Here is a 72089-nt window from a genome sequence, read left to right on the forward strand (position 1 = left end):
AAAAATGCCACCATGATGAAAGACTTATAGTATGGGCAGCATAGATATCCTACTCAGTCATAACATAGGACGATTTCATTCAGCTTAAGAAAGACCCATCGTAATAACATGACGGATACAGTGACGTTTTCTCGTTGGCACAAAAGACGTCTTTGCACTTTTTCTAAGACGATTTAATTTTACACACTACGTCCTAGTGTTATTTTGTGTCGACTTTATGTCTGCTTTTAATATCGACAGTGCTTTAGTAACAATAAGAAAAATGAATAAAGCAGGCAAGATATATTTTACACCTCCTGACGATCTACATTGTAAGGGAGACATTTTGTGGTTACGGGGTCAGTGAAGGTACGTCAAACCCTCCTTGTCGGAAATTTTTAAAGTTGAATAGAATTGTCTGAAGGTAGCAAGAAAGGAATAAATCATAGATCACCTAAATAAAAGGGCTAAAGTAATACCGGTAAAATAAATCACTGAACATATGTGCTACGGAATCTCCCAAGCCAACGAAAATACGGTCCACGAGACCAAGTTGCCCCTTCAGTACTTGGATTAATAGTGTTATTTTTCATATCAATGGCCGATTTTATTCAGTTTAGTAGAGACCCTCGCAAAAGGAATTAGAAACAAACTCATGAATCCCTTTCAGTCTAATGACGTATTTTCATAATTTAGTCTCACAAAATACGATTACATTCAACTATGGTGAGACTTGTTGTTGAGAGGAGGTTATCAATAAGCTCCATCCGCTCCCTCAGCACTGTGATTAATGCAGTGCTTGCTACCGCGGGCTGAGTACATTCATCCAAAGAAGGCCTCTCGCTGTGAAGGAGTTAATATCTGTCCTCTGAAAACTGCATGGCTTTCGGAACACGGACCAAAACAGGCGCTGCTTCCCATCTCAGGTCTATGCCAATTTTCCCGCCTACACTGCCGCCGTGCCTTATATCATCACGCTGGACAAAGGGACGCACTGTCGCCTCCTCGGGGAAGGTGGTTATTGGACGACGCGGGTGTAATACCAGGCTGGAGCATCGATCAGTTTCAGTATTTAAATTTCAAGACACTCCGTACTGCTCGTCCACATAGCCTACCAGCATAGCTAAAAAAGAAAAAAAAAAGACAAGGGAGAGAGAGAGAGAGAGAGAGAGAGAGAGAGAGAGAGAGAGAGAGAGAGAGAGCGGGGAGGGGGGAGACGGAAATGAAATTGCTGCTAACCCTCAGGACCAGTAATCTCCCTACGCCCAATGGTCTGTTCAGGGCTATACAGTATTAGCAACACCAGTACATGGTTAAAGTTTACGGTAAAGTGTCGTTTGGTTAGTACAGTAGTGTCGTTACACATAAGTGGATAGAAATATTTGACTGATGCTGCTGCAAACGGGATTACTGTAAGCTTAAGCATGAGAGAGCTATTCCATTCATGAGGTAGACAGTTTTGCATTCAACTCACATGAAATATGATCAAGAGGGAAGTAAGTGAAATCAATGAGCTACAATAAAAATCCCATGCCAAGTAATATAATTTATCCTACATTATTCTTTAAGCCATATGGAACATTGAATAACGTAAATGCAATGCCGTCAAAGGACTAATACACTGCAGTATCATATCAATGAATACTACCGACACTTTTGAAATACAGTGTTGAGCTCTGGGTGTTAATGCCACTTTACGAGATACAAATATTGATACAATAGATAAAAAGGTGTGTGGTGCTGTACCTGTTATCAGTTGATAATATTAGTGTCAGTAATGCAACCGGCCCATTTTCTGTGATCTTGACACTGCAGAGCTGAGTTCAGCAAAATTATGAAGTAAATGAGTTTCCGTTATTACAATAATGTCATGGATAAACTGCTTTATTTCAGAAATGGTGGTACTATAAATCATGTGCGTGTACCTTCAATTCCAGCTGGAAATACGGTGCCATGTTTTGCCTTGTACATTATAATACTGTTACATCTTCAGTGTACAGTATCACAATACGCCAAAAAAAAAAAAAAAAAAAAAAAAAAATCTACCAAACCTACAAAGGAATGTAGAGAAATATCCTCCTGGGGTATGATTCTTTAAATTAGTCAAGGCCTATTTCCTGCCGTTTCTTGGATTTGTCTTCCCAGGAAGGACAAGCATATATATATATATATATATATATATATATATATATATATACACGAGAGGAAAATTGTCGTAGGCTATGGATGTTTTCTACAGGAAGAACAGGGAAAATAGAGTGCAGAATCGTCACTTGTCTTTAGTTCTTCCTCTAATAATAATTTAAGCTATGGCATGGAACAGATCGTAAATCTATTTGAGAGTCCCATCCAAATTTTCAATAAAAGCATGCTAAAGAAAAGGTGATATATATATATTGTTACTACCAGCTGGCCGTAAATCAACAAGACAGACCGACACAGAATTCCATTAACTCTCAATCTGTTTGCAATATCACTAGCTTCCCTTCGTTTCATACAGCTGGCTTAACACTTTCAATGCGCTGGAATAATTCATATTTTATCACCTCCAGCGCAGCGGGTGGGTAGTGTTTTTTATTGTGGTTGTCTGTGCCTTCCTGTACGCCTGTCAATCTGTTCGAGCTCTAACACTTACAAACTTTAACGTAGAAACCTAACTTTGCTGGCTGGTGTTATCTAGATTTTGTTACCTAGCCCCCGGTTCTTATGCTTCTGAAAAAAATTGGCAATAAAAGATTATCTGAATGACGAATGGATTGTAGCTACTGACCATATATAGGTCAACTGGAATACAAAGGTCATGGTCAAAGGTCAAGGACACTGGAGAGTAAACAAGCCACTCATTTAGCGGGCACCTAACCTCGCCTTGACATTCGAATAATTGGTAACCTCTCGACGATTATATTCCACTTAATAATTTCTGGCAGCGAAGAGGTTTATCAGGAAAGTGAGTATGGTGGACTGAACCCTGGATATACTGAAATAAATCTGAGGTACCCGTGGAGATGGGTTCATTTGTTCTTTTGAATCAACATTATCATCCAAATATACTGTACTTCCTACATATATCTGATGCTGACGATAATGACTGTCTTTACAGCAGGGGTTCTTAATCGTTTTTCTACCGTTAAATCCCAAGGCTGCATGATCAGCCATTTACCTCCTTTCAATAAATAACCATGGCCTCGAGACACAGTGTAAAGCACATGAGTTTGTTACAGCTGATAAGATTCGTGATAAATGACTTTGCTTATTGTACATTAACATAATCTGTTACTGGTATGTTAAAAAGTTATGATATCGGATCAGTCTGCGTAACACATTAACGTGACACACATGCTGTATGGTGGTAAGGAAAAGGTGGTAAGGAACCTCCCCTTCCTTTGCGTGATATATAAGAAACCATTGATCCGCTGTACGTAGAAACAAACTGGTGAGAACTTGGTGTTGTTGAATAATTATCTTCTAGACATACATTGCACCAAAAACATACAAGAGAATGTCAACGAACCGTGCGCTGAAATAAATTATTCAGGATACAGATGCGGGGGAACCTCGTAAACAAACGACAGTCTGGCCTCAGGGTTTAGTAACCTATACTTAAGAGGTTTCCAGCACCTCTTCCTCATCAGGTTGTTTCTGCATCTAGTCCGTTAATATACTTTTGTTGTATAATTTTTGCATTTAACGTTGATATTAAAATGACATAAATAGCATACAAGAGCACATTAGTGTAATATGCAAACAAAAGCGCTAAGATGTGCTAAAGAGCTTTGTGAAGATAGAAGAGTCTGGCCATGGAGTTATAACATGGCCTAAGGTCCGTATTTATCAAAGATCTTAACCAATTTGTAGGATGAAAATAAGCCTTCACAACAGTGTTTTGTTATAAACTGCTCGTGTTTTCTTATTTTTTCCTTAATACTTGCTCTGGTATGGCTATGGCATTCACAGCTGTATGAGTGAATTCAAAAGTATAAACAACCACCAAATATACACATGTTAAAAAAAAAAAAATGTTTGGATTCACAGCTTATGTTTAGGCAAGGTTTATTGTGAAGACTTAATTAACAGGATAACTGAAGAAAAAAGTATAAACAAGCAATCTTATGCACAACTTAAGCTCAGGGAATTTTGTGAATATGGCAGCTGACTGGGAGAGCGAACGAGGACGAGGTTGATTTGTGGCGAGGGCGGTGGGGAGTGGCCAGATGAGGCGGCCGATAAGGGGCAATGTTATGTAGATTCCTGGCCCCATCCACCCTGCTGGCCGGAGTGACGCTTGGATATCTGTTTAGCTATATGTACCAATTTTTCTATTGTATATAATTATTTTTTATACACGCAAAAGGTTATTAATTCTAGGTGGAAAAAATGCCAAAATAAAGTTTCGTTCATTTCGTGACGCCTGGACATACTACTGTTTAAATACCGGAGGCCATAGGTAGACAGGAATACTAACTAAGGAAGACAGTTCCAGAAATGAATGGTTGCATGTATATAGAACAGAGAGTTCCATTTCACCCTTGCATTAGAAAGTCACATAGAAAAGGGGTGAGTGCGTTGCTAGATGGGTACTGCTCGCCGGCAATTTCAAAAGATCAGCGACCTTTGAAACAGTGACATTATAGGGAGAGAGATGTAACATTGCTGGGAAGAGAGAGGTTGAAGGCAGTGAGAGAAGGGGAGTTAATGAGTAGAAAAGCCTTTAATTCCACCCTGTCTAGAAGAGTTGTTTGAGGCAAGCCCCCATACACGTACGATTTGCTCTCCAAACAGAGGCGAATCAGGCTTCTGTAAAAAAAATCAGCATCTTTGTAGGGTTAACGAAAGTAATGAATCGGTTCGGCACACTCATTCCTTGTGAAGCTGATTCTGCAAGAGAAGTCGGTTTCGAGAAAAAATAAGCCCCATAGAGCAGTTGAAAGACTGAAGGAATGAGGAGTACATTGATGAATATAAAGGCATATTCTTGTGAAAGGCTTTCGTTGGTTGAAAGATGGAAGTGAATTACTGATACAGAGAACAACAGAGTTTCTTTTACCCCAATAATGTATATGGTAACTGGCGTCAGAAAACAGGTGTGCCATACTCTTATCCAACGCATGCTGAAGATACTTAAGTGATGGACGCTGTGAGATATAAGTAGATTTTGAAGGGTGGAGTCATCAGCGTATGAATGAAAAGGGTTATTTAGGCATCCCAGAAGTCATTACCAAATAGAAGGAAAATTTGTGAAAGGGCAGAAGCCTGAGGAACACCACTATTGACAGCTTCAGATGAAGAACAGTGGCCACGTATAACAGCAGTTAAAAACAATTAGACAGGAAATTTGAGATAAATACACAGAGCAAAATATGGAAAGTGTAATGAAGCAATGTGGATATTATCGATTTCTGACAGGTCAGGCTGAAAGCCTTTGAGTGTTAAGTGCAATGGTAAAAGGTTGCACTAGATTACCGTGAATCTAAAAGGATGTGGGAAGATCTCCAGTGTATCGTCCCGAAATGAACCAATATTTGTGGTCAGAAAGATATGATAAGAAAGATGCTTCAAGCTTCTTCCTTTTGAGCTTAGTCCTAAAGATTAAAAATTCAAGAGGGCTAAATGACAGCAACCTCCAGTTAGAAGGAAGATGAAGTTGACTAACCAAACAGAAACAGTTGACTTAAGCAGGGTGTCAACACGGAAGTACATGTAGTTCTTGAGAAAAACAGGATAGACCTCATCAGGACCGAACTCAGTACTATATTAACGGGACCAGAGGGGCCAGAATGTATAACTTCCAAGGAAAATTCAATTACAGGAAAGACTTTAGAGGAAGAAGGAAATGTCTATATGTCTGTATCTGTCCGTCTGTCCCACTGGCAAAAGCCGCATCATGTGAGGCGTGGCCAGATGAGGAGGTCGATAAGAGGCAATGTTATATAAATAGATTCTTTGCCCGGTTCACCCTCTTCACATTAGACTAAGGCATGACTGTTTCATCTATATCTACTTCTTTGTCTGTCCCTCTAACTGCTTATCAAGTTTGTTTCTGTCTGTAGGTCGGTCAGTCTTTTGCCCAGCGCTTGCTCATTGTTGGCCTCGGTAAGAAAAAAAAAAAAAAAAACCTCTAGACGCTTCTGTTCCGAGTTAGTGGTAACACCTCTTTGCATCATACACCACCCGCCCTCATGTGCTCTACTACTTTATCCCACTCTATCTCTCTATCTACCTACCTGTCCATCTATCTGTCTATCTACCTATCTGTCTACCTATCTGTCTATTTATCTATCTATCTAATCATTCTCCGCGCCGACGCCTGTGACAAGAGGATCTCCAGGTATTTCAGAGTCCACCTCACATCCCCTCGCTAGCAGCCCTTTGCCATGCACAAGTCCCCCTGTTCGGATTTACAGACTATGGGCTGTATTCTTGTTAGCTTAGAAGGCTTTTTAACATCTTTTCCGTATTATTCATTTTTTATCATATTATGTTTCTTATTAATGGCACTGTACTAGCGACACAGACTGCATAAAGAACACAAGAGAGATTTTTAACTTGGCATATTATGCAAAAATATACTGGTAAGGGAAAGATGTTCGGAAGCCTCCTGAAACGACAATACTGGCCGGTGTTTCCCTGGATGCTGGAGCCGTTAGTGTTAGTGGGTGGTGGGTTAGAAGCGCGACAATAAAAGCTTCCCCCCTTCACATCCCCTCCCTGGCTGCCCCTCGGCCACTCCATAGCCTCTCTGTTGGTCCTTCAGTGACTGTGTTACCCTGTGTTGAGGCCGGTCGCAGGGTGGAAAGTTTGGGGAACGAAAAACATTCATGATGATGATGATGATGGTTGATGACTGGTAATTATGATGAATGATGACGATGATGATGATGAAATAATAACAGTAATAATAGTAATAATAATAATAATAATAATAATAATAATAATAATAATAACAATAACAACAACAATAATAATAATAATAATAATGATAATAATAATAATAATAATAATGATAATGATAATTATAATAATAATAATAATTATTATTATTATCATTACTATTATTATAGTGATACAATGTATTTCCTACCCAGTTAAATACATCCTACTATTTGTCCATCTTGGCAGACAGAGGGAGGTCCTCGCAAACAACTCGTAAAACACAGGCTCTGAACACCAACGATCCCCCAGATATTTGTTACTATATTTTTGCCACCACAAGACGACTATACTCGACTCCTGTGAGACGTTTCAAACTAGGGAGGCTAAACATAACCTTCGTTAACCCCTGAACTACAAGATGCATGGAAAAAATGACGCCCTCGCTGGTGAAGGAGCTCAGCAATCTTCATTAACCTCATCACTACAACAGTGACCCTGAACTGAATAAAACAGCCTATTGGATGCAGGTCTAACATAAATAAGACGTCAGCGTTGTGAATGGGTTAACCTGTGTCCGACGGAGATGAGCAAGTAGCGAACAAAGAGGAGCGCTGACAAAGGGAGTTACGTAACGTGTGATATATGGCCGCGCCGCTCTCCATTAACACTCGCCTCGTACCTGCGTCACATATCCCGCTGGACGTATACACACTCGCTGTACTCATGGCCGCTAGCCTTGACATATATTATAAACACCATTCCGCTAAAAGACTTAACTTTCAACGAACTATACTATTTCAAACATACTGTTTACAGTACTGAAAGGGTGATTGTTTACTTATATGTTATTCACATCTGCACATCATTAGCATAGTGAATGTGGTGGCTCCGTGTTTAATGTATTCGTCTAGCAGTGTGTTTCCCCCCGAGTCTAGGCTTCAAAACCCAAGTTTTGGCGGATATTTCAAGTGGGTGCTGGTAGTATGTTCCATATTCTTATATTTGTTTTACTTTTTATCGATTTTACCAATGATCTACAGACACTGCTTCACAAAAACACAGCTGATGAACCAATTTCGTCTTCCACATCTCGCTCCCTCTACAGAAGCCCCTTTCGTGCTCGTATTCTGCCAGCATGGGAAAGGGTTAATTTAATTCTATTACCAGTTTCCTTCCCCAGAAGATCTGGTCCTGCAGAATACCTAACGTGAATAGTCAGAGTTACATTAACAAAGGGCTTAGTTTCAGATGCTAACATACGCTCTCACACTGTCCCTTTATATCACATAAGACTCTGATACACAAATAGAAAATACATCTCCACTTTCACAGGCATTACTTTCACTACTTACATCTCGTCTTGATCAGCATCAAGACAGCATGAAGGAGGGTTCTAACTGACAGGTTTTCTTCTTAGCATAAGTTCAGTTCTACAATTGGACTTCACTCGGATACATATAAATACAGGTGTTGAAACCGTGTAGTCTTATACTTTCGCAGTATGGATGACAGAGCAGTCGAGGCAACAGACTTGCAACTTATAGATGAAGTGAGAGGAAAGGAAGAGGCAGAGTCATGTTTCACAGATCGTAGCCCCGTCTGGTATGAAGGTGAGTTGAATAGAGTGTTCTGCACAATAGGTCACCTCGACAACTCAGACACAACCAAACAAATCGTGGGATATGAATGCACATCAACACTGGGTGGGCTGTTGTGCAGAAACGCTCCTGGACTCCGTTCGCCCTCAGACCAAGACAGGCTTGAAACATTCGAACATACTGTAAAAACCGAATTACCAAACGTGTAAGCAAGCCCCAAATTTTTGACTGTCATTTATGCATACCTGTAATTGTTAGATATGATCAGCCTGCATCCCATATTACAAAGTATAGTTAACAACGATAAAGAAACATCAGAAATGCTTTGCCATCATCATAATGCTTCAGAAGTTATCGTCAAAAATTGGGGGCTTGTCCACGCCTTCATGGGCTCAGTTTTAATCATACAGCCCTGAGGATCCAGAATGAATCGGTAGGCAGAGACCAAGATGGAGAGATGGAAACTGCAAACATGGCAGACTGAGGAGGAACATGTCACTGGAGATTATTGGGTAGGAATTTTTCTTGCAATGGACTGTCAGGATACAGCTGCTGCTCCTGGTGATGATGATGATGAAAGTTAAAGCCTCTGTTTCATTTATGTTCATTATGGGTTGTCTGGCGCTCAGGTTCTGAACATGTCAATGCCCTCTCTCTGCTGCATATACAGCTTTCGGTGTTGTGAATGTGCTTAAATTATTTTTGCTCATGCTAAAACCGGACGTTACGGATCAGCTGTGAGAAATCCTAATAAACACTCGATTAAGGAGAGATGTTTATTATTGTTATGCTCAGAATAACACCAGACAGTTTTATTTAGCTTCTGTAATGGGATGCAGATGTGTACGAGTGAGGGGGGTGTGAGTCTGAGAGTGGGCAGCCTGATGGCAGAGGACAGGATAACATGGAGGTGATACGTTTTTGGCACGTCTTCTTTGGATTTATGCTTCTGGTGCAGAGGGAGAGAAAGGAATTGAGAAATTTTTGCAGGCAAAAGTATAACTAATTTCAAGTGCTCTATCGCTGCGGCAGTCACACAGATCTTTTTTTCAGGTTAATATCAGATGATTTTCTTCACATGAAATAATTCCCAGTATACTTAATTAACTCTTTCTCTGTTATGGATGCACTTTGGCATTTCATTCAGGCTAAAACCAGACGATTTTGTTCATGTAAAGAGATTCTGACAGTCAAAACATTAAAACTATATCAGTTAATAATTCAAGATGCTATGGACGTAATAACAATAAACAACTCCATGCAGCTTTAAGGAAATGTCGGTCTCGGTTAACCATTTCGCTGACATGGACGTCCATATGTAATCTAATCAGGCTGCAACCAAACGATTTTGTTCACTTGAGAGACATCCTAGGAAATAAAAGGTTCATGACCCCGTCTCACCCTCAGACAAAACAACCCGCTATGCAAATACTGCCACTTTTCACAGCAATAGTCTTATCAGGCGGTACATCTGCACCCCACCCTCCACACCTGGTCTTCACCTTCCCTATCGCCGTCTTCTGCATCTCCACCTTCCATGCTTTGCTTCCACACTCCAATCTACAACTCCACCCTGCATACAATGCCTCCAGATTGCCTTCCACATCTTACTAGGCCACTTCACGTTATGCCACACCCCCATACCACAGCCTCCACACCTCCTCTTCCACGCTTGCACCGTTCATAATTTGCTTCCAGGCTTCACATCATACCTCCAGTTTCCAAACTATGCCTCGAGGTTGCATTCCACATCGCACTTGATCACTGAATACTACGCCACAACTCCGTTTCACACCTCCCACATCTCTTCTTCACTCTCTATCTTCCTTCACGCTCCATACTTTCATTTCAGACTCCATACCATTCCAAACCTCCCGAATCCTTTCCTTACTACATATTTCATATCAGGCCACACCTTCACACCACAGTCTCATATACATATTCACACTCTACACACTTACCTTCCACATCAAAGCCGCGTCCACTCCTCGACTCTGTGCCTCCTGACTCATCTCCACACCAGCTTCTCATTCCATATTATGACACAGCCTTCACATCTGGCTTCCACCTTCTCTGTTTCCATCTTCCACACTCCCACCCTCCACACTATGAATTCAAACTGCATTTCATATCATACTACATCTTTCATGCCATGCCACACTTCCCCACCTCGTCTCCACCTTTTTTGTCTATGTATTCCACACATTCACCCTTCATACTTTGTTTCCAGACTAATACCAAAATTCATACACCATACTTTATTGCAAATTCCATTCCACAATTCCATTTTTACCTTCCAATCCACATTGCTGATTCCGACCCTCCATATCGCAGCGCACCTCACCTACATGCAACACACTCACTCTACGTACAACGCACTTCACCTTCTGTACCTCAAATCCACCATCTAAACCACACCACACCTTTGTACCATATCACACCTCCGCCACCACACCACCACCAACACACCACCATGACCAGTTTACATCACATCACCATCCCACTACCATCGCCAAACCATCACCATCATAACAGGTCACACCACCGCTATATCACACCTCAGTTCCAACATAATTCCATCCGGTACCACAGCGGAACCACACTACCACATCACCCCTACACTATCATACCATACCACAACCACTATACTACATCATCCCTCCACCACACCACAAGCAGTGTACCACATCACCTCTCTGCCACTATATCACTCTGCAAACACCATACCAATCACATCTCTATCAACATACCACAAAACAACCACTAACTATATCAAACATCAAACCTGCACTAACCATACCGCACCTCCAATACCATACCACATCACAACTCCACCACCATACCAAATCGCATCTCTGCCATCATACCATATCACATACCATATCACATCTATACGACATCACAACCATCATACCATATCACATCACCACCGTACCGTATCACATCTCCATCACTATACCACACAACAAACACCATATCGCATCATAACTCCAGCACCATGCCACATCACATCACTACCACGCCATATCACATCTCCATCACTATGTCGACACAAACACCATACAACATCACACCTCCATCACCATACCACATTACAAACGCCAAACCACATCACATCTCCAACACCATACAACAACTCAATAACCATACCACATCACACCTCCACCACCATACCACACTACAAACACCATACCACATCACACCACTACCATACCACATCAAACCACCACCGCAACACATCTCCACCATCATACCACATCACATCACCACCATACCACACCACAAATATCATGCCACATCATACCTCATCCAACATACCCCTCTACCTGTGAGTTCCCCTGAAATGAATAACTACAAAATGATGTCACCATATTGGAGTCAACGCTCTGGCTGCGAATTGCTTGTTTTTACATCACGATATATTTTGGTTTAACGAAAGACGAACCTACCATGCTCGAGAGAAACAGAGGACACTAAACTTGTTGAAAAAAATCACGGTTAAGGTTTTGGTCAATAATAAAGAACGTCGTAATTTATTCTGACTTACGAGAGAAGATTATATTTGGTTCGTTAATATATGTTCATAAGGTAATTGGGGCAGGAGTGTGTAGCTGTCCGGCTCCTAAACGGATGGCAAGCAATTTAATGAGGGCAGCTGGTGAGTGTGTGTAACTGGCTACAATACACCCCTAATATAGCACCAGGGAGACATCACGCCCTCACGCACGCACACACACACACACACACACACACACACACACACACACACACACACACACACACACACACACACACACACACACATGCATCACCCACTTCAGCTTTCCTACAGGCTGTTAGAAATGTCACTGTGCATCTGACGACACGTGCACTGGCCTTATTCTGCCATAATTCACACTACCACACCACACACTACCACACCATATAGACTATTACTTCACAATGTCACACCACATAATGCCACCTCACACTGCCACAGTTCGCATGCATTAGACACTGACACCTTACACGCTGCCACATTTCACACTGGCCCACGACATACCAGCTAACCACGTCAAAAATTGCTGTACCACACACTGCCATACCCCGCACTATCACACTGCACACTGGCACATCAAACTAGAAAAGGTTGCACCTCACACTGCTACACCACACCCACACACAGACACACCAAATACTGATCCACCTCATTCTACTACACCTTATAAATGCACACCTCATACCGGCACACCACACACCGGCAAACCAATCACTGGCATATCACATCCCATCACACACTGCCACATTACACACTGCCACACTTCATTCTTGCTACTGAACAGAGACTCCGAATACTCCGAAGAAATCTGACGTACATAGTTCGCACATGTTTCTCATAAGTCTTCTTTCTGGAGCAGTTCTGGGAAGCCCGCCCCCCAAAATGTAGGGAGGATAAAGACGATCAGTTACATCTGCAAGTTATGTGACGGTGCAAACACAGCCTCACCTACCATGAGTGTCACTGAAGTCTAAGACGGCATCAGTTTGAATGTCTGACTTTCTCTCACTTGAGAAATATTGTTTCGTGTCAGTCTGAATGAGGCAACGAAGATCATCGATAACAATCAGAAAGTTAATTAAATCTGTTACTTCTCTGATTGGCAGGATATCTCTCAGAATAACATTGTCTAATATTAGGCTGAATTTACACACACACACACACACACACACACACACACACACACACACACACACACATATATATATATCCCAGTGGAGTCCAGTGTTCCCAGTACTGGACAACTGGGAATTTTCAAATCTTAAAGAAGGGATCCCCCGGGTAGGGACCTATGAGCTTCGCGACTATGAGCCGATAGGCGGAGGGCGGTATGCTTAGGACTCTCCCGGAACAGTGCCCCGCCCAGCAACTCTGGGATCGAATGGGATAAATAAGTATATTGTGGTCGGTGGGGGCCCCATTATCCACTCACTCAGTGTAGTGGTACTCTATTTCGGGTAACACTACAATGAGAGACAAGCCAAGTAATATCCTGTAAACCAGAAAATCATTTAATACGCTGGGTGGTAACCTTATAACCAACCAACACGTGTTCCCTACGTGTCAACAAGTTGGATGGTGGAGAGTTAGTGCCCCTCCCCAGAAAACAGGTACCTAAAAATCTAAAAACGAAGCCTCGGATCAAGACGGACCAACAGGTGACAACCAAGGACCGAGCAAAGAACATGGTACAGACTGAGAAATGGAATGTAAGAGGTGCGAATGATGAGGTGAAAGAAAGATTGTCCAGGTGCTTGAGGGTGCAAAAGTGGACATATGTGGTTTAACTGAGACTAAATGGTTAGGTAAAAGTGTGAGAGAGTGGGAGCATGGATGGGGTATATGTGCAGGAGTAGATGAGAATGAGAGAGCAAAAGAGTGTGTACGATTGTTGTGTGCAAAAGATGGAAGGAGAATATAAGACAGTATGAATATAGTTGGTTCAAGGATTGTGTGGGTAAGACTGAAGGTGGGTATATATTCGTGGGCAATTGTGTGTGTGTGTATGCACCAATGCAAGATCGTGCAGACAGAGTGAATGAAGTGCTTTGGGTCAATGTGGAATCGTGCATGGAAAAGTTTGAAAGGAATGAGAGAGTGTTTCTGAGAGATATGAATGGAAATGTAGGGATTGTGGAGGTGGATGGAGAAGTTGGTGAGTGGGGTGGATGAGAATGGCAGTGTTCTAGTGGATATTTTTGCTAGGAGGAGAATGATGATTGCCAATACCCTCTTTAGACATAAAATGATCCACATGTATACATGGCGAATGATGAGAAGGGTGGGTGGTGAATTGAATGAACGGAAGGGAATGATTGATTATGTGTGTGTGGATGACAGAGGGAGAAGGTATGTAATGGATGTAAGATCATACAGAGGTTGGGGGAGTGGACTTTTGGACCACCTTGTGGTGGTGATGAAAGTCAAGGTGGAGGAAAAGGAGGGAAGGACAGGAGGAAGTAGTCCATACAACGAGGGTAGAAAAGTTGGAAGAGATTGGAAAAGAGGCAGAATATACGACAGAAGTGGAGAAGCGATTGGGTAAATATGATCTGAAGCAAATGGGGAATTGGAAGGTGTGTGCAAGATTTCCACAGAAGAAATCTGTGCAGCATGTGAGGTGGTGTTTGGGGTGAAGCGTTGAAGAAAGGGGGTGCAAGGAACAGCATGATGAAATGAAGAGGAGAGGCAAGCTATGGTGCAAAAGAAGGATGCATATGGTGAGTGGATGGGAAGCAGAGGCATGAAGGAAGTTGAGAGACGGAGGAAAGAATTATGTGTAGAGAGGAGGAGAGAGGTGAAAAGATTAGTAAGAGAGAGAAGAGAGTGGCTGAGGAATTTGGAATTAATTTGGATGTAAATTGGAGGAAATGTTCCCGAAGGAATTAAAGAGAGTTACACAGGGTGATGAGATGATAGTAAGGGGGTGAAAGATAAAAATGGTATATTGGGACAAAAAGTGAGCAGGCAAAGAGAACGATTTGAGGAAATGTTTAACATAGAGAATGAAAGTAATGCGAGTATCAGTGGCTGGGGAATGGCTGGGGATGGAGCGTGGTGAGAAAGGAGGAAGAGATTAGTTCGATGGAAGTAGTGGAAGCAATGATGAAAGTCAAAATGGGGAAAGCCCCAGGAATTGATGCAGTGTGTGGTGAAATGCTGAAGTCTGGGGAAGAGATAGTAGTAGAATGGGTATGAAAGATGAGCAGATTGGCCTGGGAGGAAGGTGGAGTGAGCATGGAAGCGAAAAAGTTATTACATAACAGTATTGTGATACCAACTCTAACGTATGGAAGAGAAGCTTGGACCTTGTTGGAGGGACACAAGTCAAGAGTGAAAGCAGTGGAAATGAGTTATTTGAGAGGAGCCTGTGGAGTCACATGGAGAGACAGACTGACAAATGAGGATGTGAAGGAGCGTTGTGGTGTAGATGTGGATGTGATAGGAAGCTTTAGGAGAACCACACTGAGGTGGTTTGGCCATGTGGAGAGGATGGAGAGTGAGAGACTGACGAGGAGAGTATATGTGAGTGAGGTGGAGGGGGAGAGAGGGAGGGGAAGGCCAAGGATGAGATGGAGGAATGGAGTGGAGAGGTGTATGAGAGAGCGGTGTGTGAACTGGGAGCAGGGCAGTGAAACGGCAGGGGACAGGGTGACGTTGAGGCGATTTGTTTGTGGGCACCCCGTGTAAGGGATTAAGGCGTCTGGCAATATATATATATATATATATACTGTATATGTATATATATATATATATATATATATATATATATATATATATATACTGTATATGTATACATAAGGCGTCCACAGCAACGGAAAAACTGATCGGGGTAGTTATGAACACTTCCACGGTTAACATGCACAAAAAAACCTGTGCAGCCTTACGACACAGCAGAAGTCTCTTAACAACAACTGCAAATTAATCCACAGTTAGATGATTTCCATTACTATACCAAAGTTGCCCTAAATTAGTTTTTATACTGCAGCCAACCAGCGATTGCAGCCGCCGCAGCCCCCTCTTCCTCCTCCTCCTCCTCCTCCTCCTGCTATCTCCTCCTCCTCCTCCTCCTCCTCCTCCTATCTCCTCCTCCTCCTCCTCCTCCTGCTATCTCCTCCTCCTCCTCCTCCTCCTCCTCCTATCTCCTCCTTCTCCTCCTCTTCCTCCTCTTCCTCCTTTATGGAGAAAAGCCGCGCGTTACCCACTCCCAGATGAGCCAGCTGTGGAGTAGAAAAATGCACTCACCAGCAGAAAATCGTCTAATTTTAATCTTGCTAAAATACCTTAGTGTGTCCAGAGTGTTGCTCTAGATTTCTAGGAAGTTTGAGATCCTCTGACTGCTGAGATATCTCTTTGCTAGAGTCAATCGCTTGGTTCTTGCATGAATACAGAGCAGCAGCTATTGTGAGGATGGTGCAGGAAACGTACCTATGCCGTGTGTGTGTGTGTGTGTGTGTGTAAGAGAGAGAGAGAGAGAGAGAGAAGGCAGAGGGTGAGGTAGGCTATGTTGGGTAAGAGGGGCCACAATGGGGAAGGATATGAAGGGCACAATGGCACGGGAGGGTACCAGGCCCCACAACACACCTTATAGGCTGTCTTATGGACTGGGTTACGTGATGCCAGGGACAACACACCCTTGGAACCAAGACCCAGATTCACAAACACACTTAGAATCATTCCCCTATCGTAACTATGATTTGCTTTTGGAGGATGGGACAGGGAAAGACTCTGCAAAGCCCTCCCATGATTCTTGTTCTTGTTGCAATCACCGACTGTATTCTAAGGCATGGAATGATCGCAACTTTGTCGGAGAATGATGGCCCGTGGGTGTAACTATATTCTTTTTAATATAGCTCGGCCTAAATTTGCCACCTCTCCATTTTGAATGAAGAATAGTAATACTAGATATTAGTCATGAACAAGTGCTACGGAAAGGAAGTAGAGCCGTACTGCTGTCTTTTTTCTGACACTGAGTTTCGTGGAATAAAAAGGAAGAAAATTTGTGCCAGGTTAAAGTGAAAGAACTATAATTGGGTGATGTTGGCTTGCCTAGATCTCCCTCTCCTCCTCTTCGTTTTCCGCCCTCCTTGTCACGGGATAGCTGATAGTATTGTTATTTAGGCAATCTTCGCGGTTCAGTGACAACGAAAACTTACGGTGATAATTTTATTTCTATATGTGATACAAGGTAGGAGGAGAGAAAGTGTACAAACAATAGAAAGCAGGCTGTCGTTTGATAATTTTCCAACCAATGAGGGATTCATCTACAGTATGACTAGTCTCCATCACCAGACCTACCTTTGCGTTATGTGCTAGTGTATAATATATACAGTGCCATGAATAAAACTATAATGGTGTGTGTGTGTGTGTGTGTGTGTGTGTGTGTGTGACAGAGAGAGAGAGAGAGAGAGAGAGAGAGAGAGAGAGAGAGAGAGAGAGAGAGCAGAGAAACTCGTGTTCATTCACCTGACTCTGGATATGAGTTAAGAAGCCCATTCCTGAGATCTAGCTTATCACCCGCCTCTTACGAACAGATGACTGATACCCCACAGCTGTCAAATCACCACCCTGGCACCAGTACTCTATTCACTGTAGCTAGGAGTATAATTGTCGTCTCTCCATCATGAGTGCTGAGCTGTAGCAAATATGAACACTGAAACACGGTGCTAATCACAAAGAAATACTGTGAAAACGATGTAGGGCTGACCAGGTACGGGAAATAGGATGCCAAAGGGCGAAAATCTACGCCTATAGTTCATCCATTTTAACTTGGTGGCGATTTTCATCCCTCTTCAGCTTACGAGTATTTCCTATATCTCAATGGCAGAAGAAGACAATACTACAGCTCTACATCTTTTACAGTCCTTTCCACACGAATTTTCCGTGACTACCTCCACATTCCGGTGTTAATCCCTTGTTACCTCTCAGCATTCCGGATCGATAAACGGCAATTTCACTCCCAGATGAAGTGAACAGAGTATAGTTAAAGAGAATGAACTAACACACATCTGGTGCAGTAGCCTAAGGTATCGCATTCAGAACAGGTTTGAAGTTATAAGCAAGGGTGTTTTCACGACATGCCGGCGAGGCCTTATCTGATTGGTGTGGACGCAGTGTTGCCAAAATTCCTTTAATGTTATCCTAGAGGAATTCTCCCTTGCAATGGTGGGGCATATAAACTTTTATTTACTCACTACCGCATCATCACGGTTATCAGCACCCAACTCCCACGATTATAAACGGAGTGGATGTCATCGAAAGGCAGAGTATAGGAAAAAAAAAAAAAAGAAAATGGAAAACCAACTGTTAAAGTGCCCCCGAAAAAGTGGGTCAGTTGGGCCACACCTCCATTCACCCCGCACTGAAGCCTTCCAAATTCTCAGCACACACCACAGACAGTCCTTTAGGTAACAGTACTTCTTTTGTTAGCCGTACCTTAAGTCTCTCTCTCTGTCAGGACGAAGGACATGTAGGTGGTGCAAGAGGCTACGTCAGTGTTCTGGCTTTCTCTTCGGTTATGGAGGCTTCCTAACATGTTTTCCTGCCCAGTTCATTTCTCTACAGGGCACTTTATTCACTTCGTTATCTATGCATCTTGTGTCGGTATTCAATAAATATAAATAACGTAGCCAAAGAAACAACTAACTTCCCACTTCTGTCTGGAGAAAATTTACAAAGGGCAACATATACAATGAAAACCTTATTTTTACAAGTAAGTGTTCCAGATGCTTTGATTTTCCTGCTATGTATCCGTCAACAAATGTTCCGTACGTGGCAACAAGTGGGTTGGCAGAGGGTTAATGCCCCTCCCTGGAAGGCAACTAGCGAAAAATACAAACAAGAAGCCCAGGACCAGGAATGACCAACAGGTGACGACTAAGGACCGAACAAAGGACATGCTACGGATTGCGACACGGAATGTAAGAGGTGTGAATGATGAGGTGAAAGAAAGAGAGAGAGATTGTCCCAGTGCTTGAGGGTGTAAAAGTGGACATTTGTGGCTTAACTGAGACTAATCGGTGAGGTGAGACTGTGAGAGATTGGGATTATGGATGGAGTATATGTGCGGGAGTGAGTGAAAATGTGAGAACAAAAGAGGGAGTATGTATTGTCTTGTGCAAGACATGGAATGAGAAAATAAGAGAGTATGGATCAGTTGGTTCAAGGATTGTGTGGGTAAGACTGAAAGTGCGATTACAAATGTGGGCGACTGCGTGTGTGGATGCGCTGACGCAAGATCGTGCAAGCAGACTGAAAGAGTCCTGGAGAAATGTGGAAGAGTGCATGGAAAAGTCTGAAAGGAATGAGAGTGTTTTTGATTGGAGATATGATGGAAAAGTCGGGAATGTGAAGGTGGATGGAGTAGTTGGTGAGTGGGGTGTGCCTGCAGAAGTGGATAAGAATGACAGTGCTCTAGTGAACATTTGTGCAGGGAGGGGGTTGGTGATAGCCAACACCCTCTTTAGACACAAAATGATACACAGGTATACATGGCGAGTGATGAGAAGAATGGGTAGTGAACTGAATGTAAGGAGGACAATGTTTGATTATGTGTATGTGGATGACAGAATGAGAAGGTATGTAATGCATGAAACAGCATATAAAGGTTGGGGAAGTGGACTATCACCATTTCATGGTGGTGAAAGTCAAGGTTCAAACGCAGTGAGGAATAGACGGACAGAAGGACAGGAGGAAGTAGTCCATACAAGGAGGGTAGAAAGGCTGCAAGAGGATGGGAAAGACACAGAATATAAGAGAGAAGTGGACGAGCGATTGGGTTAATATGATTTGAAGCAGATGGGGGAGGTGAAAGGTGTGTGCAAGATATTCACAGAAAAAATCTGTGCAGCATGTAAGGTCCTGTGGGTAGAGTGGAGAAAAGACGAGAGGGGGTGCAAGGAACAGCATGATGTAATGAAGAGGTGAGACAAGCTGTGGCAGAAAAGAAGAAAGCATATAGTGAGTGGATGGGAAACAGAGACATGGAGGAAATTGAGAGACGGAGGAGAGAGATATATGTAAAGAGGAAGAAAGAGGTGAAAATATTAGTAAGAGAGAGTAAGAAGAGAGTGGATGTGGAATTTGGAAGAAATTTGAATGTAAAGTGGAGGGAATGTAAGAAAAGGTTCTGGAAAAAGGTAAAGAGAGCTAGACAGGGTGATAAAGAAGTTAGCAGGGGAGTGAATGATAAAAATGGTAGATTGCTAGCGGAGGAGGAACAAAAAGTGAGAAGATGGAGAGAACACTTTAAGGAACTGTTAAACATTGAGAAGGAATGTAATGCTAGTATCAATGGCTGGGGAATGGCTGGGAGATGGAGGGTGATGAGAAGGGAGGAAGAAGTCAATAGGATGGAAGTAGTGGAAGCAATGAAAAAGTCAAAATGGGGAAAGCCCCAGGAATTGATGGAGTGTGTGGTGAAATGCTAGAGCATGGAGGAGAGATAGCAGTAGAATGGATGTGGAAGATGTGCAGATTGGCCTGGGAGGAAGGTAGAGTCCGGGAGGATTGGCAGTCAGGTATAACTACTTCCTTGTACCAAGGAAAAGGGCAAAAAGAAGTGTGTGGTAATCATAGGGGCATTTGTCTTCTGAGTGTATTAGGAAAAGTATATGGTAGGATACTTCTTGACAGAGTTACGGATATAACAGAGGAATTAGTTGAAGAAGAGCAGGGAGGTTTTAGGAAGGGAAGAGGCTGTATAGATCAGATTTTCATTCTTAAGTCTTCAGCCGACAAGTTATTAGAGAATCGAAAGAAGCTGTATGCGGCCTTCATGGATTTGGAGAAAGCATATGACAGGGTGGATGGACAATGAGTGGAAAATATTAAGAATATAACTGGAGTAAATGGAAAGTTGTTGAATGCAGTGAAGAGCGTGTATGTGGGTGCTAAGGCTGTAGTGCATGTGGATAGCGAATCGAGTGAATTTTTCTGTCATAATGTTGGACTGAAACAGGGATGTGTCATGTCTCCATGGTTGTTCAGTCTGCATACTGATGGAGTCATAAAGGAGGTGCAAGGTATATAAAATAAATTCAGAAACTGTATTAATACCTATAACTGAAACAGGTGAATGCAACAAAGTATATGGAAAAGAAATGATAAGACTGGCATCAGTATTAGGAGCAAAAATGAGCTCCATAACAATGGATTCATTAAGTAGAATGATAGTGGCAAAGAAAAATGAACTGATAATAGGGGAAATGAAGTTAACAAATATTTCAGGACGACATTATGGCCACTGAAACCAAAGAAAACATACAAGAAATAAATACCACAGAAGCATTTATAAAATTAAAAAGATTAATGAACAAAAAAATAAACATACATCACTGGCTGGAAACAGAATAGGCCTTCAAATAACGGAAAAGAAATACAGGAAATATCATCTCATAAATACCTAGGAAAAATCATAGAAACACAAGGAAAACAAAAAGAATATATAGAAAATAGAACAATGCGATAATAGTAGCAAATGATAGTATGAACATAATAAACAGGAAAGAAATGAATGAAAAGAGGATAACAATAGGATTAAAACTGTATAACATGTGTGGCACTAATTGGGGCAGAAGTATGGAAGAAACTGGAAAACCAGGAGGAAAAGGAATTAAATAACATACAAACACAATACCTAACTAGGTTGCTGAAGGTGTCAAGAACACCATAATGTGCACTGTTATACGAAACAAAAGGAATGTAAATTGAGCATAAGATAAATCAGATGAAACTGAAATATTATATAGACCTGAAAAATAGACAAGAGGAGGCAATAGAGGTAAAAATCAAAAGTTATTGTGAGGAACATGAAAGAGAATATATTTAAGAAATACAGGCGATCAAAAATAAATATAACTAAAAATCTGGTGGGAATAGGAAAAAGTAAAATTTAAATTGCATAGGAAAAATGAAGCAAATATTATGGAAGAAATGAGTAAGAAATGAGCAAAAGAAGTAAAGCAGAGATCCAGCCGATCAGGAAATGGGAAATGATATAGAAGAGCTAAATTTTGAAAATGCTAGAATAATATATTATGGACCAGAATGACAGATGTAAGAGAAAATTTTAAGAAAAGGCACGAAAATAATTTGATATGCAACTTATCCCAAAAAGAAAAGAAAAATCAGATTCCTATATTAAACTGTGAAACATATCAAAATAAAAGAAGAGAATTAAAGGGAATAGATAATACTAATGAAATACTTAAACAGAATAAATTAGAACCAGTAACAAAAAAAGTGAGAAAAAATGTTAAAAAAGAGATACAATCGTACAAATGATGAATGGATTTAACAAAAACAAGTTTGAGGAACAAAGACAAAATTAAAGAATAATAAAAAGGACGAGATGGGAAAAAATGAAAAAAATTACGATAATAGAAAACACTCAAGATAGCAGCCATCAGTTGGAGGACGAGCTCCTGGATGGGAGAAGGCGCCAACAACAACAACAACAACAACAACAACAACAACAACAACAACAACAACAACAACAAGGTAGGGCAGTGCATGTTGGAGCGGCCCTGATGAGAGAGGGCAGTGTTTGGAAACTTCCTGTACTGCTGTTTGCAGATGATACTGTATTGTTACGTGAAGACGAAGGGGAACTGCAAGGTTTGTTGAATGAGTTTGGGATAGGATGTAAGAAACGGAATCTATAGGTGAATATAAGGCGACGTGGAGGCGCTTTGTTTGTGGCCACTCCTTACGGGATTAAGGTGTCTGGCAATAGATAGATAGATAGTATTCGTCAAATTTTGAGAAGATACTTGTATCTCTGTCTGTACAAGACAATAATATAGTATAGTATACGGTAAAAGTAGCTAAAGAAGAGGTACCATGGAGCCTCCGCAGGTAAAAGAAATTAGGATCTAGAAAGCAATTGCGAATCCGTTATATATATATATCTTTATACACTTCAATTATATTTTATTTCAGGGTTCTATAGGTAAGGCACGGGACAGTAATTTAGCGAGGGATCAGTAACACTATTTTATTATCATTAGTCTTACTACCGGTACCATCTATATTACAAGTTCCTCTCTCTCTCTCTCTCTCTCTCTCTCTCTGTATATCTCTTCATACCCAGAAAATGAAAACAGTCTAGGATAAGAAGCGATCATCAAACTATATAAGGAAATATGAATCTCTTCCATTCCTTCCTACAGAATATCTAGTTTTGTCCCAGCAATCATCATCATCATCATCATCATCATCATCACCATATTCCCATTATCATAAACGAGATTGAGAGGATCAAGAAGCAGGAAAATAATAAAAACATAGTACGAGAACTATCGTTGGCGTGCCCAGCGAAAATAGGCCACACCCCACTCGCTGGTCATCCAAGCCTTCGAAATTCTGGACCTTTGCTGCTTTTGGGTACACTGGAGCAAATTTCACTATATATATATATATATATATATATATATATATATATATATATATATATATATATATTAGTCACCTGGCGGAACTGGGTCACTATCACAACTTGAATCCAAGGTCGTGTTTGCATGAAATTCAATGAACCAGTTATTAGGCAGGAACGAGTCTTCTTTGTCACTGATGAAATCGATCCTTCATTCTGAGAACGTATGGCCATCAGATCAAGGGGGTTAGGGGTCTTGGTCAGGTTAGAACGGACATGGTACCGTCCACCGCTGTACCCACATATGATACATAAGCAGTAATTCAACACCCCTGATCCGACAGACACCTGAACAAACATATGTAGCTATACTCTCACTTAACAAACAAGACGAGACAAACTTGGTATGAGTAGAGGGATTAAATAGTCTTAACTGGCGCTTGGAGTCCCACTGAACAAATAAGGCAAAACGGAACTAAAAAAAAAAAAAAAAAAAAACTGAGTTGATGAGATGTTCGGCAATGATGGGGTGATGTATAAATACTGAACTATCAGGCGACATCATCAAGTTTCCCGCCTCCCATCCATAATGAGATCATCTGTCCATATCACACTGACTCCTTTCATGGGAATGTTGTTTTTTGTCTTTTCTATATCTTGATTTTATTTGCTTTAGGATTGACCATCGAACTGGAAGGGTTAGATGGCAGGTTGAAGAGGTTATTCCATTTTCACTGCCTTCTTCAATCAAAGTGGGGGACTTTATTTTTTAGCATTATTGTACACCACGCATGATGCAATGACTCAGACAATTTTGTTTTGTCTGGTTAAACTGAACTCAACCTAACAGCATTACGTCACACCACCTGCAGGACTTCACAACAACTACGTCAACTGGTACTTACAAATCGGCCGTATAATCTTCGGAACGAATTCATAATTGAAGACGTTCTGGCAGAAACGTGGGAGCAACTTGCACGCCGGGGCGCTGAAGTGGCAGCGATTTCCCGGCGGGAGAATAAGGTCCACGTGATGGCAGCGGGGATGGCACTGGGGCGTGAGAGATTGAGGAGGCACTGTGCCGTCACCACGCGGGTTTGGGAGAGCCGCACTCCCTCACCACACCCACTCACCCACTCCCTCTCATCCCGCCAACTACTCACTCTCACTGACGCAGCTTGGAACTGAGCTGTTCTGCCGTGCACCACGTGTGTTATCTTGGTAAAACAATTAGTCCTTTCAGGTCAGTTAGTTAAGTCGGCTTCTGTTTGTCACTTTACACTGACCTTGTTTTACGTAAATAAACTCCCTTTAGGCAAGGAAACATGTAGCTGGCACCAGGAAGAGTTATTCTGCAAGGGGAATAAACTATTTCGGGTTAAGGGCTTCTTTCGCAGCAGTGCATGACAAGGGGTTTAGCTAAGACAGTATAAATTTATCTGGTCGTAGCAATAATAAGAGGTCATCGTACTAAACGGTGAAGGAAATTACTTTACTATATAACACTGTTCATGAAACAGTCATCATCACATATCAGTATGATCACTGTGTTTTTCATAATGAAACTGAAGACAGGAAGTGTGGAATAAAACGCTGTGTCGTGTGTCGTAATTTACAGTATGACACTAAGCAAAGGAAACCATCATAATACATCCCTGATCTTTTCTTTATTTTAATTATCAAAAACTTCGAAACATTATTGGAAAAATATCGATCATATATTCAGGCGGGAAAAAGTCTGGATGATGATGATGATGATGATGATGATGATGATGATGATGATGATGATGATGGTGATGATGATGATGATGATGATGATGATGATGATGGTGATGATGATGGTGATGACGAAGAAAGAAAATCGTCTGGTCGTGTCAAGAATAAAATACAAAAAGACACTACGGTAGAAACTGGGTTAACCTTTTTAATACGATGATGTCCTATATTTTATGCTTGGTAAATCCAGACTATTTTCTTAAGCTTAAAGGGGTTTGGATTGGGAGAGGGAGTGGACATAGCCTTCAAGAACGCCTTCACTAGTGGGTGCTCTCATTAAGTATAAAACCGCCTGGTGGTAGTAATAATATGACGTCCTCAGGCTAAATTGGCTGAAGGCTGGTGGTGATGTCAGACGAAGTTATGTCGGCTAGTACATTGATGTCAAGTCTCTTCACAGGTGGCTAACAAGTCTGATCGTAAATGGACGTCAAATCTACTTTTAAATGGAGGTCTGATCTGCTCGTAGCTGATGTCAAGTCTGTAAGTGGATGGCAAGTTAGCTAAAAAAAATGGGTGTCAAGTCTGCTCAAAAATGGGTGTCAGGACTGCTCTTATGTGGGTGTCAATCTGCTGATGAGTGTCAAGTCTGCTCATAAATGGGTGTCAGGTTTGTTCATAAATCGATGTCAAATCTATTCGTTAACAGATGTCAAATATAATCATAAATGAAATCGTCTACTCGTTAATAAAATAGTCTGCTGGAACGTGTAGATGGATATAGGGTATGCCCGTCAGTGAGGTTAAATTGTTGGTGACTTGATATCAGTCTGGTTGTAAATGGATGTGAAAACTGCTGGTAAATGGATGATAAGTCTACTCGTAAATGGAAGTCAAGTCTGCCTGTAAACGGATGTCAAATATGCTGGTAAACGGATGTCAGGTAAATACTCTTTGACGGTATCTGGTGTGTAGGGAGTGAGGATGGTGGCGGTTCTGTGCGTTATATTAATACCTGCAGTGTCACTTGCCAGAACGCGGCTAACCACACACATATACACACAGGCACTCACCCTCACCCTCACCCCCCCCAACACACACATACACACACACACACACACACACACACACACACACACACACACACACACACACACACACACACACACACACACACACACACACACACACACACACACACACACACACACACACACAGTCTTCAGTCGCTTCACAATTTCCACAGGACGCTCGTTCTTATCCTTGCCTTACGAAGCCTAGCCTAACTTAAATATGCAGAACGCTTTCTTAATCTGACAAGCTGTTGATTCCATTAGTATTCAGCGCGCGCGCGCAGGCACACACACACACACACACACACACACACACACACACACACACACACACACACTGGCATACATATGCACGTGCACACAGACTCCTCTCTCTCTCTCTCTTCAGTACCATATCGTCCAGTACTGTGATTTTTGCCACCACCAGACAGGTATTCACAGCAACCCAATTTCAGTCCCTTCAGTACCATGACAAGATACAGTACTTCGTGTTCTCGCTTGCCAACTTGCATACAACGATTTGTCTGTTTAAATTATGCAGTCCTCTATGCGGCACATCATTGATAAAAACTAAGGATGCTTTACATCAGACTTGTGTATATTGTGGAGATTACCCGCTTCAGTAATCTGTGACTTGTAGACGTTATTTTTTTTTTTTTCCACGGCAGGGTTCCCAGTAGTTTCTTCAAGTCCATGACGGCGTGTACTGCATATTTACCTCCGCCAACGAAATTGGAAGAGATTATGTATTCACCTATGCTTGTCTGTTTGTCCACACGATATCTGCAAAAGTTCTCATTGAATTTCAATAAAATTTTGTGGAAGGGTGGGCCATGGGTGAAGAAAAAATTGATTAAATTTTGGGGCGGCTCGGGTTCCGGATCCGAAGTGTTCCACACATTATCTCCAAAAGTTTTCAGTGAATTTCAGTGAAATTTTGTCGAACGATGGGCCATGGGCCAAGAAAGAACTGATAAAATTTCGGGGCGGATTCTGATCCGGATCCTATGTATCCCGCACAATATCTCCAATTGTTCACAATGACTTACAATAAAATTTCGTGGATGAATGGGCCATGGATCAAGGAACAATTGATGCAATTTAGGAGCGGATCCGGATCCTATGTACTGCACAGTATATCTCCACGAATTCGCATCCCGATCGTTTTTAATGACAATGGCGTTAGCGAAGGTATGCGCTCTGTGAGTGCTTTCTAGGTTATTCTTGCAACCACCAGACAACGTTCGATGTTTATGAAGAGAACGCTATTGAGAGTATCAGCTGCAATCTTTACCACCCCCTTCAATGACGCTATTTTCTTGATTTGCACTGATGGTGCCATCTTCACATGACTCGATTCGGCTCTGGGAAACCTTCCTTTTTTTTTTAATGAAGTTGTAAATGAAGGCTGTAAAAACCTCTCCAGCTCATGAAGCCCTTCTAATGCAGAATAAATTTGTCTGATGGCATCAAGAAAAAGAAGAAAAAAAAATAACAATTCAGTAGCATGGCGTATTGTACATTGTTTTCCTACCACCAGAGATTTTTATTCGGCACACGAGAGAGTCAGGGGTAAATTTATTCTTACTGAGAGAGATATGTGTGTGTGTGTGTGTGTGTGTGTGTGTGTGTGTGTGTGTGTGTGTGTGTGTGTGTGTGTGTGTGTGTAATTCACCAGGTCGGTCAGGATCACTTGATGGTCGTGATGGTCAGCTTTTACTCGTACCCTCCCGGAAAGGAGCTGAGAGCTCATATAGTCCGATCTAAGGGCAAGGCTGTGACCTTCACACAAGCACACACCCATCCCCTTGCTCAAGGGGGACAGTAACCACCCACTTCGTCAGTGAAACTTTTCGGAACCTGAGCGAGGCGCGAACTCCCGTCCACCAGTTGGCAAGCGGGAACGTTACCAGTGCACCAGCGAGCGGTGTGTGTGTGTGTGTGTGTGTGTGTGTGTGTGTGTGTGTGTGTGTGTGTGTGTGTTTTGTTGGCTTGTTTGTTTATTTGCGTGTGCGAGTGTGCGTGTGTGGGGGGGAAGGGGTGTGGCTGATTAGCTAGATCGAGCCTGAGTGGTCAGACTTGGGTAGGGAATGCCAGCCAGAAGAAAATTTCTTTTTAGTCAGTTCTATAAAGATGAAATATTTAGTTTTTAATTCTCACTCATATCGAAATCTTTGTCAGTAACATGTAATTATAATGATGCACACTTCATTATTTACGCTGACTATGGTAAATAACTTCCGAATATCACTGATGCTGTTCATATCAACAGCGCTGCCTGAACTGAATGAGCGGCATACCACATAACTATGGAACAGTTTGCAAGTTTCACGCTTCTTGACAACTCCTTTTCATCGAATTTACATAGGCACACTACATTCCAAATATGTATACACCTCTAAGATTAATTTATGGTGTCTCGCCTCATCTCACACCATGTATACTGTCATGCGGCCCGCCAAGTTTTCCTGAATAGATGGGCCATTTGCCTTAACCCTCCACATATTCTTTGGGAAAGTTTTTTTTTTTTTTTTTTTTTTTTCATCTTACACAAATCATGACGATCCGTTATAGGAGTTGTTTGTTTTTCCTAAGCAATTGTTTAATTCATTCAGCTCGAGGGCGCTATTTTCGTGTTATTCCTGCTGGAGCCAGTTGAGTGAATTAATTTTAGGATAGACGTTTCTGGTTGGAGGGGTTAGATATGGCCATCGTTTCTCTCCTGAACAAAACGAAACTGAGTGGAGATATAAAAAAACATGTGCAAAAGAAGTCTTCACTTGTAAATCGACGGTTCTGTGTCGTAATCTGGGCAAATGGGTGTCGTGTGATTTCCTTGCTTGTTACGCAATTTTCTAAGCGGAGTACCAGCAGCAGCGGAGAAGATAATGGGTGATCGCAGCTCAGTTCACAGGGAGAGGAGCCCTTCACCACCCAAGCTAAGCCCGCCCCTCCCCTAACACACTAACGTACAGGCTCCCACTTCTTCCTTAAATACCTAGACGCTTCTTCTGTGTACAGCCAGACGCCAGGTTCCATATTTACGAACTTTCTCGACCTTAAGTTGCATTTAAGATTTTTTTATCTGCATTCTTATCGTTACACATACATCGACCAAACACTTCATATGCAAACCAGAGTGTATGTTGGGCGAAATAATACAAAATGCAGAATTATTTCCGAAGATAGTAAACTGTAGCAAGGTCTTATTTCTCCTGCAGACTGATTAAGATTCTTTTTTAATACGAACCCAGGCAGGGAGGGGTGACGAACGGGGGATGAGGAGCGGTGAGGAGGGGAGAAGAGTCGAGAGGACGATGATAACCCGCAGGAGGGGAGACAGTTTGATCTGACTGGTGACCTCAGAGTCTGTACTGTTTGCAGGCATAAATCTGTCATACCGCGGTTTATTCCTCTGGGTACGGTGACGACACTTCGAGATTCTGTTCTGACTAACGTCGGGGATGCTGCTCTGTCCTTCTAGTGACAGAAGCACTACTCTGATGGGCGGTGTCAAACCTGTGTATACTTTAGGGTCTCCAGTCCCCATCTCACACATTACCGTAGCTGTATTCCTTTCACCGTAATTTGGCCCAGATTTCCGACCTTTTGTAGCTTATGTCACGTAGTTCAGGGACAGGAAAATACAGAGCCGCGCCTGGACATCCTATTCATGGCACTTGTTCATGACCAGCATCATATCCCAGTGTTAATATATTGTTTCAACTCAGCTCTGGAGGTGGACAGATGGCGGTTTTAGGCCATATAAAGGATGGAGAAATGACAATTATAGGCCATGTTAAAATTTAAGAAAAGTATTGACAGGCGGTAAGATAGGTCAATCAGCCACGTAGGAGGCCGCATTCTCAAGGGCTTAGCCTCTTCACTCCGATGACACTCATATTTTACATATCACATATTTCCAAACAATTTAATTTAATCTGGGAGGGCGTACATGTAGTGAACGAGATAATGCAGGATATATTTAACATACTGAGTTTAAATGTTCTCTCCTTAGCTTAAAAGTAGCAAGGGAAAAGAAAAGTGGAAAAATACATCACTGGACTAGAGGAGCTAAAGAGCCTTACCAACACCTTTATCTTAGTAAGTTATTTTGTCCATCGTGCAATCATATTTTCTAGAATGACGTATGTTTCTCTTTATTATGACGCAGTTTGCATTAATAGCATACGCCAGCATATATACGATGACCATGAACAGATGTACTGAAAAAGAACTGCACGAAAACTTTCTGAGATGACGATACATAGGACTGGAAAGTCTGTCTGTCTGTCTGTCTGTCTGTCTCTCTCCACCATACGAGGAGTGATTAGAAGCCCTGAATCTCATTTCCTTAACTAAATGCAGGTTACGAGGAGATAGAGTTCAAGCACTTGAAATATTCAAAGGGCACGATACTATGGCTATCGATAAAAATTTCATAATGATCGCTCGAATTATACTAGAGGCAATGCATAAAATGATCGGCAAACGATTTCAGTCACACGAAGCTAAGCACTTCTTCTCTAATGGTGTTGTAAATATATGGAACAGATTGCCCACCAGTGTAGTAAACTGTGATATGGTACTAACCTTTATAAGTCACTTAGATAATTATCATTCTTCTAACCCTTGGCGTAGTGTGTTTAGTCCTAAAATATACATTTTTGTATATATAACCTTTTTTTCTTCAGAAACCAGGTGATACAACCCGCAGGACTACACTGGTAAATGTTGTTGACTTAATACTACTTTCCTTTTCAGGTAGATAGCGTAGAATAAGATTTCATTTCCCACTTTCCTATGAAATTTTCGTGACAGTTTTCCTATGCTGCATGGTGATCGTTCTCACCATTTGTTGTCGGTTTCGGATGGAGGGTTTGGTGGGTGGATGGGAGGAAGCCCTCCTGCTTAGCCTTGTTTTCAGCTGATAGAATAGTTTTTGTTCGTTATAACTTTCCCTATACCGAACAGCCACGAAACGACCAACAGGTCTCTTGTTGTTTGCTTTCCTTTGTACTGCTCAGCACATTCCTTTTTTTTTTTTAATTATCTTTCCTTTCTCCCTGCTCTCCATTTCCCCACTCAGCTACTTCCTCCTCTTCCATTCCTTCTTTCTTTCCTTTCTCCCCCCTCCCATCTTAATTTTCCTTGCCCATTCCTCTGCCCCTCCTCTTCTTCACCATTCTTATTCAATTTCCCCTCTCTTTCCTCCACCTTTCTTTTCCACTCTCCTTGTTTCTTGCTCTCTCAGTCTTTTGACAACCCATATTTTTCTCGCTCCTTCTTTCCTTTCCCTTTCCCTTCCTCCTTCCTGTTTTCCGTCCTCTACTTCCTTGTCTTCTCTTTTTTTGACCCTTTTCTCCTCTCCTACCCACTTCCTTTTTCACTTCCCATTTCCTTTCCCTCTTGAGCCATCTTCTTTCCTTCCAGTCCTACCCTTTTTCTTTCAATCCTTTCCCTTTCCCCCACTCCCCATCCTCCCCTCTCCCCTTCTTTTCCTCCTTCCCAGCCGTTCTTCCTTCCGTCTCTCAGTCTTTCTTCTTCCTCTCTCCCTTCTTTTCCCCCTTCCCCTACCTTTCCTCATCATCCCCCCCCACCCCCTTCCGTTGACACCGGCGCCTCTCGCGACACTCCGGAAATGCCCAGCCGGCGCCAACACTGCCCCTGCCACGGTGACGCTACGGTAGGGCACTCTGTCTCCCTCAGTCCCTCCCTCCCCCGTCCATCTCTGTCTGTCTGTCTGTCTGTTTCCCTCTCTCTCTCTCTCTCTCTCTCTCTCCTTGTGTGTGTGTGTGTGTGTGTGTGTGTGTACTCAAAAAAATGCTCAAAAAGTTGTCTTAAGACAAAAAAGAACACCACATGAATATACCAAATCTTTACGCATACACACACACACACACACACACACACACACACACACACACACACACACACACACACATACGTCTAAGCCTTTTACATTATATGTAATTGATTTATTAGTATGAACGCACTTTACTTCGTAGGTGATGGTGGTGACCATCATCCGCTCACTTAATGTATCGCTGCTTATTCCTTCATCTTCATCATTGTTTATTTGTGTCTGCCTTCCTCACTTCCTACTTCTCCCTTTCCTTCATGTCACTTTATACTACTCGTCTTTCCATTTCAGGTGGCTCTACCCTGAGTAACACGCTGATGTACTCGTTACAACAAGGATTTCTCTCGGCAGAGCATAATCGTCTGGTTGTAGCCAGCATAAATTTGCCAGAAGCATCCACAGCAATGAAAAGCTTAACCTCTTTAATCACGTGGGGTATTATTTGCTTTACTCTGGTCTATAAAACAGTATTACTCAGCGTAGGGGACACCTTTCGGATTGGAGAATTCACATACAACCTTACTTAATCCTTCACTGCGATAGATCCTTTCGAAGTTGAATAAGAACGCATTGATACAGCAGAAATGAAATACAGAAGTACGTCCTCGGACTGAAGGGGTAAGACTCATTATATTTAACCCTTCCACTGCATGGATGTGCTAGTTGATCGAAATCGTAGTTTTATCTTCAGTATATTATAATTCTTTTACCTTAACTTGGTCTAGATTTTCTTCCTTTTTGCAACCTATTTCACGTCTCTCAGTGGCAGGAAAATGCAATACTATGGCTCTACATCCTGTCCCAGCACGTCCTCGTTACTACCCTTATGATTTTTATAATGTTAATCTGTCGTTACAGCTTTGTATTCAGCATGATGATATGATAATTTTAGGCTAAGTTAGAGTTGTTGTTATTAATGAGTAACCCGTCAGTCTGACCAAGCAGACCCATCAACCGCAGGCAAGCAACTGTCCCTTCAAGGACAGTTGCTTGCCTGTGGCTTACAGAGCCTTGCAATAGCGAGGCGCACGGGGAAAGGTGTGGAGGTTTGGTTCGTGGATGGACGCGGCATTTGTGTCTACCCTTAATTAGCAGGGCACCGTAACAGGCTCCACTTCATCCTGTAATTTGGTTATATGGTTACCACCCAGCGTTGTCACTCAGTGTAGAGTCATCTGAAGCGGAAAGAAGAGTAGTAAGCTGTGACAGGAAGGAAAAGGAGAAGTAATAAAAGGAGGAGGACAAACACACAGGTAGAATGAGAAAAAGGAAGAAGGACGTAGGCAGCACTACATTTAGTGAGTGGACGATGGTCGCCAGCACCTACCACAACATCACTGCTATGAAGTGTGTAAACATAAGTAAACGCCAAGCACACAACCACCACCACCCGGCTCAGTGACGCGAACGCTCTGGCTCCCCGCCAATCACCTTAGATACCCATCTTGGTGGCGAGTGAGTCAGGGCCTATTTTGAACACAGCGTTATAACTCCGAATCGTCACCTGCAATCTGTTTAATAACCGAAAAAAATCATGTACCAAAATATCCAGAAAAATGAATTTTATTCACATTTTTTTTCTTTATGTAACCTTCTCTGAGCATACTCTAACAATTCCTTATCCCAAGGCTCACACTCCGTTATGTCATCGCCATGGAACTAACACTCAATTACCCGGTGTCTGTCTAAAATTCATGCTTACTCGCAGAGTATCCTACGCAGGATTGGTGTGACGGTATCAACGGCGTGGATCTTGTAGCATCTCGGTGAAGAGCTCTTTCATGAATTTTATATCCAGCAACTGTTCCCTGCACCAGCCTACGATAGAGCTGCGTTCTTTCTAACAGCAGTCCAGGTTAACAATTGACACCACTGTGAAACACGACACACATGGACAAACATCGTGGCACATCTCCAGGGCATTATGGTGTGTGCACCTCTACCTTTGTGCTTTCCATGTTTATGTTTCAGGTACTTTCTCATGCTGTACTCGTATAAGTGGTAATAGTGACGACAGAATTATATTGATGATCCATCCATCCATCCATTGCCAGACGCCTTAATCCCTTATACGGGATGGCTACAAACAAATCTCCTCCACGTCACCCTGTCCCCCGGCCATTTCACTGCCCTGCTCCCAGTTCACATCCCTCTCTCTCATATACCTCTCGACTCCATCCCTCCATCTCATCCTTGGCCTCCCCCTCCCTCTCTCCCCCTCCACCTCACTCACATACACTCTCCTCGTCAGTCTATCACTCTCCATCCTCTCCACGTGGCCAAACCACTTCAACGTGTTTCTCCTAACGCTTCCTATCACATTGACATCCACACCACAACGCTCTTTCACATCCTCATTTGTCAGTCTGTCTCTCCATGTGACTGCACAGGTTCCTCTCAAATAACTCATTTCCACTGCTCTCACTTCTGACTTGTGTCCCTCCAGCAACGTCCAAGCTTCACTTCCATACGTTAGAGTTGGTATCACAATACTGTCATGTAATAACTTTTTTACTTCCATGCTCACTTCCCTGTTTCTTATCACTGCCTTCAAGGAACCAGCAACCTTTCTTCCTTGTTGTACCCTTTCAAGGACTTCACCCTCCAAACTTCCATCCTTACTCATCACACTACCCAAGTACTTAAACGTACTCACATTTTCCATTTCCGCATCATCCAACCTCACTGTACATTCACTGACTTCACCTCTCTCAAAGACCATAACTTTACTCTTCCCTACATTCATCTTTAGATTCCATTTCTTACACACTCTCCCAGACTTATATGGATGATGATTATTATAGATAACGTTCATGCTTATGATGATAATGATGATGATGATAACGACGGCGATGACCAATCCTTTCGCATTGAAAGCTGATTTGCCTCAAGGACAACCAATTTCAGGGAGAATCTGTGTTCAACAATTAAAAAAAAAAAATCAGGGGCGAAAACGTGGATGCAGAAACACAAATGGTGTCACATGTGCAGAAGGCAACCAATACAACGCGTTGTGACCACCATTACTCTGCACGGATTGCATGAGGACCAGATCTCTCCAGTGAGGGAAGAAGACTGCCAGAATTAACATTTCCTCATGATGGCCAAGTATCATTCATGAGGGATGTATGTAATGCAGGCAGTTCAAGTGAATGTCGAAATTCTGTTGTGGTTGTGTGTATTAGTGTGTATGTGTCTGTCATCAGTATGACTGAACAGGGTGCCAACATATGCTGGCAAATGAAAGTGGACACTCAGGCACCAACTTTACTGTCAGCTACGGCTGAGCTTGGAAATCGGATCTGGGGAGCAAGTAGAACGTCAGACGTACGAGGTAACCACTGAACAGTTTGGGCTCCCAACCGTTAATGGCCTGGGTCAGGTGATGTTAATATCCTCAAACATTTTCTCATAGACCTGATGTGATTTTGATTCACTAGTAAATAAGCTTCGCCTCATGATGTTTTGGTGACTTGCCTCGCAGCTCTGAAACACCTGGCACTCTCTGGATAATATAATCTCCTGAACGTTATCGTAAAGTGATCCGTGAATACCTAACGTATCTATGAATTTGCCCACAGGATACTGGGAATCTTAACCACCAGCATGTGCTCATTATTTGTTGTAAATTTTAACTCTTAAACGACGAGAAGTCATTTCTATGACAAATAATAATACATAAAGATAGCCACTGTAAAAAGGTTTTCTGTCGTCTTTAAAGGGTTTTTAACCCCTACACAGTGAAAGGCCACTCCTAAGCTAAATAATGTCAGTGGTAACAAGAGTTCATTTTTTTTTTTTTTTTTTTTGCAGTCTTTAGAAGGTCAGGGTAAAAATTTCTCGTTAGTTATTCGTAAATCACTTATTGCCTCCTGCCTAATGGGAAGGGGAAGAAGTACGAGTGAAACAAAGCTACACTGACTAATGGGTTGTTGTGTGGCGGTGTTGAGGCCTAAAGTGGACCAGGCGCCGCCCTATTGGTTCTGCCTCACCCTGGCGTCTCCACCCACTACCAGTTACACTAAGAGATGGAATGGATGGTTTAGATGATGAGATTTATGCAGATTAGAAACACCCAATACTACCTCACTTGGAGATAGAATGGACTGTTACGAGATGAAACTGATGCAGATTACAACTACCCAATATAATTCCACAGCGAGAAGGCATAGACTGTTTAGATGAGATTCAAGTAGATGAGAGCCATCCACTACAAATTCCAATAGACGGATATTTTTTTTTTTTCAGATCAGAACCAACTAGTAACAGTTTAGTTAGAGGTGGAACGTGATGCTTAGAAGATGCGAATGAAGCGGATTTTAATCACTCCTTACTAGTTCAGTAAGATATGGAATGAATCTTGCAGCACACAGTTGCTTAGAAGATGAGCTTAATTTACATTGTACCCTCTAATTGCCAAAATTCCGCCACCAAATGACATGATTTTCTGTGGACTGTAGCGACCCAGTACCAGTTATAGCAAGATATGAAACTGATTGTTTAGAAGGTATGAATTATTCAGATTAACTCCTTCGCTACGATGACGGATTTTATAGCTTAATTGGTGCTCCTACTAGTCGAATTAAAAAAAAAAAAAGAAAAAAAGCTTGCGACAGACTGCTCGAACTGGAGGGGTTAGATATAGTCTTCAGTTGCTCCGAAACTACAAGAATCTCCCTTGACTCGACTGAAATCGTTCGGTAGCAACATGAATTTAACAGAGAAATGCGTCATCCGACTAAAGGAATTAACTCTCTGGGCTCTAGGATATGATTTTAAAATTATTCTTCTTGTTGCTGCCAGACGGTTATGTGTAACTCAGGAAAAAATTTTCTAACCGAGGGAGGCTGTTTGGTTAGATATAGCTTCCATTACACCCTGAACCACAAGACGTCTACGGTACCTAAATTGTCTAAAATCTTGTGATGTAAAGAGATACTAGGGAACTATCGGCCCTGTGAAGCGTCTGTCACCCACTCCACTTATTCTCAACACCTAACTATTGTGATTTAAAGTGCATTTTTTTTTTTTACCCTTTCATGACGTGGGGGAATCCTATTTTATTTTGGCTACCGACCGGAGCTTTTATTCAGCTCAGGAATGGTCCTCCGGACCTAAAAAAATTTAATGATTTTGTGGTCAGTACCTACCGACGGCAGTATTACATAACAGACTCCATCAGCCTGTCTTTCTCCCAGCTTACTATTCCCAGTCTTTTAATAGCAATGTGCTTAAAATATGAACTGATCCTGCTATGGCTTTCTTATGTAATGATTTCCTTGGGAAAGCACGATTTTTGCGGTTGTCCGTTTTTGTAAATATTTTATACATGAAAAACGAATACATCCAGTTCCATTATCTGCAGTAACGACAAGCCTGATATGCCAGATACTCGTAGGGGAGAATGAACAATGGGTGGAACCTGGCTCATTTTCCTAGGTATGCCTACTCCAGTGAATGTTCTTTATTTGTGTTCTCCCATTTCTGTCTTCGTATCCTATCAACGCAATGAAATAATGATGACGATGACGATAACGACTATGATGATGATGATGATGGTGATGATGATGATGATGAAGACGAAGTAGTTCTCCTACTGTTGTGATTATCCTTTTTTCTCCCAGATTCTGAACCCTGCCCACCCTATCCGTATTACTGGGAATGACCTAAACTTCTATATAAATACAGGATCATGACAATTTTAGTAATGGTTCCTTGGCATCAGAGGCAGAGTGCCAACGGGGCTTCCCACAACACACTGCTAGGTGGCACAGAGGTGGGGGAACGTATAGAGGAGGAGACGAGGGAAGTGGCGATACATGTGAGCAAAAAGGGAAAGTACTGGGACTGGGAGTAGGGCAGGACAAAGACAAGGAACAGACGGCGAAATAGAAGATAAAGGAAGTGGTGTGATGTTGCTTTGGGTCGTCTTCTTAACCCTTTCAGTTCCATTACGTATTTATTAGCTTGCTCTTATCTTCGAGCGATTTTATTCACTTTAGGATTGATTCTGGAACTGAAGAAATTAGATATAACATTCATTTGTCCCTTCAGGAAAATCGTGTTGGGGTACCAAGAAAGAGCTAAAATACGTAATCGAATGGAAAAGGTTTAGCTTGAGATTGTGAATGGGTATGCACATCAGTTTTTGCATCATTAGTGAAATACCTGCTCCTTTCTGCCTCGCTACTAATTGCGTTAAGTGAAATGAAATGCAATATAACCATGGCCTATTGTCACAGCTGTTTCAGAATTTACTTGTCATGAATTTCGGACCTGTGAAGGGGTTAATGATAACTGTGCCAGTACAGGTAGTATGTCCTTTCAGATGATATCATAAGCTACCATCCTGTTGACTTTGCCGATGATATACACAGACTGACACACACAATCGCCGCCAATACAAGACTGACTTTCACATGCATCACTTTTCCAACAGACATCCCTTCCCCATTCTAACTTAGTAAGTATGGAAAGAGATAATTACAGATGTTGCTCCACCTCTGAGAAGAAGATCCGGTCTAGCAGTAGATCTAACATGAACTGATCCCGTATTGGCTGATACAGATGCAGATAAAGGGTTCCAACCTCTGTCACTGAAGATGGTTTCTCGAAAGTGAACGAAATCGTCTGGAGGCAGCAAGAATACATAATAATAAAAAAAAAAGGATGGGATTCAGTATTACAAAAAAGGGTGTGATACTCCCCGACCTGCGGGAAGTCCAGCCTCAAGCTACGTACTGCCAACTCTCATGGGAAGTCCTGGTCCGTCTTATCGTGGGTTTATGGGCTACCTAACGTACCCACTACAACGACTGATTCTGAACATTAGGAACATTAGCCTACACTTTACCGTCTTTTTCAACGATGACAGCCCCCCCCCCTTTTTTATGTTCTTTTCTTTATACAAGGCGAGCTACTACGTGAAGTCATGGTAGAACCATTATATTTCAGACGCGAATTCGTGTACAAACCACCAGGTATACTGGGTGGTTCGTAATTAGCACCTCACTTGAAACACTTTGAGAAGAGAACACTTTAAGTAACTGTTGAACACGGAGAATGAAAGTAGTGAGAGTGTAAGTGGCTGGGGAATGGCTGGGAGACGGAGGGATGTGAGAAGAGAGAAAAAATCAGTAAGATGGAAGTTGTGGAAGCAATGGAGAAAGTTAAAATGGGGAAAGTCCCAGCAATTGATGGAGTGTGTGGTGAACTGCTGAAGCATGGGGGAGAAATAATGGTAGAATGGATGTGGAAGATGTGCAGATTGGCCTGGGAGGAAGGTAGAGTCCCGGAGGATTTTAAGTCAGGTATAATTATTCCTGTACAAAGGAAAGGGGGGGGGAGAAGCATATATGTGGTAAGCAAAGGGGCATTTGTCTTCTTAGTGTAACAGGAAAAGTATATGGTGGGATACTTATTGACAGAGTTAGGGAAATAACAGAGAAATTAGTTGGAGAAGAACAGGGAGGTTCTAGGAAGAGAAGAGTTGTGTAGATCAGATATTGATTCTTAGGTCTTAGTGGAAAAGTTTCTAGAGAAGGAAAACAAGTTGTATGCGACCTTCATGGATTTAAAGAAAGCATATGACAGGGTGGATAGACAAGGATTGTGGAAAGTATTAAGAATATATGGAGTAGATGGGAAGTTGTTGAATGCCGTGAAGAGTATACATGTGGGTGCTAAGGCTGCAGTGCATGTGGATAGAGAACTGAGTGAATTTTTCTATTAGAAAGTTGGATTGAAACAGGGATGTGTCATGTCTCCATAACTGTTCAATCTGTATATGAATGGGGTTATTAAAGAGATACAAGGCATGGCAGTGGATGTTGGAGCGGCCTTAATGAAAGAGGGCAGTGTTTGGAAACTCCCTGTACTGTTGTTTGCAGATGATACTGTGTTGTTAAGTGAAGATAAAGGGGAGCTGCAAGGCTTGGTGGATGACTTTGGGAGAGTGTGTAAAAAACGGAATCTAAAGGTGAATGTAGGGATGATTAAAGTTATGGTCTTCGAGGGATGTGAAGTCAGTGAATGTACAGTGAGGTTGGATGAGGAGGAAATGGAAAATGTGAGCGAGTTTAAGTACTCGGGTAGTGTGATGAGTAAGGATTGAAGTTTAGAGGGTGAAGTCCTTGAAAGGGTACAACAAGGAAGAAATGTTGCCGGTTCCTTGAAAGCAGTGATAAGAAACAGGGAAGTGAGCATAGAAGTGAAAAAGTTACTACATGACCGTAGTGATACCAGCTCTAACGTATGGACGTGAAGCTTGGACCTTGTTGTTGGGACAAAAGTCAAGAGTGAGATCAGTGGAAATGAGTTATTTGAGAGGATCATGTGGAGTCACATGGAGAAACAGACTGACAAATGAAGAAGTGAAGGAGCGTTGTGGTGTGGATGTGGATGTGATAGGAAACATTAGGAGAAACACACTGAAGTGGTTTGGCCATGTGGAGGGCATGGAGAGCGAGAGACTGGCATGGAGAGTGTATATGAGTGAGGTTGAGGGGGGGGGGAGAGGGAGGGAGAGGCTAAGGATGAGATGGAGGGATGGAGTGGAGAGGTATATGAGAGGGGTGTGTGAGCTGGGAGTAGGGCAGTGAAATGGAGGGGTACGGGGCGACATGGACGCGATTTGTTTGTGGGCACCCCTTACAGGATTAAGGCGTCTGTCAATAGATAGACAGACAGACTTGAAACTCACCTGGCGGTATTTTGTGTGTTGAGGGGATGGCTCCGTTTGCTGGTGTGGGCGTAGGTGTAGGAGTGGGAGTAGGAACTGAATAAATGATGCAGCCAAGACACTGATGACGTGACAGACGTCCCCGCAATGCATGAAAAATCGCCCGGCGGAATGGAAGAGAAGCGTTATTAGTGGACCACCTTCTACATGTCCCTCAGCTCCCAACAACAAAAACAACGACAACAACAACAGGATTAATTTATTCAGTTAAATACCTCCGTAGAAAAGGCACTAACGAAAACAATCAATACCTGGCCGTTCCAGCTCGAAAAGTAGCCTCTAGGCTGAGTAAATTTGTCTACAGATAAAATATATAATAAATATAATATATAATAAATATAAAATTAATAACCGTAATGAAAAGGTAATTGTTCTCCCTCACAGCTGGTGCTATGAAGGCCTTGATTCTAAACAGAGGACTTAGTGTGGAGGAGGAAACAGAATTAAATAGATGTTTTAGTGCCCACATTAACGTACGAGTGAGGATGGTGTGGCATGAGAACAAAAATGCGAGAGTAAGAGCAATGGAAATAAGATTATTGGAGAACGTGTGCTGAGTTCGGGGAGTGGATGGGATAAAAAATGCTGTGTTGAGGAGTAAAAAAAGGTCCGTTGACAACAAGGGTCGAAGACATTGTGCTTAGAGAGATGGAAAGAATGGAGGCAATTAAGGTAGTGAAAAGGGAATATAGGTGTGAGTTTGAACTGGAGGAGGCATGGCAGCCAGAGAAGAAGCTGGATGAATATGGTAAGTGAATGTGTGAGAAAGCGAGGCATGGAGGTTGTGGCTAGGGATCTGACAGGGAATCACGATGGTTAGAAGAATAATTTACGAAAGAACACGAAACAAATATTTTTTAACTTGACAGTTGTCAGATTGGCTCTGATTAATGTAAACGATATGGAATACATTATTTAAAAGAAGAAAAAATGTACGGATATATGTTAATGGGGTGAAGTCAGGATTCCTCTCTCATGTATTACTCCTTCATTATTATCTGGATCCTACCAACTCCTTCCTTAAGCAAGAAACAGGCCATGATGATGATGATGATGATGATGATGATGATGATGATGATCGACAAAGTAAAAACAACTTGTCACACGAAGAATAATCCACAGTAGAAATCAGGGGGCCATATAATCCCACTAAAACGACCCTGACTGCCAGGTATAGGGGAAGTCCTAAGCGTTCTGGGTCTTGGCCGTGTGTGTGACTTTTTTTTTTTTTTCAATGGCTGCTGTCTGACATTACTCTTTGTGGTGTATCCGGAAGCATGTTTATGGGGTTAGGCTTTGCAGAAACGAAGTTAATGCGACAGTCATAATAAAAATTTATAATCTAAAAATTTAAGTCTGCAAATACTCTCCCTCAAAAAGAAAGTTCAAAATTTATGAAAAAACAAAGGTTCATTTAGAGATACCTTGACACATGGCGTTTGCAGCAACGGACGCCGTAGGTGGAGGTGAAGGAAAGGGATTGAAGAAAGCTGGAAGGAACTGACCATTTGTATACAGTAGCAGACGTAAATACCGACCCACTTCACAGCAACAACAAAAAGACAGTGAACAGTGACTTTCGAAACCCCATAATGCCATCTCAGGAGGCCAACATATTATTATTATTATTATTTTTTTTTTTTCAGAATACAGTATTAGGTATGAGTTTCAAAAGTGTTCAACTAAATAATGGAATGATATTATTGCTTGAAGCTGTACAAGAAGAGCTAAGAATACTGTTTATCCATTGAAAATGAGATCTGCATAGAATGAGAAAAGGAAGACTAAGAACAAGATAAAGGAACAGAGCAGAGGATGGTCTGAACTTGCTGGAATGTACTGACAACAGGAGCCTGGAGGCATTTTTGATGAGACAACCATTAATCAGCTGTGGAATGAGGCGCCTGTCCTGGCAGTAATTCCAACTCGTCTGGGGTAGCAATAGTAAAAGATAATATGTCATAGGAGCGAAATGGAGAAACTGACAGTATGGGCAGTTCTCACAATCTCTCGGTCTCCAAGGACACTTGGAGCCATATCCTGAGGGAAAGATAAACTTCCATTGCGCCATTCACTTAGCCAATTATTTTGGAAATTACACGTCAGTATTCTCTTGAATGTTATATGAACTGATTTAATATCGACATACTCCCCCATAATAACATACAGGAGGATGCTGAAGCGCAATGTGTAGAACAAATCACTAAGGAAGGAATGCTACGAAGTCTCCAATACTACCCAGAATATGACCCAAGGAGGGTTTTTCACAGAGAACACCCTGATAAGATCTGGAATTAGGCGTCTGGCATTAATTCCTTCAGTCTGGTGACATTCTTTCATATTTCATTCTTGCTACTTCATGGCTCTTTTATTATTCACAAACATGAATGCCTTTAAGTAGTTAAACACCTAAAGAAGGATGTATCTAACTCCTCCAACTTGCCTGTCTCTCATAATGTGAATGGAAGCAGGAATATAATTATTATCGTAGCCAACGGGTTAAACCGTATGGGTAAAACTCAACTTCACTGAAGGCTTAAGGAACAGCATTAACCCCTTCAGCCCAATGGAGAAGCTTTCATTTTATTATTGCTACCACCAGACAGGGTTAAGCCAAGAAATGTTTCTGTCAATGAATTGCTAAGTTACTGAATACCGAATCACTGAGGTACTGATTATCGTACATCTGCCAGTCTGGCGGCCGCCACCACACACTACTCGTTATCTGTTGTGATGTTGGGCAAGCTTTGTATTTTTAAGATATTTGTGTTTAATCTTTGAGGTGTAGCATAGACTGAAATCTCTCAAGTTCGTCTTGGTCGATGTCACTGTTTTCCTCTGGAAGCGTGGTATTCGTGATATCTACTGTATTATATATATATATATATATATATATATATATATATATATATATATATATATATATATATATATATATATATATATCAATTTGGTTTTGGGAAGTTTTGTTTAGTCTGGGTAAATTTGGATAGAAATGAGCTTGAGTTCTGGTGGGATAGCTCTGTCGTGAGTTTGTTAATACTGGATTTTTTTTTTTTTTCCCGGAACAATTGTTAGGGTTCGATGGATAAACATGCTATAGCTTGTTGGATACATGGATGGGTGAATCAGATGTTATTGTTAAGCGAATAAATGGGATACATACATAGACAGATGGACCTGAGGATAGTAGTAAAAACAGATAGATGGATGGATGGATTGACAGATAAATAGATTTGCTGATGTATGGATGGATAGATATATTGATACAGCACATGGGAACTGCCCATTGGGCAATGCAACGCCTAATAACTGTATGGCGTCAGGCGGGAAGATGCCAAACCTCACCAGATTATCTGCTCTGCCCTGTGAAAATGACCTACATTACTTATGCAGGAAACTCGTGTTGTTAAACCATTTCTTTCTCGGAGGGTTTGACAGAAAAGAGCTTTGGTGTTCTAGTTCATATTTTAGCGGTTAATCATAGCCATCATTTATTCCTTCATAACTAGCAAAATAAAAACAAGAACGAATGAATAAAACAAGTTGACGGACTGAAGGGATGGAAAACGTTGTTAGTGATACGCAAAACAAGGCAATTAATCTTAGTAAGGCAGAGAATTTCGGAGGCTTGAATGATACGTATATAGATGAATGGTTCACATCACTGGGCACTAGGATGATGATTCTCCTCCTTACGTGTGTGAATTCCCCTACCTGTCTCTGCATCCTACCCGTTCAGTTAAAAGGTGAGAAACTGCTTGGACATTGTTACTGTTACAGGTGGTGATGGGGATGATTTCCATGTCTAAATAAAATACCGAAGTCACGTGGCAAGTAGGAGAGAAAGTGTGATGTAATATCTAGGTGCGTATTTCACTCAAGAAAGAAAATTATTCCTTCATTACGATAAATTGTTTTTTTCTTGTTACCGCTATACAGTTTCTTTCAGGTGATAAGAGACCTCCGATAATGAAGGGGTTATAATAATGGAATAGGTTGCACAGTAAAACTTCGGAGTATCCAAGTCGAGACGAATTGGTGATCAGATGATTTAATGCAGTTTTCTCACAATGCACAGCTTAATCATTTCACTCCGATGATTTTTTACTCTTGCTACCTTCAAACTGGATGTGTCGAGCTAGCCTTCATTAGTCCTTTCACCACAAGAGATCTGCCCTAAATCTTCAGAGAATCATCTGGACATACCAAAAAACAAGCTAAGAAATACGTCACCTGACTGAGGAAATGTAAGAAACGAAAAGGTATGTAAAAATAATGACAGGATATCCGAGATTGTTGCCTCGTTCACCTTGCCCCTAGTGCTTAATGGATGTTGTTGTTGTTATTGTTTAGATTTACCTCTCTTGAGGGGACCGGGCCAAATAAGGGCCCAGCAAAGCAAATCTTGACAATGACGGGGGCTCAAAGAGAGTTGCTGGTTGGTGGTGTGGATTCGTCGCTTTCTGGTGTCTACATCTCATACTGCAAGACAACTGACAGCAATTGAGTGAAGTGACAGCTCCGGCAACAGGATAAAAGGAGAACAAGCTGCAGCAATACGATAATACAATAGGTAGCAGGTATGTGGGGATGCAGCAAGAGAAGTAGCATTAGTAGAAACAAAAGACAGCGTTTAAGAGGGCTGCTACGAGTGGGACAACAACAGGGTAACATCAGAAACACTGGGCAACAACTGTGTGATGATGCAGAAAGGGCATCAACAATAGAAGCAATGGACAGCAGCTGAGTGAAGAAGGGGTTCAAGAGGAACAGAAACAAGGTAACAGGAGAAAAGGCACTTGTGTGAAGTGGTAATAACAGTGAGAAACAGGAGAAGCGATGGTGAGAATAGCGTGAAAAAGCAGTAACAGAAGAAGCAGAAAAAGCAATTGTGCGAAGAAGCACTTATTGTCATGGAACAAACAATGGTCATCAGTTGTATGAACAGACAATTACAGAGTGACAAGAGACAATGGAGATCAACTGCATGTAAAGGCAGAATGATGGACAGAAAAAGGTTAACATGAGAATGACACACCGTGAAAAAATTCAGGTGTGTTTGATAAACCCGACTCTGTACACTGCATACATTTTTTTTTCCTGTAATCCTGTTGTGGTTCTTTCTGCACCTTCGCACAACTACTGTTCATTTTTAACAAGGAACCATCTTTAGGAATAGGCTATTCTACGTCTCCAAACAAATTACTATCAGGTCTTTCTCGTATCCTCCTGTTGAAGTCGTTTCTGCTTCTTCAGCCAATCTTCTCTCATGTTTATGATTTCATGCCAGGGTCTTACCTACATATTAAAGCAAACTATTGACCATTTTTTCTCAATATGATAGGTAATAAGAAGTGAAGGCAGCGCCAAATGAGTACAATTATTAGGTAATTCCTGCATCAAAAACTGGTATCCACTTTTAATCAAGCTGAACTAATTTCAGCTTTATTTAATGTTTGAATTTTCTGTTACCTGTCAAAGTCTTTGCTGGTCTTCAGTATGAGAGGAAAAATGTGTAAAGGATGCACCGAGTAATTACAAAAATTAGGTCCTGCTTGTTTCTTTACGGAACTACTATTCTCTTCTTTTTTATTCCTCAGTATGACAGGTAATAACAAGAGATGGATGCGGCAAGTGAGCACAAGGTGAACCAGGTAGCATCTCCCGCACACCCTCACCTGGTATTAAGCGTCCGCCTCCCTCCCCCCACTCTCTCTCTCTCTCTCTCTCTCTCTCTGTCACACACACACACACACACACACACACACACACACACACACACCACACACCTGGCTGGCACACACTCCCACTGCGGCACTATTATTGTAGCACACACTTATGGTCGGGGAGTCAAGATGAGGCTGTACATTTTCAACTAGCCATACCTCCTGCACACCACCTGCTGGCATATGCTGTCACAAACGTGCCGGCAAACGCAGAGAAATGCACACACACATGCAGAGGAATCCATATTTGTATGTACAGTATATATATATATATATATATATATATATATATATATATATATATATATATATATATATATATATATATATATATATATATATATATACAGGAATGTATACAGAGTAAATATGTCAGTTAATTAATACTACTACTGTACCTCTGTATCCTCGTGGGCTTAGGAGGCACCCCAGCATCACTGCCTTACCAGTTTATTTCTGTGAATGGCACGTTAATATTCTGTATGTTGTATACGCAAATGAGTTAGAAAAAGAATAAAAAATATCATTCCTAAAATGCAGTATATCACTAAGGTGAAAGAGCTGTGGAGTCTCGTAAGTTTATGAGAATATGGCTCAAGTAAAAAAATGTTTACACTTAGCCCCAGTGCCTACTACGCAGATGCTGTAGTGAATGTCCAACACAATTAGAAAGCATCAGAGAACTCTCTTCACCCTTTCTCTGCAAAGACGACCTATATAAATCATCATTCTGACTGGCAGGCGATTTCACTCAGTTTAGTTGCTTGTAGATACCCCTCAACTTGAAACAGCAGAAGCAACCTCCAAATATCCCCTTTATTATTTGGATTCTTTATTTTTATTTCTTTAAGTGTAGCTACTGATACATGATTATATCCGGCTTAGTAATGGGACATATAGGAAACGGCAGACATTTAAATAGGGACTATATTCAATAAAGATTCTGACATACACAAGCAAGCAGATACGTCAATAGGAAGTCACATACTTAGCTACACATAGAAATCAAACGTCATAAAAACAAAGGCTCCAAAAGCCCCTTCGGTCAAAAAAAAAAAAAAAAAAAAAAAAGGTGTAAATGGCGAAAAGAGCAGAAACTTCACAAAAGCATTCAGCCACATACAATCACACAGACACATGCTTTGCTGCACATAAATATTACAGAGACACTTTACTGGTGAACCAAGTACATACTTCATGAACAAATAAACAAACAGAACCTTAAATATGAAAGCAGTCTCACATAGTCAACAAATACCGCCTCATGCGAAGATCACACAACCACGACAATGACGAAACAAACACATTCCATAAAAACACTGCCATATATATCTAACTCGCAACATGTGCCAGTAGCGAGAACGCATGCTTCGGAGATATACACTGCCATGCACAAACAGACTCGATACTAGTTAAACAATTATAGGATCAGTAAGCACTCCACATACCAAACAAACACGTACAAAGTTAAACCATACAGCATCACAAAGCTAACATAAACGTCAAAGGCAAAACAAGCACACACCAAAAAACTATTCAGCCACCCACAAAAAGCACAAGGACACAAGCTTATACGGGACAGGCCAGCAGCAGAAGCACCAACAGGTGAGGAGGGCGCCGCGGGCATACTGAGATCCACAACATGGCAACAGGTCGGCCAGTATATTAAAGACGCCACACCGTGACGGCGCAAGGTCGAGTTGACATCGGGGGAGGACACGTGGATGAAGGGAGGACAGATAAGGGGAAGAAAGGTAGACAGGAGGAAGAGCGATAGACAGGAGGATGACAAATGAACGATGGGAGGACAGGGGGGCCCCCGGGGCAACTGGAAGAAGGGTGGACGAGGGGCGGGACAGGTGTACAGGGGGGTAAAAATGGTATTTGACTGACTAATGTCTTCCCTCTTATCGAATTTTCTTGTGTAGCTACTATGTATGAATGTATATGTGAGGAGAAAGGAGGAAGGCTGGCATCTGATCGACTGATGTGTTCCCACCATTCTAACTCTCCTCAGCAACAGTATCCTCACGTGCTAAATTATATTATGTAAAGCCTTGGGTTAACATGCTGCGGTTCGAATCTCCTGGGTGGCTGGAAATGTTTCTATCACATAAACACTGAGACTTACCAAGGGTGGTCTCCTCAGGATTATATGATGTGGACGAGGGTAATCTAGACTCGAGCTCTCATGCACCTTTGATCTAACTGAGCCAGAAAGTGGTGATATTGGACTGGCTGTTGTCATTTACTATTAATAAAAGTTTGTCATTAATTTACTTAACAGTTCTACATACTGTAGAAGCAGGTTTGCATACTCCTTGATATACAGTTATGATCAAGTATTATCCAACTGAATGTCTAGAGTTCCAAATTTAAGGACAGGAGATTTCGACCTGCTTGACTATTGTTGATTAGTTAAGCAAGATCTATTCAGGCTCTAACACAATTTCGAGACGAAACACAAGAACAAAATAGCGGATGAGCGACGCCACTTTTACTGGAGAAGTAACGCACCTCCACACACACTTGGCGCACGAACACAGGTGAGGAAAACGCTTATAGATGTCGGTGGAAAAATGAAAGCTAACTGTAAGAGGGATCTGGGCATCAAATAATACCCAACGAATATTTATTTACAGTCTATTTATCTATTTATATCGCTCAGTCGTCTCTTCACGACCTCTATTCTTGGTTGCCTCTGTCTGGTGTCAGCAGCTGTGTAAATATAATCAAAAGTGTATATGCAACTACCATCTGAAATACGAAGAATTGTGAAGTAAGCTTGTCATTAAAGCTTTAACCCAAACAGAGCCATGACATCTCTCTTCGGTATTAGTCTCACTGTCAGATATACTACTGAGTTCAGGAAAATTTCTAGTGAAGAAGTTAAAATAAATCTCCATTAATACCTTCACTACGAGAGGTTCCTCTAAGATAAAATAACTTTCTGGAGGTGGATGTGTTAAAAAAGATAATACTTCATCATCCTGAAGGTGTTCAGATTGAGAGGTTTCCACTATGCTGAAAAAAAAATCACCTGTCCGTGGCAATACAAGATGAAAAATGTCGAAGTGAAGGGTTTATAGCAATGATGGCATCCACAGAAATACATCTCAGACATCAGCGAGGTGGCGCCGGTGACACAGCAGTCGAGGGGAGACACCCTGGGGCCCTGTGATCCCTTGTACACCTGGCCACTGCCGAGTTTTGGGATAGAAGGAAGCTGGAAATACTGACATTGATAATTTTTGTAGTATCAATACAAACTGCGTAAAAATAAAAATCGTGTGAGAATAGCTCTAACAGATATGAAGTACTTGCTGGTCAATGTTATACTTCGATTTAGCAGTAAAGAAGGAAATGATATATAAATAATTTCTTAAACACTGTGAAAAGATGGACGGTCTTCGATACTCTACTGTAATTTATTTACGGCTAAGTCGAAGCATAACGTTGCTCAGCAAGTACCTAATATTATGTCGAAGCCATTTTCACATAATATTGTTCTGTCTTAATCGCGATTTGCGTTAATGCTACGGGAATGATCAAAAATCGACATTTTCGGCTTCTTTGTGGATCAAAACTTGCAACTGGCCAATTGTCGGCAAGAAAGCCACTCCACTTCTTAGTCGATCAATAGTTACAATTATTAAGTGATGATCTGAGAAGTCTGAATTGCACTGATCTCATCGGCCCATTTCTAAAGAAACTGTTCGTTGTCTCGTTATTTACGGTACTGAAGTGCATCATTGCCCATGTCCCCAACTCTGCCTCCACCATAGTCATTATCATTATTTTTCATTACACCTTGTACGATACTTATGTGTAATCATTAATATCAACGTTCTTTGCATAAATATCGTGGGGCATAAAAGAATAACGTCATGCCACATGCTAGAATAAGAGTGCAAGGAATAAATGCTAAGATGACTCCTAGATATTACTGAAATCTGTCTCAAATTGCTGACACATTTCAAGGTGGATAAAATTGTCTGGCTCAGTTGAAATGGAATACTAGAGTTGTTTCAGTCTTGAGAGAGATCCTCTTCAAACAGAGGGTGCAGTTTTTTTTATTGTGCCTTGCTATTTCCAGTTATTTTTTTTTTTTTAGTTTAGTGTCAGAGTTTTCGAACTGGAGGAGTTAGATACTCGTATATTAGCTAACCCTTTAACTACCAAAAGTCCTTTAGAAAGCTGAATACAGACGTCTGGCAATAGCAAGAACAGCTTACAGGAAACGTCATGTAACTGAAGGGACTGAGCCCACAAGAGTGAGGGACATACTCGCGTCAGTCGCTACCCCAGTGCTTATCAGTATGTTCATGCATGTGGCTATTCAGTATTTTTATGTTTGTAATTTATGCAGTTTATGTCTATGTATAAAAACATAAACACCTACCATACGAGAGAATGATAGGATACGTTAAGAAAATACCATTAGGAATACTGCCCCTCGCCCCAACTCTCGCGCTTCCCAGAATGCCGTAAAAAAGACGAGAGGAAAAAGAGGGGGAAAAGACTGGGTTTAAGACAGCTTAGCTTCCCCCCCCCCTCTCTCTCTCTCTGATACATACGCACATATATATATATATATATATATATATATATATATATATAATGTTACACTGCTTAACTGTTTACCCATCTATCTGTTTACCTGTCTGTCTGCCTATGGAACATGTGGAGTTAAGGTGAGACAGACAGACAAGTGAGGAAGTGAAGGAGGGCTGTGGCGTTGGTGTGGATGTGCCAGAAAGTATTCGTAAAAATATTCCAAGACGGTATGGCCATGTGGGGAGGATGGAAAATGACTGACAAGAAGTGTGTATGTGTGTGAGGAGGAGGGGGGCTGAGGGAGCGCAGACTGAGGTAATATGTAGGGATTAGACTGAGAAGTATATGGGAAAGGACAGCCGGATGACAAAGGACAGCGTGACATGGAGGCGGATCGTTTGTGGCCAACTTTTACTGCATTAATTCGTCTGGTGAGATATACAGGTATATAATAGACCCGTACTGTACAATATCTAGTCTTTTCGTGTGAGTCACTATTTTTATGTTTCAGTTTTAACACCGTTTTAAAAACTCATGCCATTATCAGTGCTGTCCGTCAGTCTGAGGGTGGAAGAAAATGTGAAAGGTCAAGAAGATGATGTGGTATGGCAGATAACTTAATGTGTGAGAAAAGTTTTGAAGGTAAGGAACAAAATAATACGATGAACGATAGAAATGGTAGGATGAAGAATGCATATAGACGCTTATGACAAACGTTCTGCCATCTTTTAATCTTGGCAGTCGGCGGAATGGTTTGTGCACCAGAAGGTCTGCAAGAACGACTTAATCCCGTGAAGAACAAAGTGTGGCAGGCTTATGCTTAAGTGGTGAAGCATAGAAACTCGAAGGCTAGAAGGACGAACGAAAGGGTGTATGGCCCATTTCACAGAGCACTCTGTTAATAGTCCTTAGTTTTCATTATTTCTGGATCCAACCTATTACATACATTAGTGAGCAACGATTGCTATAATGATGATAATGATGATGATGATGATGATGATAATGATGATGATGATGATGATGGTAGTGGTGGTGGTGGTGAAGATGATGGTGATAATGATGAAACAAACACAACGAGTAACAGCACTAGCAAGGAGTGTTAAAATGTTGCCTTGAGAGAGTCACCAGATGGTATTCTGTCTCAGTGGAGATGGTGTGGCAGGCCAGGGAGGCATTGGGTATGAACAGTGTAGGGGAAGAGTGATGGTGAGGAAGGGCGTGGAGGGAGAAGAGAAGGCCACAGTGAGGGAAGGGAGGGAGAGTGTAGAAAAGAGAAAGGAGTGGAGGGGAAAACGGTGCGGAGGGGAGAAAGGTGTGAAGGGGAGAAGGGTGTGGAGGGAAGAACACGTTAGAGAAAATGGAAAGGGCTTAACATTAATGCCTATCGACTGTACAAGGGTCATTACGGCAATCATTTTTGCCAAGTTATAATCTTCCCAAGAAAACGATCTGCAGTAAGTCGATGCTGTATCAACGTCACAAATCGCACTGCCAAGTGAACAAGGGCAGGGTGGGAAAAAAAAAAAATCTGCCTATGACAGGCCAAAGAAAGGGATCAGTAAAGAGGGAAGAGAAAAGGGACACAGGGAGGGAAGGGAGGGAGAGAGGGAGGAATGGAGAAAGCGTCGGTAGGAAGGGTCAGTGATGAGGTGGCGAGAGGCTGGTGAGGGTAAGGGGGGGTGCTTGGGTGCCAGGGAGGGTAGTTACCCTTCTCAGGTAAACCTAAAATTTTATCCTTACTTAGGTAATGTGGGGTTTGCCAGACCCCAGTCTTTAAAAAATCACCAAAAAAACTTACAACAACTTTATTGAAACAATCGCTTGTACACAATTTCTGTAGCCCTTTTCCTTCAATTTAGTGCAAAATGTATGAAAATATAAGTGACGAAATACTGTAAGGAAAATTATAATGAAAAAGACTGACAAACTTTATACCAACTGAAATTAGTGATGGCCAATGTTTCTGTAAGAAGTAAGAGAAGCACGTGTCATAATTTTTTTTTTTTGTATGGAAGATATATATATATATATATATATATATATATATATATATATATATATATATATATATATATATATATATATATATATATATATATATATTTAGGTAATGTGGGGTCCAGTGGACCCCAAGGTCCTTTATCGCGAAAATAGAGCCAGACCCCGAACCAACCCCATCACCTCCCTAAACTAGTCTACTGGTCAGGAAGGTAGAGGGAAAACCAGATCCCAAGACCTTACAGTAATATATGAAACAACATTAAGAAAAACAGAGTGGGGTCCCACAAACCCCACATTACCTGACGAGGGTTAATACTGGCAATGAGTTCCTCCTGCTCTGTCGTCTCAGGATGCGGCATAACAAGCACTAAGTTTTCTCTTCAGATAATGATTTCTTACTCTAAGTACCAGATAGCTTCGCCAGATCTTCCATAACTAACAACCCATTACCACAACAATCAACTCCTAACAGACTGGACTACTCCAACCTAACCTATTCTAATATACTAACTTAATGATATATTACACCGTCCTAACCTAACCTAACTTTAACAAAGTAATCAAATCTAACCTAACCTAATCTAACCTAAGAAACAACCTGTACAGACTAGACAACCTAATCTAAACTAACCTTAACTAATTAATTACACCTAACACAAATCTTCCTGGAAAAGAAAAGTCTGCAAATCGACAACAATTTAGGAAGTTTGTTCAAGAGGGCGGTATAGTTTCCAAACGTTCTCGTGCCTCTTTGGTGCAGAATTCATGAAAAGCACAAGAACTAGAGACACAGTGGAACAAACGTATGAGCTGCCTGGTATTACGGTATACGGTAAAGCTACTGAGTGTAAAAAAAATAATATTTTCTAAAGCCAGATTATTTTATTCTGGGTGTGGGAAATCGTATACAATTACCGGTACAGGATTCACAAGAAACCAGAGAGGATGAACGCAAAGAGAGGAGGAAGATAGAGTGAGAGGGAGGGGCGGGGGTTAGAGGGAGGAGTGGCGTTGAGAGGGAGGGATGGGGTTGAGAGGGAGGAGAAAAGTGGGAGGCGTAAGGGTTGAGAGGGAGAGGTGGGGTTGAGAGGGAGGGATGGGGATTAGAGGAAGAGGTGGGATTGAAATTATGAAATGGAGGGGGAGGAGTGGGGGTGAAGAGAGAAGAGTAGAGGGTGGAAAGGTGGTGGGTGGGACTGGAGGTGGATATAGAAGATCGCAACACAGTGCAGGAGATCGTTACGGTACCCCCGGACGAATTTTAAGGTATGGATCGAGTAAGAGCCATAGGCCATGAAGAAGGTGAATGGATATGGTATGAGTGTGTGTGAGAGTCAGGTATGGAAACTGATAAAGCCAGGAGGGTGTAACTTGACTGGATGAATTATGTTCGGAGGGACACAAGAAGGATTTGGTACCTCTTCTGATAATCGACGAAGTAACTGTTTTTGGCAGATGTATGTCAAGCTCATCTGTTTATAAAAAGTATAGATGGTAATGTCTTTGAGATAGAATCAGGATTCCGGGGACTTGAATGATGTGCGAATGAGTATCTGACCCAATTCACTGGACAAGCTTTTGACAGTTTCCCCAGTTTTCCTACTTTCGCTTTCCTTGTTTCTGGATCCTACCTCATCCTATTCTTTGATACGAAAAAAGATGATGATTATCATGATAATTATTAAGATGAAAATAATGATGATGATGCGCCATTACATTTAAGCATTCCCTGACAGTTGTAAGAGGAGATTTAAAGAGGCTCATTATTATCCGTCCCCGCCTCGGTGGGGCTCGGAGACGGGTAATGTTTACACTCGATTTGTCGATCTGTCTCTGTCTGTCTGTCTGTCTGTCTGTTAACTTCTTTACGCGAAAACTACTGACGCAATTTTGACTATAATTACAGGGATGATGGGCTATGATATTCTGATCACCTGATTAATTTTGGGCCAAACTGGGCCAAGGCCCAGGCTGTAACAAAAAAGGTAAAAAAAAAAAAAAAAAAGTTTTTTCGCCATAACTCCTTTCAAACTCGTCATATCGACATGAAACCAAAACCCAAAGGTGCATCTTTCAAATCTGCATCCTAGAACATGCCTCATTACATCAGGGGGGTCACCCCCTAGTTAGCGGTAGGGGGGTCAATGTCAGTTGAGTCGGGCCCAAAATTTAAAATGGGCATAAAATAATCAATTTTCATCCGATTTACTCCAAATTTGATATCTGACATCTTTGACTAGATATCCTGTTGTGTTTATTCGTCAGCACTAAAATGACTGCCGGGGACGGGTCTGCTGTGCCTTGGCACGGATTCTTGTTTGTACTGGCGTGAGAATGTGGCTACGTAATCGACCATATGTTGTTCGGCAGACAACCCCGTACTTAGATGATTCATAGCTGGAGAGAGCAAACCGTCATGCTATAAATGTATTAATGATACAGATGTGAAAGTGATGTTAAAGTACTGGAATAGGACATATAATGTACTTTAAAAAATTTCCAGGTTTGTTCATCTTTTGATTTACCTTATCAGGTACGGTAAGCTTATTTATAAGGTTTAAAAAAACTGCAGTAAGAGACGGGAGATGCAACTGATGTACGTTGTGAGTAGTGTGGCAGTGTGTGATATGAGTGAGGTGTCGCTGTGTGAGGTGTGGTATATTGTTACAGAATGATGTGTGTTATGTGTGACGGTGTGAGGTATGTAAAAGGTATTTCAGCGTGTAGTGGGTGGGACGTATGGAAATTTATGGTGTAAGTTGTATATGTGTAAGATGTGGTGATAGTGTGTGATGTGTAAGGTGCAAGGCAATGTGTGAGGCGTGACGTGTGGCAGAGTGAGGTGAGGTCGTGGAAGGTGAGGTTGTATGAGGTGTGGCAGTGTGGAGTGTGGTGGTGTATTCTAATGCTGTGATTTTTCTGACGGCCTATACTTTATTGGTTAAGTGAATTATAGTTGTCCACCTTAATTTGGCAAAGACTTTCGTCCTCTTGCACCTATTTCTCCGTGGCTTAGTGGCAGAATAAGAAAATAACAATGCCTTAAATCCTTCCCATGGCACGTCTTCCAGAATAGCATCGACTTCTAGAGTGGGTTTTTTTTTTCTTTTTATAGCTCGGCATCAAGTGAGAGAGATGGCAGTTTTAAGCCAAGTTAAAGTGGTCAGAGTATAGTGATGGGCCCACACACGTGTCACTCTGCCAATATCAACACAGCTGCCTCTACACGGATATAAACACAAGATATAACTGCATGTCGTGGAAGGAAGGTTCATTACTGTGTAAGGACACCCCTACAATGAGTAAGGACACGCCTACACAGGATGGGTGTCGAGGAAAAGATGACATAGTTGCGTGAATGCCTTTCTTGATATTGTGTGATTATTTTGTTAGTATGTTGCTAGGGTGTCAAGAGAAATAAAAGTATGGAAATTATTTTTTTGAGCTATAACGGCAAGCGATGCACGATTAAGGCCAAATTCAAACAAAATTCTCCAATATTATTTCTCTTGCCTTCCTTTTCCTCCAAACAGACTGTCACATACTATACACCAGTGCAAAATAAGGTGACTGATGAAGGCGATGGAAAACACGAAGGAAATGAAAACGAGCATGGAGAAGAAGACGATGACGATGACGACGACAACGACGACGACGACGACAATGATGATGATGATAACGAAAGAAGGGCCTGGAGGTGTTACGGCCATCCCATTACAATCTCAGGTAAGAAACGTCTAGAAACAGATAAACAGAAAAGAAACAAGGATAATCTCCAGAACATCCAACGGAAAGTGTCCCAGCATCTCCATGTGAATGGTTCTTGATTCAGACCCTGTTCTTGACTTTCATTGGAAGGAACTACTTTTGCGAGCTTTCATGCGTTGGTTCCTTCTTTTAACATCATCATCATCATTATCATCATCATGTCCCAGCCCCATTTTCAGTATTAGAGATGAGGGCAGGGTCCAACAGGAAGATGAATCTCGGTAAAAAATACGTCATAAGAAAGGGCTGCATATTCTGAAAAATTTGCAGAATGATGTTAAATACACCACTGCTGTCAAGAGAAAGATGCTGTTGCCACTCCCAGGATCCTGTGACTCACTCAGCTCAATAAAATCGTCTGGCATAAGCCGCCAAAGAATATCTGAGTAGTCCCGGCCAAGAAGAGGCTAAAGGTGACCGTACTAACTCTCATGGTCTCACATGAGTCACTCTTACATGAATAAAATCGCCTGGTGTCAGAAGGAACGCATTACTAGAGCTGTCTCGATCATGAGGGGTTAATAAATGTACTGTTAATTAAATTATGTCGCTTAACAAAAGATGCCAACTATTGAGATAAAATTACATATTATATACACACTCATATGTATATATATATATATATATATATATATATATATATATATATATATATATATATATATATATATATATATATATATATATATATATGTGTGTGTGTGTGTGTGTGTGTGTGTGTGTGTGTGTGCATGCGATGCTTAGAGATGTTGGTACAGAGATGCTGTTTAACAGAAAGATGTATTCAACAGAAAGAAATTTTACAACTGATCATTGTTACAAAGATGCTGCAAAAACAATGACGTTGTTAACAGAACGATGCCGTTAATGGACAAATGATGTTAACTCTTTTGTGATCGAGATAACTCTAGTAATCCATTCCAGCTGACACTAAACGATTTTATTCAGCTGAGAATGACTCATATGAACCTGAAAAGATCAGTACTGGTAACATTAGAATAAAGCTTTTGGTCGAGAAAACACAAGAATTCTAATGAAGCAAACGGCAGACGATTTTATTCAGATGAAAGTGAGCCATGGGAGCCTCAGTGTTAACAGGAAAATGCTTGAATATATAAAACTGCTGTTAACAGAAAGATGCTGCTTATAAAGAGAAACATTTTATAGAGGTGCTGTTCGGATACGTCTCAGTTTTGGCGGGCTTACTGAGAAAATTTAGGCTGTTTTCCTGGGCTTCATATTTGGTGGCAGTGTGTTGCCTGCCAGAAACCCCCTCTCCAAACACACACACACACACACACACACACACACACACACACACACACACACACACACACACACACACACACACACACACCACAAAGTCAGAGAACAATCAATACACACATATACATACATACATACATGCACACAAACATACATATACATACAATGCATAAGCACATCACACACACAAACATACACACATGGACGAATACAGAAATACACACACACTCACTTATTAACAATATTCATCCAGGTAGCCTATCACTGATGACGCACACCAGGTAGAGAGTAAACAAGAAATTATTACCTTTTTCATTATCATAATCATCATCATCATCATCTTTATCATTTGCCTCATTTCGTACCTCATTATCATAACCATATCATTAAACGTATTCATATGTTAGCATCATAATATTCATATTTATCACCACCTTGTACTAATCAGACCTTCTCAGGTCTAATTTACTAAGCTTCTTTTTCCAAATCTCTTTCTAAACCAAACATATTTACGACTTTCATCCCCTCCACATAATTCTCTGCCTGCCGCCTCCCCTCCCTCCAACTCTGGACGTGATCTAAACACAAATTCTCCCGCCCTGTGCCAGTTGTGTAGCGGCCGTAAATACTGTTGCATCATCCATATCCTAAAACTGAAGTAAAACAGGCTGCTTGTGTGTAGTTCAAATAGATGCTTAAAAACATCAAACATTACCACAGTCAGGCTCCTATGACTCACTCTCAGCTGAACTATATCGTCTATTGTTGGCATACATAGAATATAAGTGTTGTCACGACCGTAAAAGGTGATTGGTACCATTATTAACACTCTCGGGTTCAGCAATGGAATACAATCGTTGGGTGTCAGCCGAAATAAAATCCTTGAGTTGTTCTAACTGTGAAAGGGTTGCTGGCACAACGGTTAATACTCTCCAGCTGTGATACTTACTCTCAGCTAAATAAAACCGTCTGGAGTTAGGGTAAGAGGATGATACTAGAGTTGTATCGAACATGAAATTATTAGTGGAACCAGTATTAAAAATCTCAGGCTTCTATACCTTCTCATCTGAATAATATAGTTTGGTGTTATCTATAGATTACTAAAGATGTTACCATCATGAGTGGGGTCAATACCTAAGCCATCCGGTTACCTAAGAAAAGAAAAACCAAATCAATAAATAAGCGTCATCCATAGAAATCCCCAAACCACTTGCCGTAAAAAAAAAAAAAAAAAAAAAAATCTATACAGCCATCAAAATCATCCACTGTTACCTCTACAACACCAAAACCATCTACAATCATTTATAAAAACACCGAAATTTAGTGCTGTTATAAAAAAAAAAATCTTCAGAAGGAATTCATTAAAAAACAAAAAAACATCCACCTTTATTTACAAGACTATGAAAACCATCTGTCATTATATATATATATATAAAAAAAAGTATCAAAATCACTCAACGGAATTAAAAAAAAAAAAAAAAAAAGAAGAAAGAAATCCATCATCCATCAAAAATATCTACCACTGTTCATACAAATATCCAAACCATCCACAAGTACCTATAACAGCACCAAAATCCATCCACCAGTATCCGTTGAAATGTCAGCCTATCCACCATTAAGCATACGAAATACAAAAATTAACCATCACTAACTATTCGAAATATCAAAATTATTCACCGTTAACAATAAAAACACCAAAACTACCCACCATAAACTATAAAACATACAAAAATTATCCATCATTAACTATACCAAGTCCTAAAACTATCCATCATCAGCTATAAAAAATGCCCAAATTATCCACCACCAACTATAAATAATACCAAGATTATCCACCATCAACTATAAACTATATCCAAACTATCCATCTTTAACTATCAAACACCGAAACTATCCACCATGAACAATAAAACACCGAAACTATCCACCATTAACAATAAAACACCGACACTATCCACCATTAACAATAAAACATCGAAACTATCCACCATTAACTATAAAACACCGAAATTATCCACCATTAACTATAAAATTACGAAACCATTCATTATTATGAACAAAAGTAATTACCCAACACACACACACACACACACACACACACACACACACACACACACACACACACACACACACACACACACACACACACAAATAGGGTTACCAAAATGCCCAAAAAGATGAATAAATATATAAATTAATAAAAAGTAGAACACCGTTTAATTGTCCAAGGACAGTGTTGATAAAGAAAAACTTCCCACGGCCATTGCCTGCTAGAAGCCGTGATACGCGTATCAATTGACCTGGAAGTCAAGATCACTGATCTTGTACATGTCACCCTTGGTCATCACAGTCTATATGTGCACCACGTTCAGTGGCTCTAGCTTTAATCCGTCATGAAAAATAAGGTGATATATAAAGTATCCGGAAAAGTCCCGTTTTTTCACCCCAGGCGATCTCAGAGAATAGTCTACCGATTGGAACCATACTCGCATCCGACCTGCGTCCGCCTTAAGGCTATTTTGTAATAAAAATTTCAGCTTCCCAGCTTAAGAGGTTCTTAAGAGAATGGCTGACCCACTTTTCTGTGTTCTTGATAATAACCGGAGATCCGGTTACGAATTGCCACCATATTCAGCCAAAAGAAACGGATAGCTGTCTGACTAAGCTGACCAAGTTTGAAGACTCTAGGCTGAATAACCCTTGAAATTTCACAAGTTAAAACAAAAAAGTTTTCATTCATTGTTTGTCCTTCATCTGTTCTGTTATTTAAAAAAAAAAAAAAAAGGAATCATAATAATATTACTGACAAAAACAAGTACACTTCCCACAGGGATGATGGAAGTTTTAATAATCTCAACCACTTAGCATCACCGTGAACACACACACACACACACACACACACACACACACACACACACACACACACACACACACACACACACACACACACACACACACACAAAATCCAAACATCATTCAGCTTTATCCAGAACAAATTCTCTAGGCCATCCAGTTTTTCTGTAGGAAAAAAATTGGCTACAGCATCATCCCCTTATTCGCAAGCTCTGTGTATATTTCTTCAGCTGTATGAAACCGTTTAGCTTAGATTATGATAAAATATCACTGTTCATTGGTCGTGGGAAAATTCGAGTAATCAACTGAGGTTTCAATCTCTTCATCACGTCCAAGTATTTCTCATTCTTCCAATCACATGATGATTGTAGTTAGCTTCAGGCAGATGTTTTAAACTTGAGGAGTAATATTCAGCCTTCATTCACCCCTTTACTACTAGATGTTCCTAATAGCTGAATTAGATTGTGTGGTAGTAGTTTAATATAAATGAATGACGTCACCATGGAGATGGTGTTAATGCCATTGCCTATGTGGAGTCCCCACGCATCTGTATCAGTTCGTGTGAGGTCCACTGCAGGAGCGGGTCTTCTCTGACGGAAAGTAACAGCTGAAGTATACCTATTTAAAGTACGAATTAGGACTGAATGTCTGTAGTACGATCACTGCATAAGAAGGTATTGTAATGATTTGTCTGTTTGTGTCTACGCCTGGGTAGGTTAGCAACGTGAACTGACAAAGTGTAAAAAAATGATGACATGTAGACAGACCGGCACTACCAGCACATACTTAAAATGTCCGCCACAGATGAATACTAACCCAGACTATATGCACCACACACTGGGTAACATATGCATACAACTCACGAACCACTATAGTCCTGTAGCTCTTAAGCAGTAGAAAATCGTCTGGCGTTAGAAAAAAAAAAAAAAAAAACTACTGGATAGTTGTGATGAAAGGGACAAAATCAGAAAAAAAATAGTATATGTTCGATGGTCGCTGAAAAACATTAAGTCGAAGTAAATTTATTTTTAATCCTATAAATGTTGAAATCCAGGTAAAGTGATCTGGCATTAGAAAGAACTGAATAACAATGTCCAACGACGGAAGAGAAAGGATTAAAGACTCCCTAGATGTTTCGATATGTCACAGTTAAAGACGAACGACAGAGAAAGGCCACAACAGCTGACAGGGCGGAAGAGGAAACGTCAGAAAGCATTCGAGACGCTGGGGTAACAGGGTACGGGAGCGGGGATAATAGCATGCCCTGGCTTTTACTAAACTAATTAATAGTATTACGAAGACGACTTTGGTATTTTGTTCTTGTTACCTCCACGCTGTTCTCTCCAGGTGAAGGAAGCTGTCCCCCCAACCCCTTAACCCCCAACCCACACCAAGGCAAAAGTCATGAGAATAATTGTTTATTCTGGCTAATTCTGAAATTAACATCACTGTGATGACGACACTTACCTTTTTTTCTTGGCACAGCCGATGAATAATGAAGCCTAAGAAAGATCCCATCCCTGCCCTCCTCTCTCCGTAATGCAGGGGTTACCAAATCTCCATAAATCCCATGTACCACGAAGACGATTTTTGGTATCGTCTGACGATTTTACTCAGCTCGGCACCCCTCCCATAACCTACAATTACCACCATTACGACTCTTATAGTATGTTCTTGCTGCAACCTGATGATTTTATGCCGCTGAAGATAGATGTCCCTTCTCCCCATACCCCACGGCTTATGAGGTCTCTTTTTACCTCTACATAGGCGCTGGCGAGGGACTCTTCTGGCGGAGGCACCAAGATGGCCGGGCAACTTCCGTGCCTGGTTATATAAACGTCCCTCAACTCTCTCCCTGTCCCCTGAGAGGAGTATGGTGGACTGCAAGAGAGGGCATCTTCAACCTGCAGCCCATGAAGTTCACGTCCAGATGAGTGTGGGTTTGCTATTACTGCTACTACCCCCCGCAATAGTATGATACCTTCTGTACTCTATTGCTGCTACCTCCTGACGACTTCATTCATTTAAGGAAATACCTCCTGTAGTGAAGTGGTTAGATACGCCTGTTTTCGGAAAGGCTAGTATTGGATCTAATGCCGTAATTTACCTTACTGGTTTAGTAGACACCTGCACAATGACGTACGGTGTCGATTTTTTTTTTTTTTCCCTGAATAAAGATAATGATATTAACTACTTCACTGGTGCAGGAGAGAGACGCCTTCACGTGATGGTATCGGTATGTCCGGGTGGTGGAGTTGCCCGTTATACTAACGTTCCCTCCCTATCCCCAGAAAGGAGGATGGTGAACTGCGGAAGAAGGACAACTATGGCTGCAGTTATACGAGTTCGCAATCAAATAAGCGAGTGGTGACGATTGCCACTACTGCTAACTGTGTCACTATGGTAATATTAGAATAAATATAATTAGAGGAATCCACTACTAGACAGGCTATTTTGGACTCAACTAAATGATTAACTTCTGATTACGTATTTTTCGTATTATATTCTCTTACATCCAGACGATTTTATTTGGTTTAGGAGAGGCTTTTCAAACTGGAGGATTCTTTTTTAATAAAGGAAGAAAGAACCAAAGGTCAAAAGCCCGCAAGATTGTTCCCTCCAAGGAAAAACAAAAACAAGATGACAAAAAACCAAATTAAAGAACTGTTCATTTCGAGTTATCTGAACACACTGCGTTTGAAAGACTGGAGGTCAAAGGCAGTGGGTAATACAGACAGAAAGACAGTTCCAGAGATGACCTGTTGCACACATGAAGGACTGGGAGTAACGGTTACCTCTTGCATTAGAGTGCTGGACAGAAAAGGGATGAGAGTTCGTTGTTAGACGGGTGTTACGCGCCCGCCGTAGTGGTGGAGGGATGCAGGCAAACAGTTCAGAGGAACAATGACCACTGAAGTAGCAATAAAAAAAAAATAAAGATGCAACAGTGTGGCGAAGACACAGAGGTTGAAAGGAGCCAGTAAGAGGAGGAGAATTAATGAGACGAAAAGCCTTTGACTCTACCTTGTTGAAAAGGCTGTATATGGGAAGCCTCCCCACACATGCGAATTTACTCTACACAGGGGTGAATAAAACTCGTTTATAAAGTCAATAGCTGTGCAGGGGTAAGGAAGGAACAGAGTCGGCATAGCACATCTAATCCCTTGGAAGCACATTTTACAAGACAGGCAATATGATCTTTCCATGATAAATCCCGAGAGAATGAAACCCCAGGTATGTTTAAAGAAGATGCAGGATTGAGATGGATATTGTTAAATATTAGAGGATACTCCGGTGGAAGATTATAACGAGTTAATAGATGTAGAACCGAGTTTTTGGAGCATTAAAAACATCAAGATTACTTTTACCCCAATCGGTGATATGAGGCAAATCAGACATTAGGTGTGCCATAGCCCCATCCCTTGTTTGTTGAAGTAATTTTTAAAATGGTCGCTGCAGGAAGCACATGGAAAGGTGAAGGGTGGAGTCATCATCGTATGAGTGCATAGGATTAGATGTACAGCTTAGATGGTCATCATTTATTAGAAGGAAGAGAGTTAGTGATGGGATAAAACCCTGAGGAACACTACTACCGATTGCTTTAGAAGAAGAATGGTGGCCGTCTACAACAGCAGCTATAGAACGACAAGAAAAAAGGCTAGAAATGAAAGCACAGGTAGAAGGACAGGGACCATAAAAGGGTAGTTTGGAAACTAAAGATTTATGTCACACTCGATCAAAGCCTTGGAGATGTCAAGTGCAATGGCAAAGCTTTTGCCAAAGTCCCGAAAGGAGGATGACCAGGAGTCTGAACTGTAGGTGAGCAGATCGCCAGTGGAAACAGGGTTGTGATAGGAAAGGTGCTTTAATTTTTTTTTTTTTTTGTTAAGAATGACTCAAAAAACATTTGAATTACAGGATGTTACAGCAATTGGGCGATAGTTAAGAGGACTCGGAATGGTCATCCTTCTTTGGGACTGGCTGAATGAGAACAAACTTCCAACAAGAGGAAAGGTACAAGTTGACAGACAAAAACGAAAGACTTTACCTGGGCAGGGTGTAAGCACAGAAGCACAGTTCTTGAGAACAACAGGAGGGACTCCATCAGGACCATATACCTTGTTAGTCCTGAGGCCAGTGACAGCAGAAAATACATCAACTGATGAAAATTCAATGTCAGCCAAGAGAAGTCGGGGGAGGGGGGGGGGGAGGAGACGTGATGGAGGAACAGCACCGGAATCATGTAAGGTAGAATTGGAAGAGAAAGTCTGAGTGAAGAGTTCTGCTTTATTAGTAGAAGAAACAGCTACAGAACCATTAGAGTGGAAAAGAGGAGGGAAGGATGATGATGTAAGGTTGTTAGAATATTTTTTTCAAGATGCCAGAAGGAGCCTGATGAATTTGAGTTGGAGAGTTCAGAGTATTTAGTGCGAATGAAATTACTTTTGTCAGAGCAAAAAACAGACTTAGCATGATACCAGGCAGAAACATAAAAGAGATGAGATTCAGGGGCGTGTTGGCTCTGGTACCTTTTGTGGGCCTTCTTGTTGTGGACAGCATTAGAACAAGTGTGATTAATCCATTTTTATTTTTTTTCACTGATCACAGGATAAAAGAAAGGAATGTAGTTTCCATGCCCGAGAGAATAATCTCCACAATGTGCAAGGCACACGCAGACGGCGCTCAGCCATGGAAGCAATAATCATTCCAAGGAATATAAAAAAAATTACTGTCTGAGGGCCTCCCTATCAGCAGCTCTAGAGTGCCACAGCCGCTGCTTCTTGGGAGAGTCTACAGGCCTTATTGGAGCGATAGGACAGGTTAACGTGATAAGATTGTGACTGGAGGAGCCCAACAGAGAGAAAAGATTAATAGCGTAAGCAGACGGATTAACTGTAAGGAAGAGGTCAAGTATGTTGGAACTCACTCCAAGACAGCCAGAGTTACGAGCAGAGTGCTGTACAAAGTGCTCAAAGTCATTAAGGGCAGAAAAGATGTAGGTTTGTTCACCAGGTGGATCAGTGAAAGAACAGAAGAGCCACAGGCAGTGGTGAACATTCAAATAATCTAGAATGGAGATTTCAGAGAAAGGAGAAATTGATAGGATGTGTTTCATCTTAGAAGTAAGACAGTTGAAGAATATTTCATAGTCAATAGAATTACGGAATAAGTAAACAGCACAGACATATTCAGTCAGAGAATGACATGATCACCGAAGTCAGAGAGTAGAGAATTCAGAAGAATCAAGTTCAGGAACACAAGAGCAAGATATGTTGTTGCGTATATATACACAACAGCCACCTTTGGCTTTAAAATGAGTAATGAGAAAGTAGGAGGATACAGAGATGGGTTTGTCATCAGTTGCCTCAGACAGTTGAGTCTCTGTGAGGAAGATGTGAGGTTTAGCAGAGAGGTGATGTTCAACAGAGAACAGAGAGAAAGTAAAGAGGAAAGGCCGCGAATGTTGCAGATTTGAAGACGAAGTGAGTCAGACAGTCGTATCAGGCATCTTGCCTGGTCGTCACCGGGAGAGGGGAGGATGGTGGGTGCTTTTATGGTCTCCTCCTCCCCCCCCATAGGGACTCGGAGGATGGATGTTGATATACCATGTTAACAAAATTTTGAATAGGAAGTGTAGTGTGTAGCGTACATGTAGTTTGGTGTTGACAGAGAGACTTGGAGAGCATGCTGGTTTGCTCTCTGTATTACTGAAACACTGGAAAAGTTCAGCAAAAGGGGATGGTCAGAGGCTAGTCCCGAGGGCTGATAAAACGAGAGCTCCAGTTCTCCCAGTCATCAGCTATCCATCCACCTTGTGAGTACCGGCCTGTTCGACTGGTGCTTGAACACAGGCTTCAGTAGCTCCATCTGTATAACAGATCTTTCCTAATTTAGCTAAAATCATGTACAGGTAGCAAGAACAGAACACAAATTATCACTAGCTAAAATGGATTATGCATATTTCGATTCAGTATCAGGCTTACAGATTACTTTATACCAACTGTAACTTTATATCATTACCTGTCCCCACCCCGGAGGGACTCGGGGACGGATATTGTTTTCATTCGGTTTGTCTGTTTGTATGTCTGTCTGTTAACAACTTGACGCGAAAACTACTGGTGCGATTATGACTAAAATTACAGGGGTAATAAGATATGACCTTCTGCTCACCTTTTTAATTTTTGGGCCAAATTAGGCGAAAGTACAGGCTGTAGGGCTAAAAAAAAGTTTTTTTTTTTTCGCCATTACTCCTTTCAAATTCGTCATATCGACATGAAACCAAAACCTAAATGTGCACCGTTCAGATCTGCATCCTGTAACATGCTTCATTTCATCAGAGAGGTCTCCCCCTAGTTAGCGGTAGGGGGGGGGGGTCAATGTCAGATGGGTCGGGCCTAAAATTTCAAATGGGCATAAAAGCGTCAATTTTCACCTGAATTACTCCAAATCTGATATGTGACATCTTTGACCAGATATCCTGTTGTGTTTATACGTCAGCACTGTGAAGAGTATGTACGAGGGAGCTAGGGTTACGGTGCGAGTGGATGGTGAGCTGAGTGAGTTCTTTGGTCTCAATGTGGGACTGAAACAGGGTTGTGTGATGTCTCCATGGCTGTTTAATATATACATGGATGGGGTTGTAAAGGAGGTGCAGGGTAGGGCAGTGGATGTGGGGGTGGCTCTAATGAATGAGGGTGAGATTTGGAAGCTTCCGGTGTTGCTGTTTGCTGATGATACAGTACTGTTAAGTGAAGATGAATGGGAGTTGCAAGGTTTGGTGAATGAATTTGGGACAGTGTGTAGGAGGAGGAATCTGAAAGTTAATGTAAACAAAAGTAAAGTTATGGTGTTTGAGAGGAATGAAGTCACAGAGTGTGCATTGAGGTTGGAGGGTGAGGATATGGAGAATGTGAGTGCATTCAAGTACTTGGGTAGTGTGATGAGTAAGGATGGAACATTGGGGGATGAAGTGCGTGAAAGGGTACAGCAGGGAAGGAAGGTTGTTGGTACACTGAAAGCAGTGATGAGAAATAGGGAGGTGAGTATGGAAGTTAAGAAGTCACTGCATGATAGTATTGTGATCCCTACCCTGACGTATGGAAGCGAGGCATGGATCTTGCAAGAGGGGAACAAGTCAAGAGTGAGAGCAGTGGAAATGAGTTACTTGAGAGGAGCATGTGGAGTGACGTGGAGGGACAGGTTGACGAATTAAGAAGTGAAGGAACGCTGTGGGGTGGATGTGGATGTGGTTGAGAAGATTAGGAGAAATACACTGAGGTGGTTTGGACATGTGAAGAGAATGGAGAATGAAAGACTGACTAAAAGGGTGTATGTATGTGAGGTGGAGGGAGGGAGAGGGAGAGGTAGACCGAGGATGAGGTGGAGGGATGGAGTTGAGAGGTATATGAGGGAGGGGAGGGTGAGTTGGGGGGAGGGTAGCCAAATGGTGGGTGACAGAGCGACTTGGAGGCGTTTTGTCTGCGGCCACCCTTTGCGGGATTAGGGCGTCGGGCTATAGATAGATAGATAGACTAAAATGACTGCGGGGGACGGGTTTGCTGTGTCTTCGCACCGCTTCTTGTTCGTACCTACAAATAAAATAGGGATTGTAAGTCTGACAATTGAACGTTGTAGTATGAAAAGAAGCTTGGAACTTAGCAAAAATTATTTGCCAGCATCAGTGACCTTCGTGTTGTTGATAGGCATTAATCTTCTGATCTTAGCAGTCAAGTGTAGGAAATGACGATTGACCCTTCTAAAAAAAAAGTGCAAGGCAGTTCAGAGCAGAATTTGTCTTACAGTTGATATAACATAATTAAAGGACGCTGATTCCAAATCTGCTGTATAACATTCTCTATTTTTTGTCATTAGCACAGGATAGCCCATTCAAAAATGGGTGCCATTTTAGCGATAATTGCATTGTTTTTGTGGGTTGAAATAGATATATGATTAGTTCTATCATATTTTAAGATGGATCTTGTGTGTGTTTTTTTTTCAAACAAATATTCAACCTTTTTAGTGACAAATTAAAGACACTAGAGTCATAATACTGTATATGTAATGAGTATGACTGTTATCAACAAAGACCTTATCTGTTCTCAATACACTTACTAAAAGTATTCCACCAGTGAAACCTGTGAGATCCCCCCCCCAAAAAAAAAAAAAAAAATGTTCAGCAACCCAAGTTCACACATAATGAGGAACCAGATGTGCATGAGGTGCAGGCCAAATCCAAAGATAAGACATTTTTCATGAGAAGCAGAGCAGATGGTCCAAAGATTGGTTGGAGTCAATTCAATCAAATGGAAAGTGAAGTGATGCCCAGAAAACAGCAGTTGGCTGTATGACAATTGTTCTGAACCCTGCTCATGAATATGAAATTATGAATACAGTTGTCAAAAGATGTCAGTATATATTTGAAAAATGGGCCAAAAGCGTATTGATTTTAACGGTAGATTAACAGCTTTATCCTACTCAAAATTGATGGAGTTTAAATGGTCTCAAAATTATTCGTTTTTGATCCCTAGACCTGTTGGACTTCATATCTCTATGATTTTTTGAAGGTCACTGGTGAGCAATTCCAATCATCAGGGCTTCATGAGCTATGGACAAAAAGTGATTTGCTAGGAGAGAAAACAAAAGAAAGGGTCCTAGCTGGGAAGGACTAAAGAAGGGTATGAGGGCTCACAAAATTACCTTTCAAGCCATATGGGAGATCTTCATGCCACAGTTCCGTTCCTGCAGTTTCTAGATGGGCACAACAAAGAACTAAAAGAGAGAATACTTGAAGCTGACAGTGATGACACTGCTGATGACCTCATCTCCCTGTTTACCACTTCCCAGTTCCAGGAGGCAATGAAGGCATTTGAACATGAAAAGGATCAGAATGAAAATTATGCCTTTTGGTTTATATACCTATACATGGTCAGCACTATCCTCATGTTTACCTGTGCTAACTGAGATGGCATCTGGGAACTAATTCCTTCAAGGAGATGCTCCCTTATTTCCACCGCTTCGGGCATACAAACTATGCAAAATATGTCACAGTGTACTATCCACAACTGCAAATGCTACTTCCACAAGCTGAACAAGAATTTAAGAATGGAAACTTTTTTGTTAAAATTGCAGATATGAAGTTCAATCAAGTGTCCCCTGAACAAAGTCTATAATGGTTAAAAGCTGTTGGAAAAAGTGGCGGTGGAATTGTCTGAATCACTAGAAGTCTGACTGCCCTGAGTAGATGGGTCTTGTCCTTTAATCTGAGGTCTCAGATCTCAAAAGATACCAAAGAGATGTTTGGAATCGGTCCTGGACATGTCACTGCTCACAAAGAGTCCAGCATGGCAAGACGGAGACAAGAAACACAGGCTGAAAACAGAGTCATTGAGAAGCTTAGTGTCTTTGGAGTCTTCTGTGATGAAACCACTGATGAGCTTGTCAACACTGCCACAAAAGACCGAACTACAAATGAAATGAAAGAATCTTTTTTAAATGTTGAAAACTTGGGCAAAGATCATTTCCAAAGCTACACCCATGAGCGGCTTCTTCCACCACATGAAGGATCCTTACATAAAGAATTCCACGATCCGATGAAGAGATGTAATCCTGCGACATTTGCCAAATTATATGATGTTACAAAACTTGATACCCAAATATCATCCCTGAAAGGAAAGAGGTCTTTTCTGCAGAGGTTAGTGATCAGCTATTCAGCAGGAAAGGATGATGATCTTGATATTATATTGAAGCATGAGCTGCTCTCTGTGCCTTGATCACCGGCACAAACAGATGGAAGTCTGAGAGAAGGGAAAAAGCATATCCTGATGGATGAATTGTTGAAAGGTATAAGCTGCAGTGATGAATATAAAATCCTAGAAAATGCTCCTCGTGTCACTGATGAACAAGGTTTAGTCCATTCACTAGGAAAACCTCAAAATCTTTATGCACGAACATTTGGAGAATTGCCAAATATATTCAACGTATCTGACTTTGGATATGGTGAGCAGTTTTCTAGGACAGATGCTGTTTTCGATAGGTATGACCAAGTTACCATAAAAGAGGGCACAAGAATAAAAAGGATGAGAGGCAAAGTCATTCGAACGGTAACTGAACATGGTGCTGTGCCAGTACCCAATGACTAGGATGGCTTCCCTAGTGACCGCCAGAACAATGCAGATCTGGCCAATTTCTTGTCTGAGGAACTGGTTGAAAATGCTCCAGCAGATTAATGTATCACCACAGCTGGTGGGCTCAAAAAGTGTGATTTGTGCTTAGTAACCGGGCAGATAATGACAGATAATTTGAGAAATACACATGAAGAAGCGGATACGCGGATCATTCTTCACTGCGTGGATACTCATTCTGATACTGTTGTTGTTTGGTCCCGTGACACGGATGTGCTGTTATTACTTATGGCCCATAGTCCTACGATAGATAATAATGAGAGCTGGAACTGCCAAAGCTCCAAAATATATACCCGTGAATGACACAGTAGTATCTTGGGACTCATACTATGATATGTCTCTGTCCTTGTTAGCCTTTCATGCTTTGACATGCTCAGACACCACATCATACTTAGCTGGGCACACGACAAGGACAGCATTGTTAGTATTCACACGTCACCCTGAACTATTACAGGGACTTGGAAAGGACTCGTTAACATCAGACGGATTAGCCCAAGCGGAAAAATTCATCTGCTTTGTGTATAATGTCCCTAATGCTAATTAGGTTTTTGAAGCAAATGCAACCTTGTTCAACTTCAAGAGAGGAGTAGCACAGGAAAACCTCCCACCAATCAATTATGTTTTAAAACATCATGTACAAAAATAAGGGCACATCTGCAGGCAATGATTTAGCTCAAAGCTACATAGCCAAAACCTAGTATTCTACAACCAACTGAATGTGGTTGGAAGTTGAAAAATAATCACTTGCATCCAGTGCTGATCACATTAGAGCCAGTGCTACAGTGCTGCATCAACCTCGTGAGCTGTGGCTGCACCGGCACATGTGTGACCCACCGCTGTGGCTGTGGCAAGTCAAATATGACTTGTACTAGAATATGCCGATGTATGGCAGTATGCTTCAGTGTCAACGATAACACATAAAAAGAAAAGTTAAAAAGAATTATCATTGTCTTTCCAATTCAATAAATATCCCATTAGTGTGT

The sequence above is a fragment of the Coenobita brevimanus genome, chromosome 39 (genome assembly GCF_032717465.1).
Source record: "Coenobita brevimanus isolate Jiangsu-jjx chromosome 39, ASM3271746v2, whole genome shotgun sequence".
In the NCBI taxonomy this organism is placed as follows: Eukaryota; Metazoa; Arthropoda; class Malacostraca; order Decapoda; family Coenobitidae; genus Coenobita; species Coenobita brevimanus.